Source organism: Delphinapterus leucas, chromosome 1 (genome assembly GCF_059928025.1).
Source record: "Delphinapterus leucas isolate spDelLeu-1000000601 "Yukka" chromosome 1, BTC_Dleu_Yukka2, whole genome shotgun sequence".
Classification (NCBI taxonomy): domain Eukaryota; kingdom Metazoa; phylum Chordata; class Mammalia; order Artiodactyla; family Monodontidae; genus Delphinapterus; species Delphinapterus leucas.
This window is the reverse complement of record NC_143129.1, coordinates 37,345,147-37,417,235: the sequence shown is the minus strand read 5'-3', so window position 1 is coordinate 37,417,235 and position 72,089 is coordinate 37,345,147. Positions and strand designations below refer to the sequence as shown.

The window sequence follows — 72,089 nt, the reverse complement described above, 5'->3', positions numbered from 1 at the left end:
TCAGATTGCAGCCTCCTCCTACCAGCTAACAATCTCCATCTCCCTTCCCTGCTTGCTGTTTTTCTCCAACACTTACCTGATATACTATTCTATCCATTTATTTAATTTTTATTTACATGTTTATACTTATGATTTTTTTTGTTTGTTTGCGGTACGCAGGCCTCTCACTGTTGTGGCCTCTCCCATTGTGGAGCACAGGCTCCGGACGCACAGGCTCAGCGGCCATTGCTCACAGGGCTAGCCGCTCTGCGGCATGTGGGATCTACCCGGACCGGGGCACGAACCCGTGTCCCCTGCATCGGCAGGCAGATTCTCAACCACTGCGCCACCAGGGAAGCCCTATACTTATGATTTTATATTTGCTTGTTTACTTTTGTCTCCCCCCTCAGCTCAAGAGAGACTATATTCATCTGTGCTAATCACTGCTGTGTTTCCTGAACATGCCTATAAATCATACTGAAGAATGGTGCCTGAAAATTGGTAAGGGATCAATCAGTTTTCTTGGCTGGATGAAGAAATGTGTTCATAAATTAATGAACAGATCTTCGGGGCTTCTGACTTGAGGACTAATGGGAAGAGGATGGCAAATGGTTGGGACAGGGTACTGCAAGAAGTAATATTTGGAGTACTCTGATAGCTATCCTAACAGATAAGATTGTGTTCATTTAAGTAGTTTTAATGAGAGAGCTGGGAACTAGGGACACACAGCATTAAGGTTTTTATAATGCATTCTGTAGAGTTCTTTTTAAGTCTGTACAAATATCATTGAAAATATATGCATACATATACACCTCTGTTACTTTACTTAGTGCTTTACGAGAGCCCCTCAAGGAAGGGATAGTAGCAACTCTCAGTATCCTTCCTTTATGATGAGCTTAATTTATTCAAAGTTACATCATAATTTATTTGTAACTGTGAAACTAGACTTAGTTATTGAATAGACCCTCCCTATGACATTAATAAAACCAACAAAACTTTGTTCAGTTTCCAATGATAGACACACTACAGACTCAATTATGGGCCATCCAGTTTAATGAAGGGAAGAAGTGATTGAACAAATATAGAGCAAACAGAATATGAAGTTTTATCCTCCATTAATATTAGTAACGGATAGTGTGGTATCCAATGCCTTCAAGATAGCTTGAGACCATCATCTCTGTGTCATGGGCAGGGGGATATTCAGCCAGGATGTCTTTCACTGTCACTGGGAAAAATTTCCATAATATATAATATATACTGAAACTGATATGGGGCATTTGGGTAATAAGGAATCCATTAGCATATTTTTCCGGAAGGCTTGACTGCAAAATGAAGACAGTAGATTTGGACACTTTCAGCCATGAAGAAGTTGTTTGGATATTCATCTTTATGCCTAGTGAAATAAGCTTATTTCATCTCTGCAGCTTCCCATATACCATTTTCCCACCTCTGTTTTATCTTTGGAAAGACTTTTAGAAATTGAAGGTCAAGTTAAAAAGTGAGTGACAACTTAAATGATATATGGAATATTTTGCTGACTTACAAGAGCATGCAGAATTAAATATGACCCAGTTCAAATGTTTATTTTAACGTGTATGTTGAGGTGGAGTTTTCAAGGTGCCAGAAAACAAGAATTCACCTTCCAGTGTGTGTTACCAGTTCTGTTCATTGCACATAATCATCTTCATAAAACATACTGTTTTCTATTCACCTGGTATATATATCAATTAGTTTGAAGAATTTCTCAGATACCTCTTAATATGTAGTGCTCCAATTCCAATCTTGCCATGTCCTGTACCAGTGACACAGCACACAGGAGTTTTATTTCTCTTTATTTCTCTGGGTTGTTCAGAATCCAATGAAAGAACAATGGAATGGGATCCAAGAGATCAGGGTTCGTGTCCCAGATTTACCATAAAATAATTGTGTCCTCTTGGGAAAATTATAGTCATTCTAGGTCCCTTTTCTTTACTTTGACAGAGCTGCACTAGATGACCCCAAATAATATAGCACTCTTTCAGTAGTAGCTTAGATGTTATTGGTATTCTGAAACAAATGAAGACAATGACACATGAAGCTGTGCAACATCTCTGTAACTCTGTTGTCTTAGAGTTGCCTCCATTTTACAGATGATAAGATGACTGCATAGAAGTAGATGTTTGGAACCAGCGGTTCCAAAGTAAGTGGAGGTAAACCACAAATTTCCTTCCTTCCTGAAGCTCACTTAGCCAAAACATAGGCTTCTGAATATTAAGCTGTAAAGCATATTATCAGTACATTTTAAAAGAAGCTATTCTTCTAGGGTTTCCAATTAATAGCAGGAGGTTTAGAAATTATTAAAAGATCATCTAATTTTGTGAGATTTACAGTTCTAGTTTCCTGTCAGGCACGTTGTATCAGTGCCAGACAATCATCTGAGCTTCTGGATGCTTCTCTGAACCTCTTGAAGTTTTCTTCTTGCTATCTGAAATTCATGCCAGATAAGCCTTTTTCTAGAGCGTATGTACAGACTTGTGTAGTTTTATATAGGAAAGCGATGCAGTGATTCAAGTCGGGGGTTAAGCCCTCATTATCAGAGTGGTATTGAGCTCCTGGTGAAATATAATCATCATTTCCTCAGAAGCGAAAAGCAGTTATCTCAGGTGTATAATCCCATTAACTATTTATACATTTACATATCATACATGTATTAATTGTACCTACGAGGTGTGTTCTCTTTGGGAAGTACAAAGCTCTTTGAGACATAGGTTGTTCATTTTTTGGTTTTCCCACAAATACTGTGACCCTTTAAGCAGGAAGGTCTATATTTTACTAACATCTAGAACCAGCAGTTAACACGGTGTCTAAGATGTAGTCAATAAATATGAAATAGATAAATGAACACATTTTTATGTAAGGGCCAGGACATGGACAAATAGAAATTTTTCATTTTCAGTCACAAAGCAACAACAGACATAAAAATGATACAGACAACAAGTGCTACGGTCATTCAAAGAAGGCATAGAATAGATAGAAGGATCTCCTCTATGGCACAGGGAACTATACTCAATATTTTGTAATAACATCTGTATGGGGCACCTGCTCCACACCAGGCCCTATGACAGGTGCTTACGTACTTTCCCTCTCCCCCATCCTATGGGGAAAGTACCTCTGCTATAGATTTAACATTTGCCTCCCCCAAAATTCATATGTTGAAATCCTAACCCCCAAAGTGATGGTATCAGGAGGTGTGGCATTTGGGAGGTGATAAGGTCATGAGGGTAGAGCCCTCATGAACAAAATTAGTGCCCTCATAAAAGAGACCCCGCATAGGTCCCTCGACTTTTCTGCCATGGGAGGTTACAGAGAAAACACACCAACTGTGACCCAGGAAGAGGATACTCACCGGACTGTGAATCTGCTCGCACCCTGATCTTAGACTTCCAACCTCCAGAACTATGAGAAATAAATTTCTGTTGTTCATAAGGTACCCAGACTCTGGTATTTTGTTATAGCAGCCCAAATGGATTACGATAACCTCTGTCCTTAGGTTTCAGACCCAGAAACTCAACTTTGTAGAGGTTACGAGGACCCTAAAGCCGTTCAACCAGGCAGAGGCAGATTTGAAATTTAAGTCTCCAATTCCACATGTAAGTCTATCAGACCCTGTCTTCAGACATGATGTCATGAACAAGAGCTAATGCAACAAAGAGTTTACATGCAGCAAAACAATTAGCAAACAAAGTAAGAATATAGTAGACCGACTGTTTTTGTCACCCAATAGCCATTCACCACTCTTCCAGTTGAACAGAAGCCATGCCCCGTGGGCACATTCAGCCCTGCTGTTTTCACTTCCCAGATTTGAGGGGTAGGAAATTATTATCCCTCCTGGCCATCGGCACCCTGACCTCTACCACCCACCGGGCCAGCTTCAAGAACAGCTGGATCCACCTGTTCAAATGAAACAGGTCTGCTCTCTGTGGTGTTGGCTTCTAGTTCAAGCAGCTCTCCGCACATGATAGCAAAGCTGGCTCCCAGCGGTTGCAAGCATGAATCCTACCAGCCTAGCAGTCCCAACAGATACCTTTTAAGTATTTTTTCCCCAAAGCTCCAGTTAAAAGTCCTAGGCTGATTCCAATTTGATCTGCTCTGGACAAACATTTTCTTTAGAACCTAGAAGGCTGCCAGACAAAATACAGGATGCCCGCCTCGTTAAAGCTGAACTTCAGATAAACAGTAATTTTTTTATAGAAGTATGTTGCATGCAATGTTGAAGACACCCTAAAAAGTCGTGGTTTTCACCTAAGGTTCAGCTTTAACTGAGCGCCCCGTGTGGGCTTTGCCGGCTGTGGTGGGCGTCGAGCGGGGTCGGCGGGGACGGGGGGTGGGGGGGGGGGGTGGGGGGACTGTGGCCCGAGCCGTGTTGCACACCCAGCCCACAGCGTGCAGGGAGAGAGGGGCAGCCTCGTCTCCGCTGCAGGAGCTGAGACGGGGAGAAGGGGAGCGCCCCAAAAGGAAACCAGCTGCCCCTCCCAGGAGAGAGGAGATGGCTGTTCAGCAGCCAGAAACAGCAGAGGAGCCCGAGCACAGAAGCGGCGGCCTCTGAGGACGCGGCGCACATATTTCTGGTGGGCAAGGGGACCCGCGGGCCGGTCCGTGGGAAAGAGGGGAGCCTGCGCCGGCCCCTCCGCCTCCCGAACCTGTGCGTTTCCCTAAAGGAGCAGCAGCAGTGCAAACTGACGGTTCACAGTTGTGATAAATCTCCTTAGGAAAGCACTTCGATTAAAGTCACATCTAACTAGAACGCAAGAAGTCACCCCTGAACAAGTCAATTGGGAGGGGGCAGCTCTGGGCGCTCACCCACCCCGCTGCTGTTTTGCTTTCCCCGCAGGACGAGGGCCGCTCACTGGGTCGCGGGGACAGCGCGCTGTCTCAGCTGGGGAAGAGGCGCTTCCTCAGGACACATGCAAAACCCAAAGTGTGAAAGGAGGCCTTTATTCCATTCCTTTGGGGGATTTCTTAATGAACGTAAAGCCCAACTTGGTTTCAGATCTGCCTGTCGTTTCCATGACAGAACCTTCCTGGGGGGTCCACCAGCAGCGGGGTGGCCAGGCGCCACAGGGCTGTGCTCTCCTTCCCAAGCCAGTTCATCTCCATCTGTAGCATTTTCAGAGAAACTCTCGGATAGGTTTTCTCCAACAGGTTCTTTTTCCTTCACTTTATAAAGTCATTCTCCTGCACAAAATGAACGGCCTGAAGACATCACTGAGCCTCTTTTTCTCCCAGGGTCAGGGCCAGCACGGCCCCCAGACCACAGGGGCGCAGGACCTCACAATGGGCTTCAGACCTTCCCCTCCCCTCCCGCCCCTCCCACCCTGCCCTACCCCTCCTCTCCTCCCCTGCAGAAATCACATCCCTTTCTCCAGACTCCCCACTTCAGCTTGAATTCCAGCAGATCTTTACCCTGCCAGTTAGTAATTCAGGACTAATTAGGTGATTGCTTTCATTTATGGTAGCACTTGGGGGGGGGATGAAATGGCTTTGCCCCTATTCTTGTTGGAAAAATAAATTACACCCACTGTCACTTGAGATCTTATTTTCCCCCCAATCAAGCAAATTAGCAGCGTGGTTCATTTTCCCAGCATTCACTCCGAAACAGACGGCAGTGCCCTGGAACGTGGCTTAGAGCTGTGCGGTCAGTGCAATTGTTTGGGGCTGTTTGTGCCGACAATGACAGGAGACGACTGTCTCCCGAAAGAAGAGTGGCCCTTGTCTTGCTTAGGCCAACGAGCTGCCCAGAGCGCTGCCCGCCTGGCTTCTAAGGAAGATGTACACCGCCATCTAGTGGAGATGGGGGCTCATTGCAGTGTACTCGTTCTCCCGCCTTTCCTTCTGGCCGGTTAAGAACAAGCAATAATGCTTCTTGTAAGTTCCTAAAAATAGGGAGGTCTTATATCACCAGGAGTGAAATGTTTGCCTCAATGTCTGTAATGAAAGTGCAACCCCATGCTTGCACAACGTCTGTCTTGTCAGTAGCCCTCTTTCATCTCGATGTTTAGGTCCAAGACAGGATTGTCATTGTCTGAGCAATAGGTATCTCTGTGAAGCTGGGTAGTTCTCCCCTGTCCCAAGTAGTGTGGGAGGAGACAGTCAGCACCTTCAGAGGCGCCTTCATCTCTGCAGCCTCGCCATCACTCCTCATCTCGCCCACAGCAAGCCCGATTCCAAAGTGCACAGGGTAGAGGCGTTCGAAAGTTGGCTTGTTCAACCAGGGGCATTGCCACTTCCCAGCGGGAGCCACAAACACACCCACATCCTAAGACTCTTTTCAGTCTTGGCGTTGAGGGGGTTCCCACTCAGTCCCCTGCCTACACACAAGTCAGTGTCTTTTTCCTTTCCACTCATTCTACCTACATGAAGAGCACGTTGATCTCCCCAGTTTTAACACAGGAACCATGATTTTCTTGGGTTTTGTGTACTGGGGAGGGTGGGGAGAGATTGGGAGAGAGAGCAAGTACATCCCAATATAGAAGGGCTTCGGGCCGTGGTTCTCAACCAGGGGCAATTTTGCACCCAGGAGACATTTGAAAGTGTCTTGGGACACTTTGGATGGTCATAGCTTACGCGAGGCTAAATGTCCTTCCATCACAGGACAGGCCCACAGCAAAGAAGCATCCAACCCCACCCAGCAGTCGTGCTGAGGCTGAGAAAGCCTGGTTTAGGCTCTCAGATATCACCCTCCAGCAAGCCAGTGAGAGCACTGATTGTCCTCAAATGGGCCACACTGCAGAGGCTGTGGATAGATAATGCATCCTCTCCCAAGTCAGTACTGACCACCGTTTTTCTTCTTTTAGACTCTTCCATTTTAAACATAATTTAGCTGTCTCTTTTTTGTCCCTCTGCTCTGGTGGGAAGAGAAAGGATTGGAAAGGGGGAGGGGAAGGTGACAGAAAAGGAGGATTAGAGGCCTGACCTGTTTCTCCTGGAGAAGCTGGGCACATTCCTCTCTCATAAGCTTTGTGACCCAGCAGGGTACAATTAAAAGCACAACAATTTGCTTGTTATTCAACTCAGGCATTAGTCCGGGTAATGGCATGCTTGGTAGAGAGATGGATTTCCTTGTTTGGAGCTAAGCACAGGACTAGCTGAATTCTCCATGGAGAAATCTTGATTTGTTCAGGTCTTTCATGTTTTCTACAGAGAAGGGATTATGTCTTCCTAAAGAGGGGCCTTGCTTAAAAAGCTACAAAAGTATAAGAAAAGGATTTAGGGCAGATGGGCCTGTGGTTATGTAGCTGAGGGGTACAGGGAATTTCAGAGCCAAGGATTATTTAAAGCCATAAAGTTAAAAAAAAATAATTGGTTTAGGGGCTCCCCTGGTGGTGCAGTGGTTAAGAATCCACCTGCCAGAGCAGGGGACATGGGTTCGAGCCCTGGTCCGGGAAGATCCCACATGCCACGGAGCAACTAAGCCCGTGCGCCACAACTATGGAGCCTGCACTCTAGAGCCCGCGAGCTACAACTACTGAGCCCAAGTGCCACAACTACTGAAGCCCATGCGCCTAAAGCCCGTGCTCTGCAACAAGAGAAGCCACCCAATGAGAAGCCCGCGAACCGCAACGAAGAGTAGCCCCCGCTCACCGCAACTAGAGAAAGCCCGCGCGCAGCAACAAAGACCTAAGGCAGGCAAAAATAAAAATAAATAATTTTTTAAAAATTTATTTAAAAAATTAGTTTAGCACTACTGCATCCGTGCTGGCGAGTACGCTGTAAAGGCAATTAAGCATGAGCTAAAATTCATTTTACTTTGGCTAATTACTGCATGGATCCAGGAGAGGGAGAGGAAAGAAAACATGCCCCCTCCCTGGCAATCAGGGAGGATGTTGGTTTTGCTTTCTTTGCCTTATAGGCACGCTTATTAGTTGGGGTGCCCAGAATCCAGCCATCACAAGGGCCTTATTAGTTAAAACACAGGAAAATTGTTCTCTCAAGGCAGAACAGTGAATGCTCTGCTGTACCAGTGACCAAGCAGAAGCCACTACTAGTTTTAACTCCATCAATTATTGTTAGCCAGAGAGGACATGACATACACAGTCCTGACTTCACCCATGTGCCTGCTGAGCCTGGGTCAGGAGCTCTCAACCCCGAGCAACTCTGCCGCCCTCCCCCCAGCTCCCCGCCCCCGGGACAATTGACAAGTTCAGGAGGCATTTCTGCTGTCACAGCTGGGGAAGGACTGCTGGCGTCGGCTGGGCAGAGGCCAGGGATACTGTAGGAGTATCCCACAATGCCCAGGACAGCCCACAGCAAAGAATTATCGGACACAAAATGTCACCAGTGGCAAAAGTAAGAGGTCCTGGTCTAGACAGAGGCAATTTCCTCTCCTTGAGTAGGTGAAGGTCTTCAGAATCTCCACTTCCTCAAATACATAATGGACGAGTCATCAGATGACCATATTTCATGCTAACTAACACGCTTTTCTTCCCCCTTTTCTACACTGGGTATTCATTCTCCCACTTCAGGAAATCGAGTGACACTAAGAAAAACTTGCCCTGGAAGGATGATCCGCGGGGGCGAACCGAGACCCAAGTCGGTGCCCGCCCTCTCCTTCTCCGATTCACACACACACAGCAAAGAGAAAAGACAGCGAGCTTCTCTGCAATCCCCTGGTTTGGAGTTTTGAGAAGTTTTATTCCCTTGTCTGAGATTACCCATTCTTCCCTGCATGAAGCATGTTCAGGGAAGTCATTTGTCCTGCAGCTTTACAGGAGTTAAGATCCCGCAGCAGTGAGATATCAATTTCCTCCCTGGAGAATGAGGACTCTCCCTGAGGGAGGTTAATGCTCAGGACAGGAGCATCCCTGGAGCTGGTGACAGCCAAGGGGCTGTGACTCAGGACTGTCCCAGGCAGGCCATCAACTCTCTGGGAGAGCCTCAAGGATGCACTTAGCCTCCGTTTACAGGAGGTGAGGAGGGCAGAGTGCTGCAGACGGGGAGCGGGGCGGCCACACCCAGACTAAACCCTAGCCGGCACCCTGCAAGAGACAGAAAACCTCTCCCCTCAGGTCCCACCAGCCCTGCTCTCCCCTTCTGTGCACCCCTTTCAAATGCGTTTTTCTGCTTTGCCCCCTCCCATTCAATCCGTTCTAGGTACAGCAGTCACGGTGATCCTGGTAAGTCCCAAGTCAGATCGTGTTGCTCGGAGCTCAAAACCCTTCAGAGGCTCCCATCTGGATTCGAACAAAAGCAGTCTTCTCCCCCTCTCCCCCTCCCCATTCCTCTCTCTCTCTGTCTCTCTCTCTCTGTCTCTCTCTGTCTCTCTCTCTCTCTGACACACACACACACACACACACACACACACACACACCGTCCCTCCCCTTCCCTCAAGCCCTTCCAGAGACACTGGTGAGCTGTCCCTGGCTGTTCCTAGCAGCTCCCTCCCCATAGCCTCCTGCACTTACTATTCTCTCTGCCTAGAGTGTTCTTTCTCTCCATAACTACAGGGGCTGCTCTCTCCGGTCTGTCCACATGTCCCCTTCAAATTAGGGTAGCCCTCTTTCCCTTTGATGCTTTATTGTTCCCGTAACCTGCATCATCTGATAACATGCTAAAAACTTCCATGCTTTTATTTGCGGGTCCTTCCCTACCCCACCTCTCACTCCCAGATTGCAAGGATCTCTGTATAATTTTTTCACAGCTGTCTATCTCGAGGACCAAGTACAGTGCCCGACTCCAGCAAGCACTCAGATATTCGCTAAAGAAATTAGGAAGTGGACCAGGCTACTTAGCTTCAGAAGCTCTTTCATGGAAGTTCCCATCCCTTCCGTACCAGTTCTCAGCTAGTTGACTGAAGACTAGCACCCTGACAATGAGGCAGCTCTAAACTGTGAACGACAAAAATATTTACTGTCTCCGAGGGGCACTTGTGTTTGGTATTTTATTTTTTAAATAATTTTTTAAATTAATTTTTAAATTTATTTATTTATTTATTTTTGGCTGCGTTGGGTCTTCGTTGCTGTGTGCGGGCTTTCTCTAGTTGCGGCGAGCGGGGGCTACTCCTCGTTGCGGTGTGCGGGCTTCTTACAGTGGTGGCTTCTCTTGTTGCGGAGCACGGGCTCTAGGTGCATGCACTTCAGTAGTTGTGGCACACGGGCTTCAGTAGCTGTGGCTCGCAGGCTCTAGAGTGCAGGCTCAGTAGTTGTGGTGCACGGGCTTAGTTGTTCCGCGGCATGTGGGATCTTCCCGGACAAGGGCTCGAACCCGTGTCTCCTGCATTGGCAGGCGGATTCTTAACCACTGCGCCACCAGGGAAGTCCATGTTTGGTTTTTATTTGTAGTGAAATGTACATAAAATTGTATCATCGTATCACTTATGAGTGTAGAGTTTAGAAACGTTCAGGAGATTCACGTTGTGCGGCAGCCAATCTCCAGAACTCTTTTCTTCTGGAAAAACTGGAACTCTCTGCCCTCCAGCAACCGCTACCCCCAGCCCCTGGCACCCACCATTCGACTTTCTGTCTTATGAACTTGACCACTCTAGGTGCCTCATACAAGTGAAATCGACAGCATTTGTCTTTCTGTGACTGGTAGGTTAGCATCATGTCTTCAAGATTCATCCATGTTGTAGTCTGTGTCAGAACTTCCTCTTTAAGGCTGAATAATATTCTGTTGTGTATACACCCCGTTTTGCTTATCTATTCATCTGTCAGTGGACAGTTGGGTTGCTTCCACAGTTTAGTTATTGTGAACAATGCTGCTATGAACATAGGTATACAAATTATCTTGGAAAACCTGCTTTCAGTTATGTTGGGTATATACCCAGAAGTGGAACTGGACCATATGGTAATCCTACTTTTAATTTTGAGGAACCACCATGATATTTTGCACAATGGCTGTACCATTTTACATTCTCACCAGTAGTGCACAGGGTTCCAATTTCCTACATCCTCATTAACCCTTGTTATTTTTTGTTTTCACAGTAGCCACCCTAATGTGTGTAAGGTGGTATCTCACTGTAGTCTTGACTTGTATTCTCCTAATGATCGCTGATGCTGAGCATCTTTTGAGGTGTTTATGGGCCATTTATGTATCTTCTTAGCAGAAATGTCTAATCAAGTCCTTTGCCCATTTTTTAGCCAGGTTGTTTGCTTTGTGGTTGAGTTTTAGAAGTTCTCTGTACACTCTAGATATTAATCCCTTATCAGATATGTGATTTCCAAACATCTCCTCTCATTCTGCGATTGCCGTTTTCCTCTGTTGATAGGGTCTGGATGCACAGATTTTAAAAAATTTTCATGAAGTCAATTTCTCTATTTTCCTTTTGTTGCCTGTGCCTTCGGTGTCATATTCAAGAAATCATTGCCAAAATCTAATGCCATTAAACTTTGGGGCACTTTTTTAAAAGGGTCTTTTAATAACAAGTTCCCCAGTTTGGGGAGTTCAGAGCCCTGAAACCTAACTATAAGTGTTCCCAATGCAGAAAGTACATAAGAACCAGAGTGCTTAATCAACATTTCTGTTGGCAAGCAAGGTCCCAAGGAGCGTGTGGAAGCACAGCAGAAGTAACATGGAGGACTTTTAGGAATGTTCTCTGCCACCTTAGTTTCCTCCCTCTTTCTCCATATATCCCTTCCTTCCTTCCTTTCAGATAACATGTCTGGGGCAGGATATGGTGAGGAAAATGCTTTTACCTCACTCCCCTATAACAACACTGACCACTCCATGAGCCTTGGAGAAGCAATTTGCCTAATTTGGAGAGAAAAACTCCATTCAAGCCCTGCTGGGATGCAAGTTCAAATCTGCATGACCACAAAACCCACGTTCATGGACCCACTTGCCTCTATTGCTTTTTTAAACTATAGGAATGCTGGATGAGGAATGTTGTCTGTTATCAACTAGCAAAACACGATCCCCCTTTGAGCCTTCATGTCATTATCTATAAGATGAAAATGGACAAGCACAGCACATTTCCAGTGTTACTTTTGAAAATTTCAGTGCTATCTTACATGAAAATAACATGAAGACACAGAAGCAAACCTGCCTTATTCCCCCTTATGCCTTGACTTCTTGGCCTGCAGAGAGGCCTCCAAGACCCTCCTTGGACGATCCAGGGTTCAGCCCAGCACTGAGCTAGACGACCATGGGCTCCCCTTCCGTGAGTGAGTCTGCATGACTGTTTTGGGTTTTTTTCCCTAGACTCCCATTTCTTAAACATTTAAGAGGAGAGCCAGTCACAGATCTCTCTTTCACCCGAGGGCTGGCATGTCACGAGGTCACCAATATTTGTTTTATGTACTGCTAAGAGATTAAGGGGCAGTATAATTTCAGAGAAAAGTTAGGTTCTCTGGAAGTCAGGAACCCCAGCATCCTGCCCTTAAACACTCGAATGACCTTGAGCAATGAATGGTCTCCAGACCTTCATTTCTCATCTTCAAATGAGAAGACAAATTGGACAACATCACTGTTTCCTAAAGTGTGGTGTGTACACCGCTGTGGAAAGTAAGCAATAGGTAGAAAAAAGTTAGGTGCTTTTATCTTATGTATATATCTATAAATACTTAAATAGCCTCTCAGCTCTACAGTATCTTAGCTATTATTGCTACAGCAAGGCTGAAGTCGGTGACACACACACAAGCAAGACCCAATGCTAGTACATGCGGTGAAGGTATCGCACCTTCAGGAATTGTCCTTTCCACCCAAACTGTCCAGAAAGATTGACACCGATGAAATGGATCGCTATTGTGGATCCTCATATACCAAATTCCCATGAGCTTTGCTGAGAAGACCTCAGCAGTGCATCAAAGCATCCCTTTGATGCAATGTGAATAAGGTTTAAAAAAGTTATTAATGTGGTTAGTAACTGACTGCAGTTTGGGAAATCCTACACTTGATTTCTTGGTTTCTTCCACGTCTAGCTGTCTTTGACGTGTGACGTGCTTAGACAAAAGTCAGTGTGCTCTCTTCAGGTCAGTCTTAATCTATAACCTGTGTTATACATGTGCCTCATTAAGGACAAATTTCTAGTTCCAGATGGGGAATTTGGAGCAGGCTCCTTTTTCTCTAAATGAATGGGGCTCTACTCCAAGAACACAGACTTCACATATATGGGTATAAACACATACATACACCAAAGTCAAGTCACTTTCTATCCCTCTATTCACTGTTTAGGCCCTGAAGGTATTGTTTACAGCCGGACACTTGGCTTGCAGGGAAGAATCTCATCCACCTGAGATCTTAGGCACAGTGCCTCCAATCCCCTCCTCTCTTTCTGTTAAATTTCTGCAAAGGCAGGAAGTACCAGAGTGATGCAGAGGTTGGCTGGAAGGTTGAGAAGAGGCCCCAAAGATGTAAGGCTTAGGATGACCCTGAAGAACAGATGGGGTTTGGGCAGTCGGCATGGAAGCTAGAGAAAGTTCCAACTGGGCAAGGAAGGAGTGGGCACTATAAATGGGGGACAGGGTAAAGACTGGAACACAGGGTTTGGACTGGGAAGTAAAGAGGATGCTATAAGGCAGGTTCGAGGGGTGGGTTAGAGAGAGCATGATGGCCCGCTAAATCTTTTAAGCTCCACTCTCTGCCACTCACGTGCTACAAAAGGATTTATTTCAGTGTGAGGTAAGATGTAAGTGCTACTTTAAGAATTTAACTGAACCAAAATGACCTGGGGACAAGGATGCTAGTCTACTGTTATAGGTACCGTTCTCCTGGGGAAAAAAGCCAACATACAATGGTGCATTAGTCTGTTTGGGCTGCCATAATAGAATACTAGAGACTGGAGGCTTAAACAACAGAAATTTCCTTTCTCGCAGTTCTGGAATTCTGCAGTCTAAAATCAAGATGCCAGCAGAGTTGCTTTCTTCTGAGACCTCTCTTCCTGGCTTGCAGACAGCTGCCTTCTCACTGAGTCCTCACATGGTCTTACCTGTGTGTGTGCATGGACAGAGAGAGGCCGCTGATGTCTCTATCTTCTTATAAGGACACGAGTCCAGTCTGATTAGGGCTTCACCATTATGACTTTATTTAACCTTAATTACCTCCTTAAAGACCCTATTCCCTAATACAGTCACATTAGAGGTGAGGGCTTTAACTCAGGAATTGGCGGGGGTGGGGCGTTTCTGCCCTGTGTGAGAGGGCTGGGAATGGCACAGAGCACATCCCGCTGAAGGCTGTGCCTGTGCTGCCCTTCCCACCTTTTCCAGTGGTAAGATATAGGCAGAGAGGGAAGAGCGTTCTAGAACAGGCTTCATGACTTGCTTCAGTTCAAACCTATTCAAACCCAAGGACAAGCATTCACTCTTGTGGACCAGCACAGCTTACCAGATTTTCAGGGGTTGGGAGAGAGTTTAAAGCCCAAATAAAGTGTTAATTTCTCATTGGCCGGGGCCACAAGCCGCCCACACAGTGTGGGCAGGTAGCTCCCTCAGCATCCAAACTCCCTCTGTGGGGAAATGAAACCCCCGGGGTCATTTGGAGGAAAGGTGCAGTTTCAATATACCCATACAAAGGGAATAGAGTCATAAGATTTATTACTTTCAAAAATAGATAACTAATGAGAACCTACTGTATAGCACAGGGAACTCTACTCAATGCTCTGTGGTGACCTAAATGAGAAAGAAACCTAAAAAGGAGGGAATATACGTATACGTGTAACTGATTCACTCTGCTGTACAGCAGAGACTAACGCAACATTGTAAAGTGGCCATGCTCCAACAAAAATTAATTTAAAAAATAAAAAAATGATTTATTACTTATATATCCCAGAAGCAAAGGGACACAGTGAGTCGGGGGAAGGGCAGTCTTCCACCCCAGGTCACAAGCCAGCAGGAGATAGAGCAGGGTAGCAAGCACCTAGTCCTTACAAGGTGATTGGCGCAGAGGCTACTAACTTTTCACAGGCTTAACTCTAAGTGGTTATTTTTTTTTAACATCTTTATTGGAGTATAATTGCTTTACAATGGTGTGTTAGTTTCTGCTTTATAACAAAGTGAATCAGTTATACATATACATATGTTCCCATATCTCTTCTCTCTTGCGTCTCCCTCCCACCCTCCCTATCCCACCCCTCTAGAGGGTCACAAAGCCCCGAGCTGATCTCCCTGTGCTATGCGGCTGCTTCCCACTAGCTATTTTACATTTGGTAGTGTATATACGTCCATGTCACTCTCTCACTTTGTCACAGCTTACCCTTCCCCCTCCCCATATCCTCAAGTCCATTGTCTAGTAGGTTTGTGTCTTTATTCCTGTCTTACCCCTACGTTCTTCATGACCTTCTTTTTTTTTTTCCCTTAGATTCCATATATATGTGTTAGCATACGGTATTTGTTTTTCTCTTTCTGACTTACTTCACACTGTATGACAGACTCTAGGTCCATCCACCTCACTACAAATAACTCAATTTCGTTTCTTTTTATGGCTGAGTAATATTCAATTGTATATATGTGCCACATCTTCTTTATCCATTCATCTGTTGATGGACACTTAGGTTGCTTCCATGTCTTGGCTATTGTAAATAGAGCTGCAATGAACATTTTGGTACATGACTCTTTTTGAATTATGGTTTTCTCAGGGTATATGCCCAGTAGTGGGATTGCTGGGTAGTATGGTAGTTCTATCTGTAGTTTTTTAAGGAACCTCCATACTGTTCTCCATAGTGGCTGTATCAATTTACATTAAAAAATTTTATTTAAAACCCGCTTAGCTCTAAATTTTTAAAAAATTTTATTTATTTATGTCTTTTGGCCACACAGTGTGGCATGCAGAACTTCCCTGACCAGAGGTCAAACCCATGCCCACTGCAGTGGAAGCTCAAAGTCTTAACCACTGGACCACCAGGGAAGCCCACTCAGTGGTTATATTAAAAGGTTCCACCGGGGAAGGCAAAGCAGGAACCTGTGGGGATACCCTAAAGCTATCTAAAAGTCCAGAGTCTGAACTTTTGGTGTTAGTAGGGTCACCATACTGTAAAATGCCTAGGCAGCCACTCAGAAAAACAAAATCGTTTTCCTCAAAGTTGTTTTCCTCATCACCCCTTTCTAGTTTTGACCCTCTTGCATTATGATCCCAGCTAGGACAGCAGGTGACATGACGCAGCTGCAGGAAGGGCTTGGGGGAAAAAAGCTCAGTGAGGGCAGCCTGGAGTGGAGTAAGATAGATCCTGGGTGAAATCCCAGCTTCACCACTAGCTGTGTGAACTTGGGCAAGTGACCTCAACTCTCTGAGCTTCCATTAAAAAAAAATTTCCATTATCAAAAATTTTAAACAGAAAAATAGAAAGAGAATACAATGAACACTTATACATCCGCCCAGATTCAACAAGTCTAAACTCTGCCATATTTGCTTCAACTAAGCCACTTTAAAGTAAATTACAAACGCTAAGGACCATCGTCCCTAAATACTTTAGCATTTGTGTCCAACAAAAGAGAACATTTTCCCCCATAACCACAAAACTATTACGCCTCAAAAAAACAGTTCCCTGGGACTTCCCTGGTGGTCCGGTGGTAAAGAATCCACCTTCCAATGCAGGGGACTCGGGTTCGATCCCTGGTCAGGGAACGAAGATCCCACATGCTGCAGGGCAAATAAGTCCACGTGCCACAACTACTGAGCTCCCACGCCTCAACTAGAGAGCCCGTGTGCCGCAAACTACAAAGCCCACACACCCTGGAACCCACGCGCCACAGCTAGGGAGAGAAAATCCGCACGCCACAACTAGAGAGAATCCCGAGCCTGCACGCTGCAACAAAAGATCCCGCATTGCCACAACTAAGACCTGACGCAGCCAAGAAAATAAATAAATATTAAAAAAACAATTCCCTTATATATATATTATTTAATATTCTGGCCATATTGAAATTTCCCCAACTGTTCCCAAATTATATTTTACAGATGGTCCATTCACACCAAGATCCAATCAGAGACCTTGCATTGCATTTGGTCATTATGGATCTTAAATCACTGAGTTTCCATTCTGCTCATCTGTAAAATGGGAAAAGAATAATACATACCTCACAGGGTACACAAATTAGACATAATACATGTTAAGGGGTTAGGCTAGTGCATCCAAAACAGTACACTATTATTATTAGCTTCCTTACTGGACTTGCTCTGCTCAAGGCAGCAGTGCATTGGGATGGAGTGTCTTGAGATGTCAGTAGCATGGGCTAGAGATAATGAGGCAACAGGTCCCAGCATCCTCAGGGATGTAGACCCACAAGCTGCATTTTGCCCAGCCCTGTCCTGGGGATGGAGGGAACCAGTCTCACCTTGACCACCTTCAGCACCCCTGAGTCCTGGTCCAGCCCATGCTCCCCCTGGAAGCTCTGTTCCCTCAGGAACTGCTCCACAGTCTGCACAGTCTCCAACACCTCTTTTTTCCACTTCTGGCTGGGATGCAGGCAGTGAGCCACGAAGGAGTTCAGCCTGGAAGCTGGGGTGACAAAGAGCTTCGGGGGCACTGCCATCTCTGTCTTGAGAGTACCACTGGTGGCTAGATATATACCCACACACCTACCCAGCTCCTGGCACACACACTCTTCTTTAAGGGGACTCCTCCTCAGCTGACCTCCAGCACCCTGTGGAATAAAGGACCAGAGTGGAGAGGAAACAAAGGGTGTCTGGCTGACCAGGGGATCCTCTTCCTGGAGGCCATTCACTGCAGCTGGGGTACCGAGGGACACTGGGTGAAACCACCTTAACAGGCGGGGCTTTTAGTCACCCTTTCTGCTGTAGGTTTCGTTTCTCACCTCTTAGTTTCCCTTTTACAACTTGGAAACTGAAACTGGCTTGAGGATGGCCCTGGGAAAGGCAACTCCCCCAGGAGATGGGAGTTGGATGGTATCCACCAATCCCATCCCCACAACCTTGTCACCCAAAACAGGCTCAGTAAGAGCAGGCACTCGCTGGAGGTTGGGCTGAACAGTGGGAATTCTAGGGTTCCGCAGAACAAACTCTGGAATTCCAGTCTGCCCTTTGCCAGACTCTTAACCTCTCTGACCCTCACAGAAATAATCCTTAAAATGGGTTTAAGAATAATACCTACCCCATAGGTTGTGTGGATTAAGCAAGAGAACATTTAGCAGAGAAAACATTAAGTAAATGCAAGTATTGTTATTCGTTCACTGTACATCTATTGAGTGCTGGCTGGGTGCCAGACATTGTGCTAAGAAGACAATGTAAGACGTGGTTCCTGCCCCAGGGGCTCCCAGAGCAGTGGGGGAGACGGAGGAGACACAGAGGGTCCAGTGTCCTGTGTACTAGGAGAAAAGAGGGCACAGAAACTTGGTGGAAATTCAGGCAGAAGAGTTTCTTTGGCGTCACCTGTGGTGTCAGTGAACACCTGCTTGAGATGAGTCTTAAAAGACTGGGAATGCGGCCAGGAGACAGAGGGCACAAGACAGGATAAGGCTGAGAAGTGTGAATCATCCTGGTATGTGCCAGGACTCGGCTGTCAGATCCACGTTGGCATGGAGGGCAGGGAGGGGAGAGGTGAGAGCTGTGCCTGGACAGGTGGGCAGGGATTGAAACTCGGAATGCCATTCATTCATTCATTCAACAAACATTTGTTGAGTGCCCGCTATGTGCCAGGCAGGTGTCCTGGGGATACAGCAGTGAATAGGCAAACTTCTCGGACTGCAGAGAGCTAACACTCTAATGGTGGAGACAGATAATAAACAGGATAAATAAGTAACATTATAATAATTAAGACGGTGATAAGTGCTAATCAGGAAAATAAAGCAGGGAAAGAGGTTAAAAGATACTGACTACGTGTGTGGGGGGGGGTGAGAAGTGGCAATGTTCAGGGGTTCAGTCTCAAGAAAGGTGGCTAGGGAAGGTCTGAAAAGGAGACATTTGAGCAAAGACATGAAGGAGGTGAAGAGTGAGCGGTATGTATGTCAGAGGGAAGAATGAGAGAAAGTGGGACTTCCCTGGTGGTCCAGTGGGTAAGACTCCACTCTCCCAATGCAGGGGGCCCAGGTTCGATCCCCGATCGGGGAACTAAATTCCACATGCATGCCGCAGCTAAGAGTCTGTATGCGGCAACTAAGAAGTCCACACGCCCCAACGAAAGATCCCGTGTGCCGCGACTGAGAGCCGGCTCAGCCAAAAATTAAAAAAAAATTAAATAAATAAAAAAAATTAAAGAAGAATGGGAGAAGGAACAGCAAGTGCAAAGGCCCTGTGGCGGCAGTATGCCTGGTGGGATTGAGGAATAGCAGTGTGACTGGAATGGAATGATCAAAGGGGGAGAGTGGGAGGGGATGAGGTTTGAGTACAAGTGTAGGGGGCAAATTGTGTAGGATCTTGAAGACTACTAAGACTTTGGCTTTTACTCTGATTGAAATGGGGAGCCACTGGGGAGTTCCAAGCAGAAGAGGGACATGGATGGACTTTCATTTTAACGGTATCACACTGGCTATTTGTGGGAAGATTGGATTAAAAGCAGAGGATGGGGAGTGGAGGTGAGAGCAGAAGCAGGAATTCAGTTAAGAAGCTACTACAACAGTCCAGGCAAGAGATGTGGCGCCTTGGATCAGAATGGTAGCAGTGAAAGGTAGGGAGAAGTGGTATGATTCAATTTTCTTATTATGGAAAATTTCAAACATGAACAAAAGTAGAATAATACAATGAACCTCCACGTACCATCCCCCATCTTCAACAATTATCAACCTGTAGACAGTTTTTTAAATGTTTATTCAGGTCTTCTGCCCATTTTTATTTTTATTGGCCACCCGGCACACGGGATCTTAGTTCCCCAACCAGGGATTGAACCCATGCCCCCTGCAGTAGAAGCACAAAGTCCTAACCACTGGACCACCAGTGAAGTCCCAACCTACAGACAATCTTGTTTCAATGATATCTCCATCCACATCTCCCCTCCTGTATTATTTGGAAGTGAATCCCAGACCTCATATCATTTCACTGGCTATATTTTGAGTATAAACAGGTCTTGCTAAAGGATAGAGTGTGATGTGAGAGAAAAATTAGAGTCAAGGACCACTCTAAGGCTTTTGGCCTTAGCACTGGAAGGATGGAATTGTCCTTAACTGAGAAGGGAAAGACTGGGCCAGGGCACAGTGTAGGCATGAAGGTCGGGAGCTCAGCTTTGGAAGCAAACTTGAGTGTCCAGTGAGATCCAAGTTGGCTAGGGAGTTGCATATTTGAGTCTGGATTTCAGGGACGAAGTCTGGGGTTGAGATACAAATTACCAGCATAGATATATTTAAAGCCATGAGGCTGGATGGGTTCACCAAGGGAGTGAGTACAGAGCAAGGCAAGAAAAGGACCAGTGACTGGGCCCTGAAACACTTAATAGTATTAAGTGATTGGGGAGAGGCAAGCATCCGGCAAACAAGAATGCAACGGAGTAGCCAGGGAGGTGGAAGAAAAATCAGGAGTGTGTTTTGATAGCCAAGTGGAAACATTGTTCTAGGAAAGAGAAAGTGATCCACTGGGTCACATATCAGGTGAATCTGTGCTGACTTTGTCCTGAGGGCAGTGGCAAATCAGAGGAGTGACCAGAGGTGAAATGACCATTCTGAAAGATTGGTCTGGCTGCTTCTGTGGGGAGGATGGATTGGAGGGGCCAGGGGTAGATATGTAGGGAGACGTGTCAGGACACTGTACAGTGATCCAGGTGAGAGAGAAGGTGACCCGGACTTGGCTGGAGAAGGGATGGGATTCTAGGTCTACCTTGGGGGAAGGGTGAACAGGACTTGGTGACTACAGGTAGGAGGTGAGGGAAAAGACAGGATGGTTATCAGCTCTCTGGCTTGGGTACCTGGGTAATGGATGGAGGGTACTGTTAACAAAGGGAGGAAGATAAAAGGAGGAGTGGGAAGTGGGGAGGTCTACAAGGGTAGCTGTTTAAGCCAGAGAGCTTAAAAAAGTTGTCCACATTGCCTAATGCTTCCGATAAGTTCAGGAATATAGGTCTGAGAAGCACCCAAGAGGTTACTGGTGATCATTGTGGGTGAAATGTAAGGGAGAGCTGGGAGCAGAAGCCAGATCTTAGGTGCGGGGTTGAAGAGTAAGTTGGGTGAGGAGGATGGAGACCAGGAGTGTAGATAACACTTTCAAGAACTTTGTCGTCAAAGGGAGGAGAAAGACCAGGTGTTAGCTGGAGGAAGTGGTGGGGTGGAGGGTGTTTGTTGTCTTAAATACCATTTGGGGGAAAAAAAAACCCTCAATCATGACACGTTTCAATTTAAACTTTCCAACTGGCTAACCCCAAACGGAAAGAATCACATTTTTAATTACATAAATTCTAAAAGTCTCCATATTTTCAAAGTTTGGTAGTGCCTGGTCCTTAAACAGTCCTATATTATAACTGTTTAAAGAGCAGTGGCAATTTCGCAAACCAAAGTCAACAATAAAGTGAGATTCCAAACATTTGTCCTATGTTTATAATGACAGATAATGAGCTTCAAGGCAATATAAAATTTATTCAAACATTCAGACCTTACATCTTAGTTTAAAACATTTTTTTGAAGTATAATTGATTTACAACACTATATCGGTTTCAGGTGTACAACATAGTTTTTCAATATTTTTACAGGTTGTATTCCATTTGAAGTTATTATAGGCACTTCCCTGGTGATCCAGTGGTAAAGAATCTGCCTTCCAATTCAGGGGACACAGGTCTGATCCCTGGTCGGGGAACTAAGATCCTACAGGCGGCAGGGCAACTAAGCCCACGTGCCACAACTACTGAGCCCATGTGCCCTGGAGCATGCAAGCCACAACTAGAGAGAAACCTCCACACCACAACGAAGAGCCCACGTGCTGCAATGAAAGATCCCGCACGCCTCAGTGAAGATCCTGCGTCTCGCAACTAAGACCCAATGCAGCCAAAAATAAATTAAATAAATAAATAAATAATAAACCTTTGAAAAACTAAAGTTATTATAATATATTGGCTCTATTCCCTGTGCTGTACAATATATCCTTGTAGCTTATCTATTTTATACACAGTAGTTTGTACCTCTTAATCCCGTCCTCCTATTTTGCCTCTCCCCACTGGTAGCCACCACTTTGCTCAATAGACCTTACATATTAGTTTTGATTCATTTCATTATTCATTTTCATGAGATATCTGGGAGTTCAGCAGCTTTCAAGATTTCGAAAGGGGGAATTCCCTGGCAGTCCAGCGGTTGGGACTCTGGGCTTTCACTGCCAGGGACCAGGGTTCAATCCCTGGTCTGGTATTTAGGAACCTGCAGGCCTCGCAGTGTGGCCAAAAAAGAAAAAAATGATTTAAAAAGGGAACATGGGGCTTCCCTGGTGGCGCAGTGGTTGGGAGTCCGCCTGCCGATGCAGGGGACATGGGCTCGTGCCCCGGTCGGGGAAGATCCCACACGCCATGGAGCAGCTAGGCCCATGAGCCATGGCCGCTGAGACTGTGTGTCCGGAGCCTGTGCTCTGCAACAGGAGAGGCCACAACAGTGAGAGGCCCGCGTACCGCAAAAAAAAAAAAAAAAAAAGGGAACATGCAGTCAATTGTGTATTGGTTTTATGGTTTGTAGAAATGCCACGCAGTTGGGCACATTTCTATGGCGGTGGGGGAAGAGCTAGTAGTTAGGAAGGGTGTGGGCTGGGTTTTAGGAAGGAGGAAGATACATAAAGATGGGTTTTCTCTTAGCTTGTGTTCCTCCAAATGCAGAGCCTGAGACAAGGATTTGCATGAGACTTGTTTTGGGAAATGATCCCAAGGGACAGATGTGGGGGATTGAGAAGGAGGAAAAAACAGTCCAAGAAATATCATGAAATTGATCACTACTGTGGGCCGCTGAGCTTTGATCCCACTGGGGACCCTCTAAGGAGCAATGCAGAACGTGCCTCAAAATTATCCACCTGAGAGGTGGAGGAGGGGAGTATGCACTCACTGCACTCGCTGGTTCCTGCCTTTCAATGCGCCAAGGCTTACCCCCTGGGGTGTTAACTCCCTGGAACTTCCATATTTGCTCAGAATTACTTGGAAGGCTTGTTAAGACACAGATTGCTGAGTCCCACTTCCAGAGAACCTAACACAGGGCTAGCTGCTGAGAATTTTTGTTTCAAAGAGGTTCCCAGATGATGTTAATTCTGCTGGTCTGGGGTCCTTACTTTTGAGAATCAATAACTTAGAGGTTTGAACTTTGAATGGTGACAACATGGGGGAGAAGGAAAGTTGACTCAAAGTCATGGAGTTGTGAGCCAGCATTCAGTGTTCTGGAATTGCAAGTGTTTGGCCACGTCTGGTATGTTTTGAGAGTGACGAGGAGAGACTGAGAGGTCAGCAAGAGCTAAATGGTCAAGCACCCTGAATGCCAAGCAAAGGAACTTGAACTTGATTCTGTAGGTAATAGGAGCCATTGGAAAATTTTAAGCAGGGGAGGATTCTGTTTCTATTTATGCTTCAGAAAGAGCACAGTGGTCTGGGTAGAAAGGGGTGAGCTAGGGGGATATGACCATAGAAGTCTGCAAAATGAACAGCCTGACCTTGGCACTCGTGGGGATGTGGGGCCTCTCTTAACGAGCATGATGGTGTCACAATCCTTGATGTGCAGTCTGAGAAGCTATTGATTCCACAGTTTCTGGCCCCGGAACCTGAGTATCTGATCCTCCATGTAAGGTCCTCCAGCCTCTTCAATCTTCTCTTTCAAGTCGTGGATGGAGTCATCAGGGTCAATGGTGTAAGGCTTGCCCTGGCCACTGGAGTCCTTCATGAAGACCTGGATCTCAGGGGGGAAGGTCTCCAGCACCTGGAGGCTCCTGAAAGGAGAGACAGTGGTGTCCACTGGGGCCACATGTCTTCTTGTTTTCATAGTTTTGCCTTTCCCAGAATGTCATATGGTTGGAATCATCCAGTGTGTAGTCTTTTCAGACTGGTTTCTTTCAACTAGCGATATGCATTTAAGCTTCTTCCATGGCTTTTCATACATCACCACTCACAGTAACAAATTATTTTTTTCTTGTGATGAGAGCTTTTAAGATCTACTCTCTTAGCAACTTTCAAATACACAACAATATTGTTAGCTATAGTCACTACACTATACATGACATCCCCAGGACTTATTTATCTTATAACTTTAAGTTTGTACCTTTGGACCACTTTCAGCTATTTCACCCACCTCCCACCTCTGGCAACCAGTCTATTCTATGTATCTGTGAGTTGTTTCTTCTTTTTTTTTTAAAGATTCCACATATAAGTGATCTCATACAGTATTTATGTTTCGCCCTCTGACTTAATGCACTTAGCATAATGCCCTCAAGGTCTATCTGTGTTGTCACAAATGGCAGATTTCCTTCTTTTCATGTGGCTGAATAAAATTCCGTTATCTATCTATCTACCTACCTATCTATCTATCTATCTATATCTATATGTCACATTTTCTTTATCCATTCACCTGTTGGACACTTAGTTGTTTCCTAGTCTTGCTTTGCCTATTTTATTTTTTTACACACACTGCATGACATGTGGGCCTTAATTCCCTGACCAGGGATCAAACCCATGCCCCCTGCAGTGGAAGTGTGGAGTCTTAACCACTGGACCACCAGGGAAGTCCCCTGCTTTGCCTATTTTAGAATCAGATTATTTGTTTTTGTTTGTTTGTTTTTTTGCTATGGAGTTGTTTGAATTCCTTATAGATTTTGGATATTAACCTCTTATCATACATGTGGTTTGCAAATATTTTTTCCCATTCCTAGGTTGCCTTTTCATTTTGTTGATTGTTTCTTTTGCTCTCCAGGAGCTTTTTAGTTTGATGTAGTCCCGTTGGTTGCTTGTGGTTTTGTTGTCATACCCAAAAAATCATCACCAAGACCAATGTTAAGGAGCTTTCTCTTTATGTTCTCTTCTAGGAGTTTTACAGTTTCAGGTCTTACATTTAAGTCTTTAATCCATTTCAAGTTAATTTTTACAAATGGTGTAAGATAGGGGTCCACTTTCTTTGTTTTGTATGTGGGTATCCAGTTTTCCCAACACCATTTACTGAAGAGACTATCTTTTCCCTGTTGAGTATTCTTGGATCCCTGTCAATTAGTTGCCTGTATGTGTGTGGATTTATTTCTCGGCTCTTGATTCTGTTGCATTGGTGTATGTGTCTGTTTTCATGCCAGTACCATACTATTTTGATTACTCTAGCTTTGTAGTATAATTTGAAATCAGGAAAAGTGTTGCCTCCAGCTTTGTTCTTCTTTCTCAGGATTGCTGTGGCTTTTGAAGTCTATTGCAGTTCCATACGAATTTTAGGATTGTTTTTCCTATTTATGTAAAAAATGTCATTGGAATTTTGATAGGGATTGCACTGGATCTGTAGATTGCTTTAGGTTGTATGGACATATACTCTCTGAGTGAGATGTGCATGTAAATGATTTGCCTAAGACTTATTAAAGCAAAACAAAAAAAGTCAAAGAAACTGCTACATTAGAAAATACTAAACGTGTAGAGTATGGGCGGCTGGTGTGTGCTCGGGATGACCCAGCCCCCTCGAGGCCAGAGAGGTGGGTGGGAAGCAGCAATTACAACAGACAAGGATGACCCTCCCTGTTTACCCCTCCCTCTGGGCCCATTTTATTCCGGGCTGCATCGATTAAACTCAAAACACACTTTCAATATAGGGCCCTTGTAGCCATCTTGTTGTGCTACTCTTCACAACCCATGAGCAGGGTCACAGGAAACTGTTAACAGGTCTGGCTTTCCATGTTACCACTCATACAAGCCAGTGCTTTTCCACACTTGATCTACAGATCACAGACATGTGAGGATTATGCAAAAGAACAAGAACAAAGCTTTATTATAAGTTTCACATCGAAACAGGGTCCACACGAGGCCCAGCCTGGGAGGAGGTGGACACTGATGGCCTCGCCCCAAAATTATTGGCTCAGGCCAACTTCCTCCTCTTAAACCCCAAGGTAATGAATCGCGACGTGGAGGAGAATGACTTGGTCGATGGCCCAGTGGTTTTTTGTCCAGCCAAGCCCTGGGCAGGTGATGAGGGGGCCCTAACAGCAAGGCTGCACCTTGCTGTGCCCACTGCGGAGCTGAGGCTGATAGGAGTAGAGGCCGGAACCGACACACCCCTAAAGTCAGCCTTGGCTGGGCATGGGCTGCGCCCTCCGCTGGAAGTAGGGGGGCCCTGCCTGGGTGCGCCCACGGGGATGTGACTTAAGATGGGGGCAGTAGTGCCTCCAAACCCAGGCTTCTTCTTAGGGCTGGGTCCCATGGTCACCATGGGTTGGCTCTGGTGAGGAGGGCCCCAGGAGTTCAGGCCCACGCTGCCCCCATTGCTGTGTGTGGTGCTCAGGGGCCCCCTCGTTCCTGCTGTAACACTGAGAGCTGCAAACATGCAGCTCAGATCTAGGGCAGCCGCTCTGCTCCCAAAACCCAGCTGTGTGCTGGCATGGGTGCCCACGGTGGAATTTGTGGATGATGAACCCCCAGAAGATGCTTGTGCGGGGCCACCCGAAGCTGGGGGGCCTGGAGCAGAGGCAAAGGCTGGAGCTTTCCGTTTGCTATGCTGGGGAGAGCTGCCCAGGTCCCCGATGGCATAGGTCTCACCCCGCAGCGCACTGTTGATGCGCCGGAACGCTGCTTCCATCTCCGATTCTAGGTCTTCGGCGGTGACCCGGAAACCCGGCTCAAGGGCTGGGGGCAGCCTCAGAGGCTCCCCTCGCCTGTGCGGCAGCAGAGGAATCCTGCATTTTCAGGGCCTGGGACTGTCAGATGTGCGGGAGCCGTTCCTCCAGGGCCCTTTCTGCCCTCTTGCTGCCTCTGCATTTTTGTTACGCTGGCTTTTCCTCTGGTAAACCACCGGAGCTGCAGAGAGCGATGGAGGGCCCTCCTCGCCCCCTGTCTTTGCAGACTTCTGGGGCAGCCCTTGCGGTATGGCGGGACCCTCCTTCCCTTCACTGGCAGGAAACCTCGGGTGGAGCTATATGAGCTCGTGATGGCGTTTCTTTGGGGGCAGGAGCTCATACAAGAGGTCTGGAGTTTCCTGGCGGATCTGTTCTCTGTCCACTTGGCATGGAGGTCTCTCTGCAGAGGTCCAGGCCTAGGCACGAAAAAAGAGCCTCCCAGGGGCCTAAATGCAGATCGTACGCCACTGGTGTCATTGGGGCCGCTTCTCTGGTCATCGTCCTTCCCTGTGACTGTGGGGACTTCCTCCTGCTTGGCCATCCCTTGCCCGCTCTCTCCCAGGGCCCTCAACACCGTCTTCTCTGTGCTGTAGTTCGGGACACAGCTGGGTGTCGTGGCCGGAACTGGCTGCCCCCACGCCACACTGACAGTGACTGTGTCCACTGCGGACACTGAGCTGCGGGACGTCGTGGAGGTGTGAGCACCCATCACTGCCTTCTTCCGATGGCCTCGCCTGAAGATGGAGATAAGGACCCCCATAAGGAGTGCAGCGTCTGCGGGATGGTAGAATGGGGTCTCAGAGACTCTGTGGCAAAGCGCAGATGCAGAGTCACTGGACACTTGTGGGCTGGCCTGCGAGTGGATAGCCGGCCATAGACAGCTGGGTGACCCGGGACGGCCACGGGAAGTTGGTGGGCGCGGGGAGCGGGCTGGGGGCAGCCGAGCCTTCCTGGCAGGTGCTGATCCCCCAGTGCCCGGGGAGAGGGTGAGGGGCAGGGCCTACCTAAGTAACTGCTCCTAGAGAACTTGGGTGAGGTCGGTCATGGGATAGAGAGCTGGGCTCCGAGCACTCTCCTTCAGCTGCCAACTCGGCCAAAAGCGGAGTGCGCTCTCTTTGGCCTGTTGCCTTTTTATACTCTGAAACCTGTGAGCGAACAATGCGCGTGCGTTGGCGGGGCCCAAAAGCTTAGGGAGGGGTGGCGCATGCGTAGAGTACACGTCAGGCCCTGGGGCGCACAGTTGAGGATGCGCGCCCCTGGACCGTCTAGCGCTTCTGAATCTCCCGGGGGTCTGAGGGCTGGAGGTGTTTGCCTTGAGGGTGATGAGCTTCTTGGCAGGACAGCTGGCCCTTCTCCCCTGGCCGCGCCCCAGTGCTGTCGGGGTAACTAAATGTACTGGACGGGATCCTTGCCCAGCAACGTGGAGCAAGGCTGCTGGCTGTGCAGCTCCCACAAGAGGCGGCAGCTTTAGCAGCAGCGCCTCTGCATCCTCCTGCCCTTTCCCCTGGCGGCACTGGAGGGGAGAGCCGCTAAGAACGGAAGTGCCCACACCATCCAGATCCTGCTGGGGTGACACCTGAAGTGGTGGCCAGGGCTGGCTGAGAGAGCCATACTTACCATATGACCCAAAAACCCACTCCTAGGCAATTAACCAAGAGAAAAACTTTTCACAAAACACGTATGTGAATGTTTTAGCTATCTTGTCCACAATTCCTAAATATAGGACTATTGAGGTTATCCAATTTTCTTGAGTTTGTCATTTTTTAATTGTTCTTGGAATAACACTATGTATACGTATTGTTTCACAGTCTAGAGTTAATATTTTACCAATTAAATAAAATACAGAAGGCTTACATCCATATAGATTCTTTTACCTTCCACTCTTTGTTATAGCTGTCATATGTGTCACCTTTATATGACTTCAGTGCCACCCTCTGAGACTGTGGTATCCTTATTTCATACATATACAGGGAATTCCCTGGCGGCCCAGTGGTTAGGACTCAGCACTTTCACTGCTGGGGCCCCGGGTTCAGACCCTGGTAGGGGAACTAAGATCCCGCAGGCCACGCAGGCGTGGCCAAAAAAAAAAAAAGTCATACATATATAAAATAATGTAAGAGGATAATTTTTCTAGATACATGCCATTTTTGTTGCCCTTCCTTTGTTCCTGAAGTTGCAAGCTTACTTCTTTCTCGTGTCATTTCACTTCAGCCTGAAGATGTTCCTTTCATGTAATATTTTTATAGCAAATTGTCTGGTGATGAATTCTCTTAGTTTTCTCTCATCTCCATCAGACTTCATTTTGGCTTTTGTTTGGCTTTCAGTCTTTAAGGATATCCTTGCTTTAAGGATATCATATCCTGGTTTGGTCTTTTCCTTTAATACTTTAAAGATGTTATTCCATTCTTTTCTGGTCTCTGTTTTCTGATGAGACATCACAGTCCTTCAAGTTGACATTCTGTGATGTATAACAGGTCGGTTTCCTTGACTGCTTTCAAGATTATTCTTCACCTTGGCTTTTTTATCAGATTGTGTGTCAGGGTGAGGCTTTCTGAGCTTAGGTCTGTGTCTCGAAATCAGTGACCTTTTCAACTATTCTTTTCCTCATATATTTTCTTCTGTACCTTTCCTTCAGACCCTCCAGTGGCACAAAAGGTAGAACTTGCAATATTGTTTCACATGTCTCTGAGACTTAATTTTTCTTCAGTCATGTATCCTCTTTGTTTTTCAGATTGTGCCATTTCTATTGATCCATAAGTTTTCTGAATCTTTCCTCTGTTTTCTCTGTTCTGTTATTCAGCCCATCCAGTGAATGTTTGTTTCTGGATATTGCATGTTAAGTTCTAAGCTTTCCATTTGCTTCTTTTTCATAGTTTGTACTTCTCAGTGAAGAACTTCTTTCCATTAATTTCAAGAGGATTTACTTTTAACACATTGAGCATGGTTGTAATGGATGCTTTGTCTGCTAATTCCTCCATGTGGGTTATTTCAGGGCTGGATCTGTTGATTGCATTTTTCTCTTGAGAATTTGTCACATTTCCCTGGTTCTTTGTATGCTCTGTTGTGTGATTTTGGGTGGTATCCTAGAAAGTTTGCTTATTATGTTTCGAGACTCTGGTTCCTATTAAAATCCTCAGGAGATTGATACTTTCTCTTTTTCTGTGGTTTTTATTAAGCAATTCATGAACCTATGGTCAAACAGGTATTGTGCTTTGTCTTCTGAGTTGTTCCAGTCTTGGTGCAGTTTTCAGGACACTGCTGTGCTGTTTGTGTCCACATGGTGCACGTACCACTCAGTGGTTAATCTCGGAATTGAGTGGCAGTTTATACTGTAGTTCACTTCTGCAAGCCTCTACTCTGCCTCGTAGGCTCTGTCTGTGCATGAGGCTCAGGGGGATCCCAGGAATTATGTGAGCTCATACACAGACCTAAATAATCTCCTCCTATAGTTCTCTCCTCTTTGGAATTCTACCCACATTCTCAGGCTTCAGGGGCCCCTCCTACATGTTCCTTAAAGTGTTTAAGCCGCCATGCTGTCATGCAGTTCCCTATGACCAGGTTGACCTTTCAGGTGAAATAGCAAGAGAAAAGAAAGGAAAATAACGGGCATGCCCCCACACTCTTCAGACAATAGGAGCCTCTTAACCTGTTCCTTTGTCCAGAGACACAGGCCATTTCTCAGTGATGGCCTTTGCCATCACGGAGGTTGCAGGGGAGATGTGGTAAATGGGGAGAAAAAGACCAATGGGGATGACCGCCTCACTCCTCAACATCCAAGCCCCCCACTTTCTCACTTGTCTGGCTAGAAATAAAAGTTTGATTCCCATGGTTTTAACTTTCAGCTGCTGCTGGACTTTGCATGCTTTGCATAAGCTGGGAGACAGAGGCAAAAAAAAAACTCACCCTGTTACAGGTTGTTATTCAACTTTGGACTTCCAGGCCCCATCTGCCTGTTAGCGTTCACTTCTTAGAGTTTCAAGTGCATGCTCTTTGTCCTCCATCTTGCTCCATGCGGCCCTCAAGCCCTCGTAATATGACCACATTTCTCGTGCCACATGTAAACATTCTAACATTTTGCAGATACTGAATTAAAAATCTATTATTTACATTGACTTCACCATTTTCATTTTCCTGGTGTGTTCATTAGAAAAGTCAAAATTACATATGTGCCTGGCGCATTATGTACTTTTTGGTGAGCAGTGATCCAGAGGATGGAAGTGTATGCCTCCTTCGACTCCTTCAACTTAACCCCACTCTGGGGCAATGTCCCAGCCAGGCAGAAACTGCAGGTGGAGCTGGAGACCTGGAAGAGTTTGGCTATACTTCCAGCTCAGCCCAAAGCCCAAGGATGATTCTGGACTTTCATTCTGACTCGTGCATTTCAGATCTTTCTGGGTTTGGACCTGGTATATATGTCCCTCCCAGCCCGCCCTGCCTGCCCCTTCAGTTGTCACCCCAGCAGGATCTGGGTGGCTCGGGCACTTCTGGGTTTTGTTTTTTTTTCCTTTGCACTTCTGTTCTTAGCGGCCCTCTCCTCCAATGTTGCCAGGCGGGAGGGCAGGCGGACGCACAGGCGCTGATGCCAAATCTGCCACCTCGGGCGGCGGCTGCCGAGCCAGGTACCCTGCTCTCCAGCTTTCCTGCTCTGGTGGCCGGGGACCCATCCTGTACAGTTAGAGCCGGCCGGGGGAGAAGGGGCAGCTGCCCTGCCAAGAAGCTCAGCACCCTCAAGGCAAACACCTCCAACCCTCAGACCCCCGGGAGATTCAGAAGCGCTAGACGGTCCAGGAGCGCGCATCCTCACCTGTGCACCCCAGGATCTGACATGTACGCTGCGCATGCGCCACCCCTCCCTAAACTTTTGCGCCCCGCCAACGCACGCCCATTGTTCGCTCACAGGTTTCAGAGTATGAAAAGGCAACAGGCCAAAGAGAGCGCACTCCGCTTTTGGCCGAGTTGGCAGCTGAAGGAGAGTGCTCGGAGCCCAGCTCTCTATCCCATGACCGACCTCACCCAAGTTCTCTAGGAGCAGTTACTTAGGTAGGCCCTGCCCCTCACCCCCGCCCCGGGCACTGGGGGACCAGCACCTGCCAGGAGGGCTCGGCTGCCCCCAGCCCGCTCCCCGCACCCACCGACTTCCTGTGGCCGTCCCGGGTCACCCAGCTGTCTATGGCCGGCTATCCACTCGCAGGCCAGCCCACAAGTGTCCAGTGACTCTGCATCTGCGCTTTGCCACAGAGTCTCTGAGATCCCATTCTACCATCCCGCAGACCCTGCACTCCTTATGGGGGTCCTTATCTCCATCTTCAGGCGAGGCCATCGGAAGAAGGTGGTGATGGGTGCTCGCACCTCCACGACATCCCGCAGCTCAGTGTCCGCAGTGGACACAGTCACTGTCAGTGTGGCGCAAGGGCAGCCAGTGCCGCCCACGACACCCAGCTGTGTCCCCAACTACAGCACAGAGAAGACGGTGTTGAGGGCCCTGGGAGAGAGCGGGCAAGGGATGGCCAAGCAGGAGGAAGTCCCCACAGTCACAGGGAGGAACGAAGACCAGAGAAGCGGCCCCGATGACACCGGGGGCGCACGATCTGCATTTAGGCCCCTGGGGGTCTTTCTTCGTGCCCAGGCCTGGACCTCTGCAGAGAGACCTCCACGCCAAGAGGGCAGAGGACAGCTCCAACAGGAAACTCCAGACCTCTTGTATGAGCTCCTGCCTCAAAAGAAACGCCATCACGAGCTCATGTAGCTCCACCCGAGGTTTCCCGCCAGTGCAGAGAAGGAGGGGTCCCGCCATGCCCCAGAAGTCCGCAAAGACAGGGAGCGAGGAGGGCCCTCCGTCGCCCTCTGCAGCTCCGGTGGTTTCCCAGAGGGAAAAGCCAGCCTGACAAAGATGCAGAGGCAACAAGAGGGCAGAAAGGGCCCTGGAGGAAGGGCTCCCGCACATCTGACAGTCCCAGGCCCCGAAAACGCGGGATTCCTCTGCTACCGCACAGGCGAGGGGAGCCTCTGAGGCTGCCCCCAGCCCCTGAGCCGGGTTTCCGGGTCACCGCCGAAGACCTAGACCCGGAGAAGGAAGCAGCGTTCCGGCGCATCGACAGTGCGCTGCGGGGTGAGACCTATGCCATCGGGGGCCTGGGCGCCATGCAGCCTTCGTGTCTTTTCCCCCTCCCTGCCGCAGCTGACAGTCCCAGGCGACGAAAACGCAGGGTTCCTCTGCTGCTGCACAGGCGAGGGGAGCCTCTGAGGCTCCAGACCTCTTGTATGAGCTCCTGCCTCAAAAGAAACGCCATCACGAGCTCATATAACTCCACCCGAGGTCTCCCGCCAGTGCAGAGAAGGAGGGGTCCCGCCATACCGCATGGGCTGCCCCAGAAGTCCGCAAAGAAAGGAGCGAGGAGGGCCCTCCGTCGCCCTCTGCAGCTCCTGTGGTTTCCCAGAGGACAAGCCAGCCTGACAAAGATGCAGAGGCAACAAGAGGGCAGAAAGGGCCCTGGAGGAACGGCTCCCGCACATCTGACAGTCCCAGGCCCCGAAAACGCAGGATTCCTCTGCTGCCGCACAGGCGAGGGGAGCCTCTGAGGCTGCCCCCAGCCCCTGAGCCGGGTTTTCGGGTCACCGCTGAAGACCTAGACCCCGAGAAGGAAGCAGCGTTCTGGCGCATCGACAGTGCGCTGTGGGGTGAGACCTAGGCCATCGGGGGCCTGGGCGCCACGCAGCCTTCCTGTCCCTTCCTGCTGCCTGCCGCAGAGGCTGCTTCTCCGCAGAAAATGTTTCATAGTTATTTGTATTTTAATAGGATCATGGTACATTAAAATGTATTAGTGCTTGCCTGTGAACACTAAGGTCACTTGGCTTGTAATTTTCTATATTGTTCTATATTTTTGTGACCAAAGGCATTACTTGGGGGAATTAAAAGAATATCTTGAAGCGATTTTGGCTTTTGATCTGCCACTAATTCCTATTTAATCTTAATTCAGGGGTCGGATTCTTTGACCCAAGGAAACAGAATAGTATAAAAAGAATGTGAGTGTCAGATGGTGGCAGTGATTAAGTATAGCAAGAGACGCCTTTGCAAAAGTTACTGTTGGTCCCAGAAGACTCTCACTTAGCTGTGTGACCCTGGGCAAGTCACTTCACCTAAATCTCTGAATTATAGGGCTGTGCCGATGATTTAAAAGTGACTGGGCACGGTGGACGCTCGGAAATCCTGGGTTCTCAATAAAGCCACTGCCCTGCTCCTTGGTCCTTTGGAATTACTATATTAGTAAAATTTATACTTGACAGTAATTTTAGCTTAAAGTTTATTTTGTCTACTTCATCTCAGCCTTTTGGCTAAGAGCAAGTGTAGTATCTGTTCTTGTCAATTTAAATAGCAAGAGAAAAGAAAGGAAAATAACGGGCATGCCCTCACACTCTTCAGACAATAGGAGCCTCTTAACCTGTTCCTTTGTCCAGAGACACAGGCCATTTCTCAGTGAAGGCCTCTGCCATCACGGAGGTTGCAGGGGAGATGTGGTAACTGGGGAGAAAAAGGCCAATGGGGATGACCCCCTCACTCCTCAACATGCAAGCCCCCCACTTTCTCACTTGTCTGGCTAGAAATAAAAGGTTGATCCCACGGTTCTAACTTTCAGCTGCTGCTGGACTTGGCGTGCCGTGCGTAAGCTGGGAGACAGAGGCAGGAAAACAACCACCATAATCACCCTGCTACGGGCTGTTATTCAACTTTGGACTTCCAGGCCCCATCTGCCCGTTAGCGTTCACTTCTTAGAGTTTCAAGTGCATGCTGTTTGTCCTCTATCTTGCTCCATGCGGCCCTCAAGCCCTCGTAATATGACCACATTTCTCGTGCCACATGTAAACATTCTAACATTTTGCAGATACTGAATTAAAAATCTATTATTTACATTGACTTCACCATTTTCATTTTCCTGGTGTGTTCATTAGAAAAGTCAAAATTACATATGTGCCTGGCGCATTATGTACTTTTTGGTGAGCAGTGATCCAGAGGATGGAAGTGTATGCCTCCTTCGACTCCTTCAACTTAACCCCACTCTGGGGCAATGTCCCAGCCAGGCAGAAACTGCAGGTGGAGCTGGAGACCTGGAAGAGTTTGGCTATACTTCCAGCTCAGCCCAAAGCCCAAGGATGATTCTGGACTTTCATTCTGACTCGTGCATTTCAGATCTTTCTGGGTTTGGACCTGGTATATATGTCCCTCCCAGCCCGCCCTGCCTGCCCCTTCAGTTGTCACCCCAGCAGGATCTGGGTGGCTCGGGCACTTCTGGGTTTTGTTTTTTTTTCCTTTGCACTTCTGTTCTTAGCGGCCCTCTCCTCCAATGTTGCCAGGCGGGAGGGCAGGCGGACGCACAGGCGCTGATGCCAAATCTGCCACCTCGGGCGGCGGCTGCCGAGCCAGGTACCCTGCTCTCCAGCTTTCCTGCTCTGGTGGCCGGGGACCCATCCTGTACAGTTAGAGCCGGCCGGGGGAGAAGGGGCAGCTGCCCTGCCAAGAAGCTCAGCACCCTCAAGGCAAACACCTCCAACCCTCAGACCCCCGGGAGATTCAGAAGCGCTAGACGGTCCAGGAGCGCGCATCCTCACCTGTGCACCCCAGGATCTGACATGTACGCTGCGCATGCGCCACCCCTCCCTAAACTTTTGCGCCCCGCCAACGCACGCCCATTGTTCGCTCACAGGTTTCAGAGTATGAAAAGGCAACAGGCCAAAGAGAGCGCACTCCGCTTTTGGCCGAGTTGGCAGCTGAAGGAGAGTGCTCGGAGCCCAGCTCTCTATCCCATGACCGACCTCACCCAAGTTCTCTAGGAGCAGTTACTTAGGTAGGCCCTGCCCCTCACCCCCGCCCCGGGCACTGGGGGACCAGCACCTGCCAGGAGGGCTCGGCTGCCCCCAGCCCGCTCCCCGCACCCACCGACTTCCTGTGGCCGTCCCGGGTCACCCAGCTGTCTATGGCCGGCTATCCACTCGCAGGCCAGCCCACAAGTGTCCAGTGACTCTGCATCTGCGCTTTGCCACAGAGTCTCTGAGATCCCATTCTACCATCCCGCAGACCCTGCACTCCTTATGGGGGTCCTTATCTCCATCTTCAGGCGAGGCCATCGGAAGAAGGTGGTGATGGGTGCTCGCACCTCCACGACATCCCGCAGCTCAGTGTCCGCAGTGGACACAGTCACTGTCAGTGTGGCGCAAGGGCAGCCAGTGCCGCCCACGACACCCAGCTGTGTCCCCAACTACAGCACAGAGAAGACGGTGTTGAGGGCCCTGGGAGAGAGCGGGCAAGGGATGGCCAAGCAGGAGGAAGTCCCCACAGTCACAGGGAGGAACGAAGACCAGAGAAGCGGCCCCGATGACACCGGGGGCGCACGATCTGCATTTAGGCCCCTGGGGGTCTTTCTTCGTGCCCAGGCCTGGACCTCTGCAGAGAGACCTCCACGCCAAGAGGGCAGAGGACAGCTCCAACAGGAAACTCCAGACCTCTTGTATGAGCTCCTGCCTCAAAAGAAACGCCATCACGAGCTCATGTAGCTCCACCCGAGGTTTCCCGCCAGTGCAGAGAAGGAGGGGTCCCGCCATGCCCCAGAAGTCCGCAAAGACAGGGAGCGAGGAGGGCCCTCCGTCGCCCTCTGCAGCTCCGGTGGTTTCCCAGAGGGAAAAGCCAGCCTGACAAAGATGCAGAGGCAACAAGAGGGCAGAAAGGGCCCTGGAGGAAGGGCTCCCGCACATCTGACAGTCCCAGGCCCCGAAAACGCGGGATTCCTCTGCTACCGCACAGGCGAGGGGAGCCTCTGAGGCTGCCCCCAGCCCCTGAGCCGGGTTTCCGGGTCACCGCCGAAGACCTAGACCCGGAGAAGGAAGCAGCGTTCCGGCGCATCGACAGTGCGCTGCGGGGTGAGACCTATGCCATCGGGGGCCTGGGCGCCATGCAGCCTTCGTGTCTTTTCCCCCTCCCTGCCGCAGCTGACAGTCCCAGGCGACGAAAACGCAGGGTTCCTCTGCTGCTGCACAGGCGAGGGGAGCCTCTGAGGCTCCAGACCTCTTGTATGAGCTCCTGCCTCAAAAGAAACGCCATCACGAGCTCATATAACTCCACCCGAGGTCTCCCGCCAGTGCAGAGAAGGAGGGGTCCCGCCATACCGCATGGGCTGCCCCAGAAGTCCGCAAAGAAAGGAGCGAGGAGGGCCCTCCGTCGCCCTCTGCAGCTCCTGTGGTTTCCCAGAGGACAAGCCAGCCTGACAAAGATGCAGAGGCAACAAGAGGGCAGAAAGGGCCCTGGAGGAACGGCTCCCGCACATCTGACAGTCCCAGGCCCCGAAAACGCAGGATTCCTCTGCTGCCGCACAGGCGAGGGGAGCCTCTGAGGCTGCCCCCAGCCCCTGAGCCGGGTTTTCGGGTCACCGCTGAAGACCTAGACCCCGAGAAGGAAGCAGCGTTCTGGCGCATCGACAGTGCGCTGTGGGGTGAGACCTAGGCCATCGGGGGCCTGGGCGCCACGCAGCCTTCCTGTCCCTTCCTGCTGCCTGCCGCAGAGGCTGCTTCTCCGCAGAAAATGTTTCATAGTTATTTGTATTTTAATAGGATCATGGTACATTAAAATGTATTAGTGCTTGCCTGTGAACACTAAGGTCACTTGGCTTGTAATTTTCTATATTGTTCTATATTTTTGTGACCAAAGGCATTACTTGGGGGAATTAAAAGAATATCTTGAAGCGATTTTGGCTTTTGATCTGCCACTAATTCCTATTTAATCTTAATTCAGGGGTCGGATTCTTTGACCCAAGGAAACAGAATAGTATAAAAAGAATGTGAGTGTCAGATGGTGGCAGTGATTAAGTATAGCAAGAGACGCCTTTGCAAAAGTTACTGTTGGTCCCAGAAGACTCTCACTTAGCTGTGTGACCCTGGGCAAGTCACTTCACCTAAATCTCTGAATTATAGGGCTGTGCCGATGATTTAAAAGTGACTGGGCACGGTGGACGCTCGGAAATCCTGGGTTCTCAATAAAGCCACTGCCCTGCTCCTTGGTCCTTTGGAATTACTATATTAGTAAAATTTATACTTGACAGTAATTTTAGCTTAAAGTTTATTTTGTCTACTTCATCTCAGCCTTTTGGCTAAGAGCAAGTGTAGTATCTGTTCTTGTCAATTTAAATAGCAAGAGAAAAGAAAGGAAAATAACGGGCATGCCCTCACACTCTTCAGACAATAGGAGCCTCTTAACCTGTTCCTTTGTCCAGAGACACAGGCCATTTCTCAGTGAAGGCCTCTGCCATCACGGAGGTTGCAGGGGAGATGTGGTAACTGGGGAGAAAAAGGCCAATGGGGATGACCCCCTCACTCCTCAACATGCAAGCCCCCCACTTTCTCACTTGTCTGGCTAGAAATAAAAGGTTGATCCCACGGTTCTAACTTTCAGCTGCTGCTGGACTTGGCGTGCCGTGCGTAAGCTGGGAGACAGAGGCAGGAAAACAACCACCATAATCACCCTGCTACGGGCTGTTATTCAACTTTGGACTTCCAGGCCCCATCTGCCCGTTAGCGTTCACTTCTTAGAGTTTCAAGTGCATGCTGTTTGTCCTCTATCTTGCTCCATGCGGCCCTCAAGCCCTCGTAATATGACCACATTTCTCGTGCCACATGTAAACATTCTAACATTTTGCAGATACTGAATTAAAAATCTATTATTTACATTGACTTCACCATTTTCATTTTCCTGGTGTGTTCATTAGAAAAGTCAAAATTACATATGTGCCTGGCGCATTATGTACTTTTTGGTGAGCAGTGATCCAGAGGATGGAAGTGTATGCCTCCTTCGACTCCTTCAACTTAACCCCACTCTGGGGCAATGTCCCAGCCAGGCAGAAACTGCAGGTGGAGCTGGAGACCTGGAAGAGTTTGGCTATACTTCCAGCTCAGCCCAAAGCCCAAGGATGATTCTGGACTTTCATTCTGACTCGTGCATTTCAGATCTTTCTGGGTTTGGACCTGGTATATATGTCCCTCCCAGCCCGCCCTGCCTGCCCCTTCAGTTGTCACCCCAGCAGGATCTGGGTGGCTCGGGCACTTCTGGGTTTTGTTTTTTTTTCCTTTGCACTTCTGTTCTTAGCGGCCCTCTCCTCCAATGTTGCCAGGCGGGAGGGCAGGCGGACGCACAGGCGCTGATGCCAAATCTGCCACCTCGGGCGGCGGCTGCCGAGCCAGGTACCCTGCTCTCCAGCTTTCCTGCTCTGGTGGCCGGGGACCCATCCTGTACAGTTAGAGCCGGCCGGGGGAGAAGGGGCAGCTGCCCTGCCAAGAAGCTCAGCACCCTCAAGGCAAACACCTCCAACCCTCAGACCCCCGGGAGATTCAGAAGCGCTAGACGGTCCAGGAGCGCGCATCCTCACCTGTGCACCCCAGGATCTGACATGTACGCTGCGCATGCGCCACCCCTCCCTAAACTTTTGCGCCCCGCCAACGCACGCCCATTGTTCGCTCACAGGTTTCAGAGTATGAAAAGGCAACAGGCCAAAGAGAGCGCACTCCGCTTTTGGCCGAGTTGGCAGCTGAAGGAGAGTGCTCGGAGCCCAGCTCTCTATCCCATGACCGACCTCACCCAAGTTCTCTAGGAGCAGTTACTTAGGTAGGCCCTGCCCCTCACCCCCGCCCCGGGCACTGGGGGACCAGCACCTGCCAGGAGGGCTCGGCTGCCCCCAGCCCGCTCCCCGCACCCACCGACTTCCTGTGGCCGTCCCGGGTCACCCAGCTGTCTATGGCCGGCTATCCACTCGCAGGCCAGCCCACAAGTGTCCAGTGACTCTGCATCTGCGCTTTGCCACAGAGTCTCTGAGATCCCATTCTACCATCCCGCAGACCCTGCACTCCTTATGGGGGTCCTTATCTCCATCTTCAGGCGAGGCCATCGGAAGAAGGTGGTGATGGGTGCTCGCACCTCCACGACATCCCGCAGCTCAGTGTCCGCAGTGGACACAGTCACTGTCAGTGTGGCGCAAGGGCAGCCAGTGCCGCCCACGACACCCAGCTGTGTCCCCAACTACAGCACAGAGAAGACGGTGTTGAGGGCCCTGGGAGAGAGCGGGCAAGGGATGGCCAAGCAGGAGGAAGTCCCCACAGTCACAGGGAGGAACGAAGACCAGAGAAGCGGCCCCGATGACACCGGGGGCGCACGATCTGCATTTAGGCCCCTGGGGGTCTTTCTTCGTGCCCAGGCCTGGACCTCTGCAGAGAGACCTCCACGCCAAGAGGGCAGAGGACAGCTCCAACAGGAAACTCCAGACCTCTTGTATGAGCTCCTGCCTCAAAAGAAACGCCATCACGAGCTCATGTAGCTCCACCCGAGGTTTCCCGCCAGTGCAGAGAAGGAGGGGTCCCGCCATGCCCCAGAAGTCCGCAAAGACAGGGAGCGAGGAGGGCCCTCCGTCGCCCTCTGCAGCTCCGGTGGTTTCCCAGAGGGAAAAGCCAGCCTGACAAAGATGCAGAGGCAACAAGAGGGCAGAAAGGGCCCTGGAGGAAGGGCTCCCGCACATCTGACAGTCCCAGGCCCCGAAAACGCGGGATTCCTCTGCTACCGCACAGGCGAGGGGAGCCTCTGAGGCTGCCCCCAGCCCCTGAGCCGGGTTTCCGGGTCACCGCCGAAGACCTAGACCCGGAGAAGGAAGCAGCGTTCCGGCGCATCGACAGTGCGCTGCGGGGTGAGACCTATGCCATCGGGGGCCTGGGCGCCATGCAGCCTTCGTGTCTTTTCCCCCTCCCTGCCGCAGCTGACAGTCCCAGGCGACGAAAACGCAGGGTTCCTCTGCTGCTGCACAGGCGAGGGGAGCCTCTGAGGCTCCAGACCTCTTGTATGAGCTCCTGCCTCAAAAGAAACGCCATCACGAGCTCATATAACTCCACCCGAGGTCTCCCGCCAGTGCAGAGAAGGAGGGGTCCCGCCATACCGCATGGGCTGCCCCAGAAGTCCGCAAAGAAAGGAGCGAGGAGGGCCCTCCGTCGCCCTCTGCAGCTCCTGTGGTTTCCCAGAGGACAAGCCAGCCTGACAAAGATGCAGAGGCAACAAGAGGGCAGAAAGGGCCCTGGAGGAACGGCTCCCGCACATCTGACAGTCCCAGGCCCCGAAAACGCAGGATTCCTCTGCTGCCGCACAGGCGAGGGGAGCCTCTGAGGCTGCCCCCAGCCCCTGAGCCGGGTTTTCGGGTCACCGCTGAAGACCTAGACCCCGAGAAGGAAGCAGCGTTCTGGCGCATCGACAGTGCGCTGTGGGGTGAGACCTAGGCCATCGGGGGCCTGGGCGCCACGCAGCCTTCCTGTCCCTTCCTGCTGCCTGCCGCAGAGGCTGCTTCTCCGCAGAAAATGTTTCATAGTTATTTGTATTTTAATAGGATCATGGTACATTAAAATGTATTAGTGCTTGCCTGTGAACACTAAGGTCACTTGGCTTGTAATTTTCTATATTGTTCTATATTTTTGTGACCAAAGGCATTACTTGGGGGAATTAAAAGAATATCTTGAAGCGATTTTGGCTTTTGATCTGCCACTAATTCCTATTTAATCTTAATTCAGGGGTCGGATTCTTTGACCCAAGGAAACAGAATAGTATAAAAAGAATGTGAGTGTCAGATGGTGGCAGTGATTAAGTATAGCAAGAGACGCCTTTGCAAAAGTTACTGTTGGTCCCAGAAGACTCTCACTTAGCTGTGTGACCCTGGGCAAGTCACTTCACCTAAATCTCTGAATTATAGGGCTGTGCCGATGATTTAAAAGTGACTGGGCACGGTGGACGCTCGGAAATCCTGGGTTCTCAATAAAGCCACTGCCCTGCTCCTTGGTCCTTTGGAATTACTATATTAGTAAAATTTATACTTGACAGTAATTTTAGCTTAAAGTTTATTTTGTCTACTTCATCTCAGCCTTTTGGCTAAGAGCAAGTGTAGTATCTGTTCTTGTCAATTTAAATAGCAAGAGAAAAGAAAGGAAAATAACGGGCATGCCCTCACACTCTTCAGACAATAGGAGCCTCTTAACCTGTTCCTTTGTCCAGAGACACAGGCCATTTCTCAGTGAAGGCCTCTGCCATCACGGAGGTTGCAGGGGAGATGTGGTAACTGGGGAGAAAAAGGCCAATGGGGATGACCCCCTCACTCCTCAACATGCAAGCCCCCCACTTTCTCACTTGTCTGGCTAGAAATAAAAGGTTGATCCCACGGTTCTAACTTTCAGCTGCTGCTGGACTTGGCGTGCCGTGCGTAAGCTGGGAGACAGAGGCAGGAAAACAACCACCATAATCACCCTGCTACGGGCTGTTATTCAACTTTGGACTTCCAGGCCCCATCTGCCCGTTAGCGTTCACTTCTTAGAGTTTCAAGTGCATGCTGTTTGTCCTCTATCTTGCTCCATGCGGCCCTCAAGCCCTCGTAATATGACCACATTTCTCGTGCCACATGTAAACATTCTAACATTTTGCAGATACTGAATTAAAAATCTATTATTTACATTGACTTCACCATTTTCATTTTCCTGGTGTGTTCATTAGAAAAGTCAAAATTACATATGTGCCTGGCGCATTATGTACTTTTTGGTGAGCAGTGATCCAGAGGATGGAAGTGTATGCCTCCTTCGACTCCTTCAACTTAACCCCACTCTGGGGCAATGTCCCAGCCAGGCAGAAACTGCAGGTGGAGCTGGAGACCTGGAAGAGTTTGGCTATACTTCCAGCTCAGCCCAAAGCCCAAGGATGATTCTGGACTTTCATTCTGACTCGTGCATTTCAGATCTTTCTGGGTTTGGACCTGGTATATATGTCCCTCCCAGCCCGCCCTGCCTGCCCCTTCAGTTGTCACCCCAGCAGGATCTGGGTGGCTCGGGCACTTCTGGGTTTTGTTTTTTTTTCCTTTGCACTTCTGTTCTTAGCGGCCCTCTCCTCCAATGTTGCCAGGCGGGAGGGCAGGCGGACGCACAGGCGCTGATGCCAAATCTGCCACCTCGGGCGGCGGCTGCCGAGCCAGGTACCCTGCTCTCCAGCTTTCCTGCTCTGGTGGCCGGGGACCCATCCTGTACAGTTAGAGCCGGCCGGGGGAGAAGGGGCAGCTGCCCTGCCAAGAAGCTCAGCACCCTCAAGGCAAACACCTCCAACCCTCAGACCCCCGGGAGATTCAGAAGCGCTAGACGGTCCAGGAGCGCGCATCCTCACCTGTGCACCCCAGGATCTGACATGTACGCTGCGCATGCGCCACCCCTCCCTAAACTTTTGCGCCCCGCCAACGCACGCCCATTGTTCGCTCACAGGTTTCAGAGTATGAAAAGGCAACAGGCCAAAGAGAGCGCACTCCGCTTTTGGCCGAGTTGGCAGCTGAAGGAGAGTGCTCGGAGCCCAGCTCTCTATCCCATGACCGACCTCACCCAAGTTCTCTAGGAGCAGTTACTTAGGTAGGCCCTGCCCCTCACCCCCGCCCCGGGCACTGGGGGACCAGCACCTGCCAGGAGGGCTCGGCTGCCCCCAGCCCGCTCCCCGCACCCACCGACTTCCTGTGGCCGTCCCGGGTCACCCAGCTGTCTATGGCCGGCTATCCACTCGCAGGCCAGCCCACAAGTGTCCAGTGACTCTGCATCTGCGCTTTGCCACAGAGTCTCTGAGATCCCATTCTACCATCCCGCAGACCCTGCACTCCTTATGGGGGTCCTTATCTCCATCTTCAGGCGAGGCCATCGGAAGAAGGTGGTGATGGGTGCTCGCACCTCCACGACATCCCGCAGCTCAGTGTCCGCAGTGGACACAGTCACTGTCAGTGTGGCGCAAGGGCAGCCAGTGCCGCCCACGACACCCAGCTGTGTCCCCAACTACAGCACAGAGAAGACGGTGTTGAGGGCCCTGGGAGAGAGCGGGCAAGGGATGGCCAAGCAGGAGGAAGTCCCCACAGTCACAGGGAGGAACGAAGACCAGAGAAGCGGCCCCGATGACACCGGGGGGCGCACGATCTGCATTTAGGCCCCTGGGAGGGCTTTCTTCGTGCCCAGGCCTGGGACTCTGCAGAGAGACCTCCACGCCAAGAGGGAGAGGACAGATCCATCAGGAAACTCCAGACCTCTTGTATGAGCTCCTGCCCCCAAAGAAACGCCATCACGAGCTCATATAGCTCCACCCGATGTTTCTCGCCAGGTTTCCAACCCGGGGGCGCACGATCTGCATTTAGGTCCCTGGGGGTCTCTTTCTTCATGCCCAGGACTGGACCTCTGCAGAGAGACCTCCACGCCAAGAGGGCAGAGGACACATCCAATAGGAAACTGCAGACCTCTTGTATGAGCTCCTGCCTCAAAAGAAACGCCATCACGAGCTCATGTAGCTCCACCCGAGGTTTCCTGCCAGTGCAGAGAAGGAGGGGTCCCGCCATACCGCAAGGGCTGCCCCAGAATTCCACAAAGAAAGGGAGCAAGGAGGGCCCTCCGTCACCCTCTGCAGCTCCTGTGGTTTTCCAGAGGAAAAGCCAGCCTGACAAAGATGCAGAGGCAACAAGAGCGCAGAAACGGCCTTGGAGAAAGGGCTCCCGCAAATCTGACAGTCCCAGGCCCTAAAAACGCAGGATTCCTCTGCTGCCGCACAGGCGAGGGGAGCCTCTGAGGCTCCAGACGTCTTGAATGAGCTCCTGCCTCAAAAGAAATGCCATCAGGACCTCACATAGCTCCACCTGGGTATCCAAATATGTATGCATCTCCCCTCCCTTCCCCCTTAGCAGTTGATTCTAGCAGCTGATTTGCAGTGAGACTTCCTGGTGGTCAGGTGACCACCCTGAATGACCGGTAGTCTACTTGACTCTGTAACCGACTCAAAACCCAGGACATTCCAAACCAACTGCCCACATGACAGTTGCACAGAGAATTAGCATCATCTTCAACTGATCAAACCTGGATGATGAGCAGTTAATATTCATTAGCTGGGAAAAGGGTCTACTGGGCTGGTGTTTTGGTGGCTTAACAGATGAAGTTTACTGGCCCCCAGGGTCTCACCGACTAGAAACTGACCAATCCTCTGAGCAGCTTGGACTAAGGCCTGGCTAAGAGCGGGCAGTGGCTGCACGGGCTCTGAGTGGGCACCTTCCCTGCCCAATCCTCCCTCAGCCAGATCCAGGCTCTGCTGTACAAACTACAGCCATTGCTCCTGAATCTACTTGCTGGTATTAGTTCCACAGTACCTTCAATGGAGTGGTTAGTGGGGGTGCTATTTGTGTCCCTACCCTGTTGTTTGGCCACATGCTGATTCTGATGTGCCTGAACCACCGCTGCGGATGGCCAGCAGATTATCTTGATCACAGATGATATTCTTGTACATCCTGTGTTTGATTCCTTTATAATCTTCCTTTTCTTCTTGGTACCCAAGTCATGATCCTGGAAAACACAACAAAAGCTGACAGAACTATTGATATGTTGCTGGGAGAAGACCATGCAGAGGTGTCAATTCATTCCCAGGTCACACGTCTGTTCTCTTTGTTCACCAGCCTCCTAGGGGAGTCTAGGGGAGTCAAGTGAATCGAAGCTGAGCTGAGAAGAGGGTGTTGCAATGTGGTGTGCACTTAAAATAGCCAGCAGGCTGACTGCACGGGGACATGACTTCATTTAGTGAGATAATATAGAAGGGGAGCACAGCACAGTGACCGACAGAGTGGGGGCTGGTGCCTGATGGTCTGGATTCAAATCATACCAGAAGCCACATGAACCTGGGAAGGTTATGCAGACCCTCTGTCCTCAGTTCCTTGTTCTGTGATAGTGGAAATGTTAATAGGGTCCACTTATTAGTATTACATGATGAAGCTTAATACAGCAAATCAGGTAGACCCTGATGAAAAATGATGGTTACTTCCTAAGCGCTACCTAAGTGTTCAAATATTAAATGTCTGGAAGAATAAGCAAGAAATGTGGTAGTGCTGCCTCCAGAGAGGGGACCAGGATGCCACAGGGCAGGGGAGTGGGGAAGGTTATGGGTGTGATGCTTTAGAGCTTGTGAAGAATATCTGTCATCATCTCCTGTGATCCCCACATCAGCCCCGTGGGGAACTCATGGCAGGTGCTGTGAACCATATTTTATGGTACATGGCACTAAAATGTTGAGATTTTAAGTGACTTTCCCGGAGTCACAAAGCTGATGACAGATGGATGTGGGACAGGAATGTAGTTGGTTCCCTGGGACAGAAATCCCTGAACCCCTGAATCCTCTAGATGGTGCTCTGGACTCCTGAGCCCAGGGCTCCCCTCCCTCCATCCCCCCAATCCTCCTGCCTGCCCCATGGTTGCTCCAAGGACAGGAGGGGTCTGAGCCAACAGGAGGGCCCATGCCTGACCCACTGCCTCCCTTACATGTTGATCCCTGACCCCACAGCTCTTAAATATTCCTGAAAGAAGGTCCCTTGAAGGATCAGGGGGTCCCATCTACGTCCCTCCTCCCTCAGTGTCTTCACACACTGGGTGAGCCTCCTGGTGGTCTGACCAGTGGTCGGCTTGTCTCCAAGTGGCTCAGAGCCCTGGTCTCTCCAAGCCAGTTGCCCACATGGCACGTCTCTAACAAATTAGCTTGGTCTTCAACAACCAGCCCTGGATGCACAGTTAGTGCTGATTAATGAGGACAGTGGCCTGCTGGGCTGTGCTTGGTGGTTTAGTGGGTGAAGCTGGCATGCCCCACTGTCGCCTGACTATTGATGTGAGCAACTGTCTCAGTAGCCTGGGCTACGGCCTGGCTGGGGAGGGGCCGTGGCTGCACTGGCTCTGAGGGCGCACCTTCCCTGCTCATCCTTCCTCATCAAAATCCAGCCCCTACAAACTCCTCATCCATCCCTAGACCCTGCAGTGGCACAGGAGAGAGGCCCATGCCCTTCTAGAGGGACCCCTCCATAGCCACAGCCTAGAGACCCCAGCCCAGGACTGTCTCTGAGGATGACCCAGGCCCTCCTAATCTCTGTCACCAAATGTTCATTCCACTAACCCGGTGGCATTGTCCCTTCTCTCCACGTTCCCAGGCAGCGCCCAAACACCCAGTGATCCTGTCCACATCAACCACTGGAAATACCGCCACGAAATCCCAGTTTCCTTCCTTTCTGAAAACCTCTAGATTTAGACTGCTAATATTTGCTTTTGGATTTTGACATCGACATTCAGAAGTGTTTAGCCTGTAATTTCTCCTGTCCTGTAATATCTGCTGCTGGTATGACATCAGTACTCTGGTCCGATGAAAGCAGTGCGGGTGTGTTCCCTCTGTATCTGTTCTCTGGAAGAGTGTGTAGGAGACGGGCATTGTTTCTGTCTTAAATGTTTGGTAGAAATCAGAGCAAGCCACCGGGCCCTGAAGTTTGTTTTGTGGGGAAATTTTTTTGGCATCTTTTCTAATTGAAGTTTACTTGGTGTATTGTACAGGGAACAGATCTTAAGCGTAGAGCTTTATGGTTTCTTGTAAATATAAACACATCTGTTACCAACACCCAGTTCAATATACAGGACGTCCCCAGCACCCTGGCTGCCCCCTGTAGAAGGGGAGAAGAATAAGTGCTAACTTATTCAGTTATAAGAATGAAATCAGTTACTCCATGTATATTCCAAGTGCAGTGATTTACACACAAATAACTCAAAATGAGTGTGGCAGCACAATCAGAAAGTAGTGGAGGGTGCTGGAGGGCTGGGAGAACCCAGTCCCTTTGGGATTTCCGCTGTGTAGGTCTGGGGCCAGAGTAAGGAAGCTGAGAGGAGCTTCTCTGAAGCATCTGGGCTTTTACAGAGGGAAAAACTACTGCTCCCCAGAGTGCAGCGCCCATTGTAATTCACTGAGCCCTCCCTTTGTGGAGGGTGCTTTTCTATACTTGTGTGTTATTTTACATAGAAATGTTTAAAAAAAAAAAAGAGGAGGAGATCAATTCTGTTTGATGTAACAGCCTTTCACTGTTAAAAGTAAGACATATATCTAAAATTTATGCTAAATCTGTACAGCTCAGACAGGAAGTAACCGGCACTCACTACCTGACTCAGGAGCGGAGTTGGAACAGAGAGGCGGCCCTCCTTCCTTGGCCTCGTGTCTCATTTAAGCTGCCAGACGCTGCACAAGCTCCATCCCCTCTGAGTCTCAGGCTGAGGCCTCCAGGTCACGGTCTTCACAGGTGTCAGACCAGAACCTGCCACACAAAGGCAGGGACTGGAGTCAGTGGGGAGGTGGGCTCCCTGGGGTCGGTGTGTGGGACCCAGGGGGCTACTCAGACCCTGCAAGTGACTTTGGGCCCTGACATCCCCAGGGCTCACATCCCCAGGGCACTGGGGCCTGTTTGCTGCTCTTTGCCAAGTGTGTTCTGGTAGCAGAGAGACCTGTCCTACAGGGGCGATTTAACCTGCGCATTTGGCCGGGCGGCGTTCAAGCGACTGGTCCCCTGAACAGTGAAAGTGATGCAGAGGAAAGGGGAGGCTCTGGGGCTCCAGGGTGAAAAGTGTGGGTCCCTCCCACCTGGGCGCTGTGAGGAGTGGGAGTCTGATGACACAGGTGGGAGTAGTGACCCTGTCCCTCCAGCCCACACGCAACACGGCCCATCATGAGACCAGCACAGTGGAAGTGGGCAGAGAACTGCAATGTCCCCTTTTCCCCTAATAATCATTTTTCTTTCTTTAACACCCCAGCCAAACTTGCCTGTGCTTTTTAATTTAAAAATATCCTGATGCTGTGGTCATAGAATCATAAATTTTGTAGCTTTGCTATATCCCAACATGAAAAGTTTGTAGAAGACACTGCTTTTCAGCGTGTAATAAAACCAGATGTATTTGTTATCTAATTTTAAGGTCATAATTAATTTGGAATCCTGGCCCTTTAACTCATCCTCAATTAGCATTGCTTTGAATCGCCTTCATTTTGTGTGTGTGTGTTGTATTCAATTTTTACACATCTATGAAAAATCTATAGGACCTCAGGTTGAGAAATGGTGCCATGAGGTGACCCAGGCCCTTCAGTGGGGCTCCACAGAGGCTGAGGGGTCCCCAGGGGTTGGGCAAATCCCAGCCAGGTGTGGATCCTGCAGTGTCCCCTACTGGATGCCAGGGCTACCGTGTGCCCACAGGGATGCAGCAGCGCTGGGCCAGGTGAGCTGTCTGCTTGCATGAGAAGACCGGGGTGGTGCCTCTGTCCTCCTCACCCTTTCCCCAGGACGCCTGAACTGGGGGGTACCAGGGCCACTCCAGATATCTCACCACACCTGGTGATTAACTGGGGATGTTGCCTGCTGACCTTGGCGGGTTGGGAGGGCAAGGCTGGGTCCTGCAGAGGGAGATGTTGAACCTCACCAGGGACACTCTTTACAAAGAACACAATGTGAACAACACCTCCAGGAGTGATGTATGTGGTGACCCCACAGACGCCTTCAGCCCCCCATCTAAACATAACAGCCTGGCATCTTCAGGGGTTCTATTGAACGGGGACTGTTCCCTGGCAAGATGCACTCAGGTCATCCTCCAGTTGCCTGTGCAGATTACCACCATTCTCTTCTCTCCATCTTTTTGTTCACATGCAGTGGTGACCACCTCTGTGCTCTTCTCTGGGTTTTGGGTTTTCCTGAAGCGCCAAAAAAAAAAAAAAAAAAAAAAGTCAGGGATGGCAAGGGAAGTACATACACTTATTTGCCTGCTGCTCTTCCTCCTACCCTCTCCAGGCTCACATTTCCTCTTCTTGTTCTTCCTCATCCTTTTACTTCATCCCTTCTCTTGAATCCAGGATGAGAGAATTTCTTTTTTTTTTAATTGGATGAGTCAGTCTTCTTTTACTTATTTATTTATTTTTAACGTCCTTATTGGAGTATAATTGTTATACAATAGTGTGTTAGTTTCTGCTTTATAACAAAGTGAATCACCTATACATATACATACATCCCCATAACCCCTCCCTCTTTTGTCTCCCTCCCACCCTCCCTATCCCACCCATCCAGGTGGTCACAAAGCACCGAACTGATCTCCCTTTGCTAAGCGGCTGCTTCCTACTAGCTATCTATTTTACGTTTGGTAGTGTATATATATCCATGCCACTCTTTCACTTTGTCACAGCTTAACCTTCCCCCTCCCCATATCCTCAAACCCATACCGTTTTTATGCTAAGTTATATGCTACATGTAGCTGGAAAAATGTTAAAAAGATTTTTAAAGTACTGCGCATCTATTTTTGAAGCTGATTTGGCTGTTCAAGGCTTGCTAGCACTTTATCCATCTCAGTACTATTTCACTTAGTAAAGAAATACAGTTGCCATAATTGCTGCATATGTGTCTGTGTTCCCTTCTAGGTTATATGTTTTTGAAGTTAGAAACTATATTTATATCACAGCCCCTATGTATAGCACAATATCCATTGCTAATTCAAATTGTGCTTTAAGATATGAGACAAAATTTAAGACTTTTATTATAGTCATAAACATCTAGCAAACCAACCAGAAAATAAAACTAATTTTCAATTGGTTGGCCAAGAACAAAAAAGAGAGGAATACCTAGTGCAAAATCATATCTCTAATAACTACTGTTGGATTTAGAGCACACACATGCTAAACTTATTTTAAAATATCTTCTCATCAAAGATTTGAGGTTGGACCTGAAAAAATTATATCATAAGTGAAAATAATTATGTGGTCTGAACAGCGTGGATCACACAAAGTAAGTGTATACTATGTATAAAGTAGATAAACTACGAGGTCCTGCTGTATAGCACAGGCAACTATATTCAATACCTTGTAATAACCTATAAAGGAAACGGATCTGAAAAAGAAATATATATATATGAATCTCTTGGCTGTACACCTGAAACACAACATTGTCAATCAACTATACTTCAAGTAAAACAAAACAAAACAAAACAAAGTAAGTGTAAAGGGAAGTATAGTTTTATAAATTCACCTCTGATATCCAATGGACCAACTGAAAGACAACAGAAAGTACAACTTTCTAGGAGACAGGACATGGCCAGCAAACCAGGCCGTTACCCTCGGTAACGGTCATACCTGCCAAAAAATATACAGACTAGCCTGCATTCATGAATACATAGGAATTCTTCATTTATCTGGCATTGTTAGGCAATGAGGTATTGTATGTTAGGAGAAGTTTTTTAAATGGCAAATTGAAGAGGAGTTATTTTAACCTTCACTCGGTAATTTTTTTCTAAAATTAAGAAATGTATCCACTGGTGTATCTAATGTTTCCGTGATAACTCGGGGTCATCAGTTCAATCAACGTTTGCATGAATAATGCAAATGGAAACAAGACAGGCATGCTTACTGAAACTGAAAATGACATGGCACTGGATGGAGTAACTGATGAGAGAGCAAGGAAAAGCAAAAATGAAAACAAACCGTGATCAAGAAACAATCAGTCAAGTTCTGACTTTCTGTACTTAGTTTCAAAAAGAGATACCACAAATCCCAGCGAGAGACTCCAGCATCATTAGCTGTCTTTCTCCTTTGTTTCCACCTTCCTTTCCTTTTCCTTCTATCCTAGATTGTTCCAGGAAGTGCTTATAGCTGCTTGCAAGACGAATTCTAATACTTGCTTTCTCTCACACAAACTTCACAATATGTCCATGTGATAAATAGTGTGGAGGTAAAAGACAATTCATCACAGGGACATCTCCTATGAAAATAGAATTAGAAACTAGCTTCTAAACATGCAGAGAGAAGGGCGTGGTGTCAGGCACTAATTTCCTTGCGAATTCCTCTCCATTTCTAATAGACCTTCTTCTTTACCAAGATCCCTTTTTATTGGTGTCCTATTCCAGACTGCTCCACTCTGCCCATCCTCATCCTGTAAAATACATTCACACTCTTTTGTGACCCTACTTATTTGCCCATTAAATAATCAATCATAGAACTGTCGAAATTAAATAGAGTGAAATTAAAATACTGGAGTCACTTGGAGGGTTTAAGCAGCTCCACCAGAAAATACTGGGCATGGATTTAAAAGAGGCTGCGTGGGACTTGCTCTTGTCCAAGTTCTTTCTCAAGAAGTATCTGAAATAAGCCTAAATTCAGAGTTAATCAGACTGGCCTGCTTTCTCAGGTGGACTGGAATTCATTGCTCTTTCCCCTCAACTCCCTGATGTCAGTGGCACTTTCCGGAGAGGAGGTGGACTTCTCTGCCTACTGCAGAAGCTCAGTTCCCCCAGGACCCACTCCCCGTCTCAATCCCACACTGGAGGCCAGATGCCAGCCTTCCCAGAACATTCGTGGTCTCATTTCAGTTTTTGACCTGCTCAGATTGAGTTCCTGTAGACTCTTCCTCAGCTTGAAACCTGATCTTCCACCCCTTTCCCTGACCTCGATGGTTACCTTCCTACTTTAGGCCTCAGGTGCTTTAGCTATAAATTGATATATTTGCCCTTAATTCTAAAGTCTTCTTTCTAAAGCTCTACAATGTGTGGCTCCTTGAAAATGTTTCTCTTTGCTGGTTTTAATTTTGTAGAGAATTAAAACCACAGCTACTCTAAAAGACAGTAAGTTGCATTGGATAAGGAAAGTGTCCTTTTGTAGTTACATTAACAGGGATGGAAGACGACTTAGGATGTTTTAAGATACTCATGATCTGTTCTCGTGAGCGTCGGGGGAAGAAGGGGAAGAGAGTTAATAAAATACCAAACGATTGTGACAAATTAAGTTCACCAAGATGTAGCTGATTAGTTACTACTTGAATAAGCCACACAAATCCAATTCAAGTTCTCCTTTATTTTTCTAAGAAGGATCCCAGTGAACTGAGTCCCATGTTCAGTAACTGCACGTTCAATGGCTTAGTCTTTAAAAACTGTATGTTGCTGGAAGAAGAAATATTGCCCATCAGTCCTAATTGATGTTTAGCTATCACGCACATTTCAAATAAATTTATTACATTGCCTGATCTCAGTGTAATACATTCCAAAGGGGCAAAGAGCACATGAAAATTTATGGAGTCTACATCTTCTACACTGAAGTATGCAATAAATTACATATTATTGGGCTGTGAAATTCACAAGCCATAGAAACCACGCCATTAGCAATGTATACAGTGGTAAACAGCAGGTAATGAGAATGATATAAAACAAAACAGACTGTGTATGTTGGCACTGCTGCCAATAAAACAATCATTAAATGCATTCATATGCATCTACGTTTGGTAAGCTCTTAAGGGCAATTGCTACGAGTTCTACATACCTGTCAGGATATTATATATAGCCCAGTTTCTATGGCCTTTATTCAAAGACGCTGGGAAAGGGTTACTCTGGGTAAATTCAGACCTTTTCTCAATATAGAATTTGGTCAACATGCGTTCTGAACAGCAAAATTTCACAGTGCTTTCAATTTTCCTACAGTAATTGCCACCTCAGCAAATGCAGGATTAAGTATAATGGATTATAAGAAGTTAGAAAGAAAAGATGGAAGAAAAGAACGAAGGTAGAAAAAAGGTGGGTATGGAGTACTTCAACATTTGTGTAGAGTGGACCTAAAACTAAACTGACGTTTCCCTGAACTATTAGCATACGCTATAGAAGATTAAATGAAAAAATAAAAAAACCCAGCAAGGGAAACTCAAAGATTCTGTGTTTTTTCACTTTACTGCATATACACGTCCATCTTAAACAATCTATATGTTTATATCCAATAAGAGAGCATTGTTTTGCAAGGCTATTTGGGTTCTATCAGCATGTAAAGGTTGGACAACTCAACTTTAGCAGAGTTAGCCTTCAGGTGAATAATTGCTTCTTTCAGGTTGTGAGCATTTGATATTTCCAGAAATGTTTCCCAAAAAATGAAAACGAAAAGAGTCCTAGGACAGCGTCCTTTAGAAGTTTTATAGTATCAAGGTTTTTGGAGGAAGAGTATCCTTGTCGATTATCAACACAATGATTCCAAGCAGGTCAATTTATGCTGAGAATATTATATAACAGAACCCACTTCACCTCCATTATACTGACAATGATCTTCCTTACTTCAACCTTGTGCTTCCTAGTAAAGCTGAAAATACGGAGCCAAGAACAGTGACAATGCCAGAGACTCAGATGTACCTATAGGTGCCTTCAGACAACATCAGCCACCCAGGCTAAAGTCCTGGTTTAAAACATCCCAACATGAATGAATCTCAAAAACCATATGCTGAGCAAGTGAAGCCAGATCAAAAGGGCACCTACTGTATTATTCAACTTAAATGAAATTCTAAACTGGGCAAAAGTCATCTTTAAAGATAAAAAACAGATCCGAGGTTGCCTTGGGGTGGGAGATGGGGATACTTTTGCAAAAGCCTAGGACAAAACTTTCTAGGGTTTTAGAATTGTTATCTATCTTTATGGGGGTGGTAGTTAAACAAATGTATACATTAATTAAAAGTCACTGAACCGTTGACTAAAAATGTGTGCATTTTATTGTATGTAAATGATACCTTAATAAGGTTGATTACAAAATGAGCCAAAACAAAGCAGAAGAAAAACCTCTCAAGACCTCAAAGGAAATACACTGTTTTCTTCCACGATAACAGATTGGAAATGAGGCATTGGTCTGTTCTACCCTCAGATTATCTCTAGGATTATCTAGTCTATTTTAAAGTACCAGAGTGCCCTATCAGGAAAACTCACCCCATGTTTAATTACTTTGATTTCTTCTCTGCCTCTTCTCCCAACACACTGAAGTCATTCACGGAAGAAAAACCAGCTGTTGCCAAATTTGCATCATCATATATTCTTTCCAAAGCTATTATTTATGAAATAAAATTTGGCTACACTTTGTAAAAATCTAGCTTTTTGAGCCTTACAAATCTTACCAGTTAACTTATTGCCTCCACTGGAATTTGGAAAAAAATTATTTTGAAAAGGAATAGCTGAGACTTGACATTTTTTGTGTGTGTGATTTTCTCTTCCCCTAAGAGAGGAGTGAGTAGGAATGAGAAACACATACATAAAGAAAAAAAAATTATCTTGCTGCCTTTGCATGGTTATAATTTATAGGAGGCCCTTTTCAACAATAATCTATTATCAGAATCAATAAAATATAATCTCCATGAAGGCCAGGCCAGGATATTTGTCTCTTTTTCAGCAGATTGCAATACAAACTACATTCATGGATATGCTTCTTGATGATCTTTGTAATACTGTAACAGTTGCCCATTTCCTCATGCCTCTTCACCTTAACTTCAACCTGGTTTTTCACTAATGACCTCACATTTCCTTCTCTATCACTTGGTTGTGGGCCTCTTTTCCAACTCCAACTCCAACTCGCATTTCACTCTGGCACCAAAGGAAGACTCACACCTTCCTGCTTTTTAGTGATACCTCAAGGTCATTACCATATTGTGATCACCCTGAAGAATAGCCAGACAATTGTTATTTCAGAGCCATCTGACAGTTTGTAGCTCTAAAAATTAACTAAGGACCGCACTTGTCAAAAATATCCTAATTTAAGGTTTTGGTAATACAGCAACAGTAATTCCAAAGTCATTTATGACAATCTGTGTGGGAAGCACCCTCCTTCAGGAAGATCCTTTGCCATACAATACACTTTCCCTGTCTGGTAATAAGGAAGCACGGCTGTAGAAAGTAACCTTTTGTGGAAAGAAATACTTGGCTTCGAGAAGGCTTGAAGTTCATACATTTTTCTTGAATTAGATTCCCCATTAATTACTTTATCCACAAAGAGGTAATTATCAGAGTTATGTAAGCAATTAAGGAGATGCTACTCCACATTCTTTCAGCTTGTTGACCTTTCTCACTTTATTTCATGTGGCTATCTGAAACATCAGTGATTTACATGTCTTCCTTTCTTTTTTTTTTAACAAATTTCTGTGTGTGTGTGTCCCCATGATGAAAACATCATTAAAGTAAAATATCATGAATAGACTCTTAAGAAGCAGAGTCTACTTAAAGTCCTGGAAAATATGAAAACACTAATATTCACGGACAACTCTACACTCTGAAAGTTACTCCAAATGTTGTTGATCTCTCTTTTGTCTAGGCGTTTTTCAAATTTTTACCATGATCATTTGTTAGTTTTATAATTACATAATAAAGGCATTACATCATACAATCTTTTGTTATCCGTTGCAGTTTTAAAACTATTCCTTTCCTTGTCCTCAGCAGACATGTCATAGATTATTAGTACACAAGCAAAGACTTTCAACGTAACAGTACTTCATAGTGAGAAGAACTATACTGAGCTATCTCTATCCTAAGACAATGCACTAGGAAAGCACTAGGAATTCTTAAGCACTAGGAATACAGAGACGATCAAGGGGCAAGTTCCTTGCCTTCGAGTATACATGATCATTATAGCAAATGCTTAAATAGCACTTAGTATGTAACTCACCACAGCAGTCTTATTATCCTCCTTTTTAATAGGTGAGCAGAGGAAGCCACAGGGAAGTCATAGGGTAAAGCCAGAATTTGAACCTAGGTAGACTAGTACACTCTCCACGGCTTTAACTACTACGTTAAAAAAAAAAAAATATATATATATATATATATATTTATTTATTTATTTAAAACTCCAAGTATTCCAAAGTTACAAAACACTTATCTACCAAAACTCAAAAAGGAGCACACAAACTTGCATAGAAAATAAACATGTGGGCTTCCCTTGTGGTGCAGTGGTTGAGAGTCTGCCTGCCGATGCAGGGGACACGGGTTCGTGCCCCAGTCTGGGAAGATCCCACATGCCGCGGAGTGGCTAGGCCCGTGAGCCATGGCCGCTGAGCCTGCGCGTCCGGAGCCTGTGCTCCTCAACGGGAGAGGCCGCAACAGTGAGAGGCCCGTGTACCGCAAAGAAGAAAATAAACATGTAAAAGTTCATAAATAAACCACAGTATAACCTGCTCCACATAATATACTGACTGCAGTGTCCTGGGCCTCTCCCATCCTTAGGTAGCCGGAAATTACAACAAAATAATACTTTTCACCTTTGCAAGCCACACCATCTCTCATACCAAACAACCAATTACTTCCTTAGAGAGAATAGGAAATTAACCTGAATATCATAAAATATATATATATAGCATTAGTGATGTAGAATCTTTGTTTAAAGACAATAACTTCAATAGCAGAGGGAACTTTACCATTGCAGGCTTCAGATAACCTCTATATTTCTCAGATTTCATGCTAAATCATAACATGCCATATTGTGTCTGAAGCTATTTTTTCAATAGTCCATTTTCTTAAATGGACTAGCAAAGCAGTAAATACTGAGAAACATTTTGGCTCCCAAATCCTAAAGCCATTCTGATTATGCATGGGTGATCATGGGGACGTCATCGGAACTACCAGAGGACTGGCTGAAATACCAGTGTTCTGGCCAGCTTACAAATTAGAAATTATACAGAATCCAATTTTATTTTTTTGTTATGTAATTTCTGTGAGGCTTTTGGGATGTCACTGTAAAGTCCTTTCATGTGTAATCTTTATCCATTAGATAGGGAACAATGACAATCCCCATCATAAATTCTTTCACAACCTGACAGTGAAAATCCATTGTAGGACATAGGACCTGCAAATAGGATATGAATCACACACATCGACTCATTCAGACAATCCACAAGTATTCATTTTTAAGTCTACTATATGCCAATAATGTACCGGCCTCTCAGATGCTAAACCATGCTAAATGCTGAAACAGACATACTCAGTTCGGGCCCTCCTGGAACTTATTACCTACAGAAGTGCCTTCATTGTAAATGGTCAGGTCTCAGCCAGTGCTATTATCATCAGCAGGTGACCAAAGGATAGAGCTTGCTTCCCTTCAGAGGTACAAAACAGTTCTTACACCTGAATGGGATGCAAAGAATAATCTGACTTCTGTTCACCAGGGGATGAATTGAACTGTCCTTGCAGAAGGGATAACAGATGGTGTGAACCCCATTTCCTAGAAACGGGCCAGGCACACGATAAGTGTTCAGCTTTTCAAAAACAAATGAACAATCACTTCCTCTCCTAGATCTTTACACCCTTCCTCTGCTGGCTACTTTCTCTCAGCTTATAAGCATCCTCAAATATACCCACTTAAAAAAACTCTCAGACCTATGATTCTTTGGATATTCTTGTGGATAACCTAAGTCTCTACCATGCCTTCAAACACCTGTCCTCCCAAAAGCCCACATCTGTACCTTGGGCCCAGACCTGTCTACCAGGCCCCTCTAAAGCACTGAAGATGAAGTAAGATCCTCTCACCACCCCCAATCCCTTTCTACTGTGCTCTGTGTCTCTCAAAAAGATGCAACTGTAAACTGTCACCCACGCTTGCTGCCCTCCCTTTTCTAACTGGTCACCAGGCCTCACCCATTCTCTCTCAGATCTGCAAAACCCGGTCCCACCTTTTATAACTTAAGTGGGACCCTTAGATTACAATTCACCCTGCACCCAATCAACTGCCTTCCACATGGAGGTCCAAGTGAGCCTCTAAACCAGAATTCCATTTCACTGTTCTTTGGTGTTTCCCGCAGCCTTCAGGATAAACATCCAAATTTCTGGCAGGACAAACAAGGCGCCTTTCTGTTGGGCCCCACTAAGTTTTCAGTATCAACTCTCATTTCATTCCCAAACCCTGAGTTCCAGTCCTGTACATTAGTTTTGCCATATTTTCTTACATTTCTCAAACTTCAACACACACTGCTTTCTCCTGCCACCCCAGGAGCTTCTACATATCCTTGGAAAGGATGGCACTTCCTCCAAGAATCCTACCCTGAACTTTCCCTTCCAAGTTTCTGTGCTCTGCAAAGGGGAAAGATGGCGGGGAGGGATACATTAGGAGTTTGGCATTAACATATACACACATCTATATATAAAATAATCAACAAGAACCTACTGCATAGCACAGGGACCTCTACTCCATACCCTGTAACAAACTCTACGGGAAAAGAATCTGAAAAGGAATGGATATATGTATAACTGAATCACTTTACTGTACACCTGAAACTAACACAATATTGTAAATCAACTATCCTCCAATATAGAATAAAAATTAAAGAAAAAAGAGATTCTGTGCTCTGTAGCAGCAGAACTCACTTCTTCCAGAGCACTGACTATTGTGCTTGTGTTTACTTGCTGCCCAGTAGAAGGGAAGATTACCTAGGGCAGAAGCATCGTCTCCAGCAGCCCTTGGTTCTGACAACTCATTCAAGTGCCAGGATACTTTACACACATAACCTGCTTAATTAATTCTAAGAACCCACAGAAAGAGTGGTTTTTAATGTCATTTTACAAGTGTGGGGATTGTAGTGCAAAAGAAACCTGTCCAGGCCACAGAGAGCATAAGCCCTGGAATTCAAACCCTAAGCTGCCTTGACACCGGTGCTCTTTCCACTATATATGATACACCTATTGAAAAAAATTTTTTTTTTCCTGAGCCCTGTTTGAATGGAAAGGAAATGAAGCTGGGATATATCCATTTCCTAATCGCTTTGGTGTGTACCAGGCAAAGTCATTCAACAGACCAGGTAACATCTGTGCAACAATTAACGATGCTCCAAACTGTGCTAAGTGTTCTACTTTGTAGAGTCTAGAAGCATTAACACAGTGCATCCTTGTAACCGCCACGGAGGCTGGGTCCTGTTAAGCCCATGCTACAGATGGGAACACTGAGACCTTGAAGCCTTAAGGCACTCGGCCGGGGTCACCGAGCTGGCAGGAGTCCTAGGCCGCACGCCCCGTCTAGTGCACGCACACCCGGGCACTGGGCACCGCTGCTAGTGCCCACCCTCCACCTTTAACCATTTAAAACCCCGCTTCTCAGCGCCCACACGAGGGCCCCTGGAAGCGGGAAGTACAAACCTGTCTCGACAAGCCGTGGCTGGAAGAAGCTCTGGATACACATCAGGGGCAGAGGGTGCTCAGGAGCGGCGCCCAGTCTACCCCGAGGAGGCGGTCGGCGTTAAGTCCAGCAGGTCCTCCCTCAGGGAAGCCCACACGGAGGGCAGAAGCACCGAGTCCTGCAGCGCGCACAGGTCCTCAGAGCGCGAGGAGTCGGCTGCGCTGTCCGGGTGCAGCTTCACCGATTGTTCACGGCCTGAGCTCGGCCTCGGGGACGCTGGTTGCAGAAGGGATGCCCACACCCGCCTGTGGGTTCCGGCTCGCCGACCGGCCCCTCGGACGCCCACCGCCCGGCAGCTGCGGCCCCGCATCGTGCGCAGGACCGGCGTCGCAGCCAGAAGACATAGGGCCACGGGCCCCAGCTAGGCCGGGCCCTCCATGCCGCGCTCTGGAGCCCACGCGCGGCCTGGTGTTGGCACGGGCATCAACGCCCTCCCGAGCCGCGGGGTTGCGGTTTAAGCCTCCGGGCCTGCGGGCCCGTGAGGGCGGGGCTCGAGGACTTCTGCGCGCTCGCCGTGCGTCCGCACGCAGACCCGCCTCCCATGACGACGCGGCCTGAGGAGCAGCACGCAGACCCGCCTCCCATGACGACGCGGCCTGAGTAGCGGTGTCGGCAGCTTCGAGACTACGGCAGCGCGAAAGGTAGGAAGTGTGGAGAATTTGGGGTTTCCAAAAAGCGTTTGCTGACTAATCCAAACAAAAGTGAGACATGGTTGTATCAGCGCATTTTAAAAGTAATTAAACTCCCGCAAAGTGTCTGTGCTCGCCCTGCCCAGGAAAGAGCGTGAACTCCGTGAGGGACGCAGGAAAGGCTGAGTGAACGTCTGCCTGTGGTCCCTTACCTGGTGCACAGGTGTGTGAATTTCTGCGGAGAGCTCTTAATTTCTGTCGTTTCTGCTGACTTGACACGGTGGTTGGCAAACGATGACATGTTCTGTGCATTCAGGACATGATCGTGGTTACTAATAATCACTTTGTTTTGTACTGACACCTCCACAGAGAATTTACTACTGAATATCCACTTTACAGAAGAGAAACTGAGGCGTAGGAAGTGAAGTGACTGAGTAAGAGGAAGGACTCAGACAATTGGTGTTAGTAAATTAACCCTGCAAGGAGGCCATTAGCCTGCGGTGGCTCTAGCGATGCGGCCGCCTACTTAAACCAACCAAAATCTAAGCCTGTCAACGCCTCAGGGTGACGAACAGCGCTGAGGACACCCAGTCACAAACCACCAACTAGGCGTTAAAGCCGTAGCAAATCACTCGTTTCCTTGCTTTGCTTCTGCCCTTTTAAAATAAACATCTCTGCAGCTCCTGTGGCTGGAGTGCTCCTCACCTTTTCTGCTTTGTGGTGCCTGAATTGAATCTATTTTTGTGCACATAAAGTGTTAAAATTTTAAATATGCCTCAGTTTGTCTTCTAAGATTGGCCGTAGAAGTTGGATTTGTGTCCAGTTTCTAGAGCAGTTGTTGTCCTCTGGTCAGGCCTTAGGCGTTACGTGTACAACGTTCCTCTTCTACCACCACCTTCTGGATGCCTCCACCCACTACCAGCTCCCACGCATCAGTTTCCCTAGATGTGGTAAGCAATGGCTTTTACATGCAGCGTGCTCACATTATAACATCGCAGACACTCCTCCGTCCTCCAGCCAGCGTGTGAAGTGAAACTTTACCATTCCTGTTGAAGAGTCCCTGGTGTGACCACTTTCCCAAACACAGCCACGCCCCAGCTGACCCTGGGTAACCACTCCTCTGAACTTGGTCTCCATCACTGGCATGGATGTCTTTCTATGTAGGCTACATGTTTAAGTATTCTTAAACTGCATATCGTATTCTATTTTGTTTTCTCTTCTTACTTGCTTTATTTAGTGTTATCTTTACTAGGTTCATCCATGCTGACACATAAAGATCTGTCTAGTTCATGTACTTTCCTCGCTACATAGGATTCCCATGTAGGGAAATACAATAATTTATATGTGCATTTTCCTGTTGATGGACATTTAAATTGTTTCGAATTTTAAGTATGATTTCTTTTAAAAAATTTTTTATATCCTTTTTAAAGGTTACTTTACATTTACAGTTATTACAGAATATTGGCTATATTCCCTATGTTGTACAATACATCCTTGAGCCTGTCGTACACCCAGTAGTTTACATCTCTCACTTCCCCACCCCTGTATTGCCCCCTCCTCCCCCTCCGTCCTGGCAACCATTAGTTTGTTCTCTATATCGGTGACTCTCCTTTTTTTTGTTATATTTGTTCAGTTGTTGTATGTTTTAGATTCCATGTACAGGTGATATCCTACAGTGTTTCAGAGTTCAAAAGACTCTCACGACAGAAGCCAAAAGGTAAGAGCCATTTTACATTGATAAAAAGCATTTTAACTATGTAGAAGCAGGAAATGAAAAGAAAGAACTTTGCATTACATTTAATAAAAGCTTAGGGAGATCTTTGTGGTATATTAGTGAACTTATTTGTGGAAATTTAGCCATGTACATTGTGTTGGAGAGGCACCAAGAGTTCAAGAACTCTCACAATTTGAGTACACAATTGCCTTACTTGTAGGCATGGTGGCAGCCATTTACATAACAATGATTTGGAGGATGTTGTGTTAGTCAGCTATTGCTGTGATAATGCTTTGGAACAAATTGACCCAAAACTCAGTTCCATAAACAAGAATTTATTTTTCTTGGACCTATTGGCTAGCTGCAGTGGCTCTCTTTTAGACCTCTAGATGGCTGGTTTTGCTCCGTGTTTTGGGTCAGTTTGAGGTCTGTAACACACATCTTCCTCTGGGCCGCAACTCCCAGGCCCTGTCTTCTCACAAAGTTCACTGAAACATAAGAGGTGAGCCCAACTGCACAAGCCCATTTAAGGCCTCTGCTGCTCATTGAAGGCCATCATGTCTGCTCACACTTCATTGGACAAAACATGTCACAGATCTAAGCTGTATTTAGAATATGTGTATTTGTTTAAAGTTGGGTGCCCTCACAGAAGAATATTGCATTTTGGACAGTGTTACCTTAGCATTTTCATTGGCATTTGCAAACTTGATAAACGCCGTGTGCACTTTTTCACCTTTGAGAACTTTTTGAAATTGTGGGGCCGTTTCTATTGGAAAAGAGGAAGGTACACTTTAGAACTCAACTCTAGTTATGGCATTGTTGGGAGAAGAATTAATGAGATAAGGTCAATACAAGTGAAAGATTTGGGATCACATATTCATCATTAACATTAGCATTCTACAGAACATTCCTGGAGAATTGTGATGCTTGCTTTATGTGATTTCTATCATAAATCATTAGAATTTAACCAAGACACTTCAGTGAAACATACATCATACAGTACATCGCATCTTAGTTTTTCCTACCACTCCACAACTTATCATCAATACTTCACCATAACTCAGAAATGGAAACTGAGTGAGTTCATTGTTAGCAGATGGGCTTCACAAGCAATACTAGTGGAAGTTCTTCAAATGATAGCAGACAGTAACTCAAGCCGTAAAAAGAAAACAAAGAATGCTGACTAGAGCAGTTGTGTAGGGAATTATAAAAGATACTGTAATTTCAAATTTCTTCTCCTTTCTTCTCTTAACTAATTTAAAAAGTAAGTGCCTAAACAGTATGACTATATTTGGATTGTTCTCTATATATCATAAAAAAATATCATATATTTGATGATATGGCACAACGAAGGCAGTGAGAACAAAGCTGTGTTAGAATAAAAATGACAGTGGATCATAAGCTGAATCCGCAGGAAGAAAGGAAGAGAACCAGAAATGGTAAATAGATTAACCTGACAAACTCAAAACTATTTATTTGATTTACTTTCTACTCTAAGCTCTTTGAAAAAATAAGTTTGTGAGAAGTAATTATTATAATAATATGTTGTTAAGTATGTAACATATATAAATGTAATAAAAACAAAAAAGAGGGGAAGGCATACAGCTCTATAAAAGTACAGTTTCTGTTTCTATCTGGAATGAACCTAGTAAAAATCTGAAGAGATTCTGAGATGTATTACATAAGCCCTAGTGCAGCCATTACTCAAACAATGTGGTTAAAAATCATTAAAGGAATTACATGTTACAGTAGAAAATATCTACTTACTATAAAAGGAAAATGGAGGAACAACAACAATAACAAAAAAACAAAAACATGAGACATGTAGAAAACCAAAGGTAAAATGATAGACATAAATAAATCCTACCATATCAACAATAAAAACTAAATGTAAATGAATAAAACAATACAATCAAAAGACAGATATTGTCGAACTGGGTATTAAAAACTGTTTTCTATAGGAGACACTGCTTGGATTCAAAAGTCTAATGTGTACAAAGTAAAAGGATGAAAAAATATACATCATGCAAATAGCAACCGTAAGCATTGCTGAAGTGGCTATACTAATACGAGAAAAAATAGACTTTAAAACAAACAAAAAAGTTACTAGATATGAAAAGGGACATTTTATGATAAAGAAAGGGAAGATACAAAAATCTTTAACATATTTGCCCTGAATAAGGTAGAACCAAAATCCATGAAGAAGAAAATACCAAAATCCATGAAGAATTGAAGGAAGAAATAGATAATTGCACAACATTAGGTAGAGGCTTCAGTACTCCACAGTCAATAATGGATAGAACAGTTAGGCAGAAGATCAACAACGATATAGAAGAGTTGGACAAGACTATGAATTAACAAGACCTAATAAATGTTTACAGAACACTCAGCCAAACAGTAAAATACTCATCCTGCTCAACTACATGTGAAACGTTTTTCAGCATAGATGACATGCTAGGCTGTAAGAGAAGAGATTGAAACCCACATACATTGCTGGTGGGAATGTAAAATGGTGCGGCCATTTTACAAAACAGCTTGAGAGTTCCTGCAAGTGTTAAACATAGAGTTACCCTATGACCCAGCAGTTCCACTACTAAATATATACCTAAGAGAAATAAAAACTTACGTCTGCACAAAAGCTTGTACGTGAATGTTCATAGAAACATATTTCTAAAAACAAAAGGTGGAAATAATTCAAATGACAACCGGATAAATGAATAAACAAAATGTGGAATATCCATATACTAGAATAGCATTCAGCTATAGAAAGGAATGATCTATTGATCCATGTTACAACATGGATGAACCATGAAAGCATTATGTAAAGTAAAAGCGGCCACTCACAAAAGATCACATATTGTACGGTCCCATTTATATGAAATGCCCAGAATAGCAAATCTGTAGAGACAGGAAGTAGATGAGTGGTTGCCTAGGGCTGAGAGGGTTGAGGAGATTGAAAAAAAGCTTGTTAATGTGTAATGGGTTTTTTGTGGGGGGACAGAAATCTAAAATTGGATTGTTGTGATGCTTACACAAGTCTTTTAGTGGTTACACTGAGAACCACTGAATTGTATACATTAAAGTGTTGAAATTATGGTATGTAAATTACATCCCAATAAAGCTGTTAAAATTATGATAATTTTATATTTATAAATTTGAAAATCGAAAGTGACAAATTCTTTATAAGTGCAAGATAACAAGACTAACCCAAGAAAGAAAAAATATGTAAAAAATCTATATCTACTGCAAAAGTTGTTTGTATAATTAAGTACCTTTGCAGAAAATGATTTCCAGGGATAAATGGCTTTCCAAGTAAATTCTTCCAAATATTTAGGGAAGAAATATTGGTAATCTTACATAAAAATCTTCCAGGAAACAGAAAAGTATATATTGCTTAAAATATTTATAAGACCAACATAAGCTTCAGATCAAAACTAAAAATAATATTACAAGAATAGAATCACAGGCCAGTTTCTCTTTTGAACATGCATGCAAAATGTGTAAACAGAAGCACAAATTGTATCCATGGTATGTAAAACAATCATATATCATAATCAAAGTAGCTTTATTCTAGTAATGCAAGGTTGGTTTAATGTTCAAACATGAAACTGATCCCAGAAATGAATTAGAGTGGGAAAAAAAGTCATTTAAAACAGAAGTCTTGGGACTTCCCTGGTGGTCCAGTGCTTAGAACTTGGCGCTTTCACTCCTGGGGCCCTGGGGTCCAATTCCCTGTCAGGGAACTAAGATCCTGCAAGCCATGGGGCAGGCCCCTCCCCACAAAAAAAAGGAAAAAAAGAAGACTTAACCAGGAGAAGCACAAGATCGAATAAGCATAACAAACACCTTATGAAAAGTAGGTGAAGATTATGGAATATTCTAAAATTTTAAACAAAAAGAAACATTTAAAGATTCAAGCGGATGTGACAAATATTGTACATAGGCAAAAAATAAAATAAAATAAAATATACAGATGATGGGACCCCCAAAATCCAGATGCCCATGTCCTGTCTCTGAAGATTCTCATTCAATGGGTTATGGATTTCCTCTATGTTTAAAAACCTACAGGTGTTATAAAACAGAAACTAACACACCATTGTAAAGCAATTATACTCCAATAAAGATGTTAAAACACAACAAAACAAACCTACAGGTGATTCTGATATGATTCACAGACAATGTAAAGCTTCTGCTTTACAGGAAATAATACCAGATTATTTTGTTATTTTATAGTTATATTAACAGGTTGTACTATTGACCGGTAAGTCTGATGTCAAAATGCACTCCCCACTAGGGATAGAAAAGGAACTAATAGTCTCTACGGCTACGTGGTGGCAGCATGCATGTATTGCAAGGGCAATTATTGTAGGAATCCAAATGAGTGGAACATTTTAGAATTGGAAGACTACATACAGATCATCTAGTCAAGCTTCCAACTATTATAGTTGTGAAAACTAAGGCCCATATAAAAGAAATGATTTCTCTCCAAAGAGCGTTAGTGAAAGAGTATGAAATTAAAAATATCTCTGAACTTTTAATTTAGTGCTGTTTTTATTAATCTCATGTATTAGCTTAAACTTCAGTGTGACAGATTTGGGATTGAATTCTTGCTCAAATTTACTGATTGCGTGCCTTTTAGTAAGTTACTAAAACACTTTTTTTAAAAAAAATAGATTTATTTATTTATTTTTGGCTGCGTTGGCTCTTCCTTGCTATGCGCGGGCTTTCTCTAGTTGCGGTGAGTGGGGGCTACTCTTTGTTACGGTGTGCGGGCTTCTCATTGTGGTGGCTTCTCTTTGTTGCTGAGCGCGGGGTCTAGGTGTGAGGGCTTCAGTAGTTGTGGTTCACGGGCTCTAGAGTGCAGGCTCAGTAGTTGTGGCGCATGCTCTTAGTTGCTCCGTGGCATGTGGGAGCTTCCCAGACCAGGGCTCAAACCCACGTCCCCTGCACTGGCAGGCAGATTCTTAACCACTGCGCACCAGGGAAGCCCTACTAAAACACTTTTAACTTCGCTTTTCACATATGTAAAATGGTGAGCCTTGGCTGATATAGAATATGAGATAACCTAGCACTGTTCTTAACACATATACGTAGTTAACATTTTTTGGCTCTCATCCCTCTTAAACAGCCTCTATCCTCTTAACAATGAAAGTGTGTTTCAGCTAGCAAAGCACCCCGGAGCTGACCACATTCTGGCAAGAGATATAGAATTCTTTTTCTTACTGGTGGTTCTTTATACCTGATATTTGAACTGCACTGAAACATGAACATCTCTTGTTTATACTGTATTAATGGATTTGATAGATGAATTTTAAAAAGTAATATGCAGGAAAAAAAGTAATATGCAGGAATTGAGCTGCCTTACTCTCAAGAAATATAATTCGATAGTGGTGGCTAAAACGATAAACAGTGTTTGGACAGGGAGTCCAAATTGGATGTGAACTACTTGTACTCCCATTCGTCTATTAAGAATAAATAGAATCCTTTCAAAATCTGTTTCAAAGGGCAGTTATTTCCTTCTGACTCATTTAAGTTACCTGCAAGGAAAAGACAATCTCCTGAATCCTTGCTTGAAAGGCTTTTAATATAAAGCAGATAATTTTTTGCAACATTTCCCAAACTTTTCATTATCAAATTGGCTGAGGCTTCTCAACGATTATCATTTCACAACAATATCTCCATTTTCACCTTTTTTAAAAGAATTGGCCTAGTAGATGTGCCCTTAAAACAGAGCTTCACTCTCAACTTATTTTAAATTTTGTATTCAAACAGTATGAAGAAAACAGGATCAGGGAATTCAGCCATAAAAGTGAATGGATTACTGATACATGCTACATCATGGATGCAACTAAGTGAAAGAAGTCAGGCACGAAAGGCTCTATATTGTATGGTTCCAATTATATGAAATGTCCAGCAGTGGCAAATCCATACACACGGAAAATATTATACATTAGTGGTTTCCAGGGGTTTGGAAGAGAGGGAAATAGGGAATGACTCCTCAAAATGGGTGTATGTTTCCTCTTGGGGTGATGAAAATGTTTTGTAGTTGGACAGTGGTGATAGTTGCACAACATTTTGACAGTAGTAAATTCCACTGAATGGTGCAGTGAATTGTAAAATGATCAAAATGGTGATTTTTGTGTTATGTTCATTTTACTACAGTAAAAAGGAGAAAGAATTAGGGAAAGACTTGGAGTTTGGGAAACTAAGGTGAACTGGTCAAGAAAAAGACAGCTCTACTGTTCAGTGTTCTCTCAGCTCTCCCAGTGCATTAATCCTCAGCAAAAAGTAGCCTGAACTTGTCGATGACAGTCATTCAACACAGTCCAGGGAAAAGTAAATAAAATAAAACCCAACGCTTCTCCTTTAGCACATCTGTGAAAGGTTAACTTGCTGCTCAGCCACGTGGACATTCATGAAGACGTTTCACTTTAGGTGTCCTCTACTTCAGTACTTTACTCACAGCTCATTCACACAGTAGGCAACAGCATTCCTTAATTGGATGGAATCTGCAGTGCTGGTTGTGATCGGTCTCATGAAAAGAAAAGGGAAGGAGGAAAAAGCCTCCACATTGACTTGGTGGTCTTGACGAAATGGATGCAGAAGACAGCTTGAGTGTCAAACTGGAAACTGTTATTTTCCTTTTCCTTTTCTTTTTATCTTTCCTATCAGGTCTCCTGCCCACTTCCCACCCCCTTCTTTCAAACAGGAAAGACACTAATTAGCTGCTTTTTTGTGTTTTTGGTAAAACACCTATTGTTTTGCGTTTCTTGTTGTTCGGTGAACATTATTGTTTTTACTGCCAAATGAGCTTCAGTGGTTGATGTAGGGGGTCTCTTGGGAAGTTAACTTTTTCCAGTTTAAGTGGAAAAGCTTTTTTGTTTGAATTGGCTTTTACTGGGTGCTTCAAGGTTTGCTCTTGGCTCTTTGAAGGGGGACTGAATAGCACTGTGTTTCCTTTGAGGTTCCAATGAATAAAGGATCCTATGTCCTGGGCACTTTTTGTTGATTTTGCTGTGTGTCCTCCCTAATAGCCGGATGCAGATTCCAGGAAAATGACATATAAATGAATATAAGTAATCTAATATTTTTACAATTTGCTTTGGCCATACTCCTGGTCTTATTCTACTTGTAGCAGATGGCTTTAAAGAGCATTAGCTATGTATATATTAAAAATAATATAAATATACCAATATTAAATATTATATTGATGTATAAATGTAATATACTAATATTTATTTTAATGTATAAAAATTATGTATTATATTAATATATATTTTTGCCTAGCATATATTATATACAAAATATATGAGTAATGAAATGTATTTCTATGGTTAATATGTTCATAATATTAACATGATATATCCTGTAATATTGATTATAAAACAATTATATCATACTATATGAATATATAACTATTATTATCTGATATAATACACTATAGTTAATATATTCTATATAACACAATATATAATGTATTAGTATAGTTGTATTATATAATATAAATATAATACATATATAAAACTATATATCATTTAGTCATACATTACACATACGAGTATGTATAGCTATTTATAATTTTATTTACATAAGAATCTCGTCATCCTAACAATTGATGTAAAAATATGCAATATTTTCAATCAAATGGGCCTTAACCTCACTACCTACACATAACTACTTTTAAAATCTTGAACCCTGTCTAACTCATGCTTCCATATCTCTCAACCTGCTTTTCTACACATGCACGTAGACACACATTTATACACGATATATATGTATACTACCAGTTTTCAGTTCAATGTATATAAATATATAATATATAAGTATATTCCTGTGTATGTATACAAATATAAATCAAAGGTATGTATATAGGTATGTATTCCATATGTTTATATAAATGTATCATACAAATAATGTATGTATATATAAATACATGACTGTATGCATACATACACAGAAATATACTTATTGAAACAAAAGGGCCCTAAATAAACATAGTTCTCTAAGAATAAAAAGTTATGTCTCACTGTTTCAATAACAGTTTATAGTATTCTACTGTATGTGCTTCTACAATTGTTATGAACATTTTTGTTGAATGTTAAGTTGTTTTAATTTTTTGCCTTTTTTTGTTTTTTGCGTGTTTTTTTTTTGGTACGTAGGCCTCTCACTGTTGTGGCCTCTCCCGTTGCAGAGCACAGGCTCTGGACGCACAGGCTCAGCGGCCATGGCTCACGGGCCCAGCCGCTCCTCGGCATGTGGGATCTTCCCGGACTGGGGCACGAACCCGTGTCCCCTGCATCGGCAGGCGGACTCTCAACCACTGCGCCACCAGGTAAGCCCAATTTTTTGCCATTATTAATGAAGTTCTGAAGAATACGGTGGGCAAGATTCGTTGAAAAACTCTCCTAAAAGAAGAGGGTTAGGTATGCTAGGTTAAATGTACACAACTTATTTTTAAGTACGTGGTTGATTTTGGAAGTGTGCAGTCGAAATTTCCAAGACCCATGACGGAAGGGTGGTACATGTGTGAGAGTTATAGCTCTATTAAGAGTGGTTTGAAGATCTTGATAGCTTAGAACAGAAGCTGGAAATCCTGTTTTTATGGAGCCAAATGGCAAATATTTTAGGCTTTGTAGACCAAAGAGGCAAAATTGAGGATATCATTTAGGTACTTAGGTAACCATTTAAAATGTTACCAGTTAAAACATGAAAATTATTCATAGCTCATAGGCCATAAAAATAGGCAGCTGTCTAGATTTGGAATACAGGCCGTAGTTGAATGACACACCTGGTATAGAGACTTGTTTTTAAATGGCCATGACCACATGGGAGGCAGGAGGTAAGACTCCATCCCTGCTAGATGGGAAGTTAGAACTAAACCTATGTGTCCCTAGCTTCACCTTTAATGAAAGGGTGTGCCAGGAGAAAAAAGTATCTGCTGGCAAAGGGAGACTAAGACCAAATTCTCTTGGCCTCTGCTCTGGGTAGGAAACAGGTAGGAAATCTTGAGAATTCTGAACCGCAGATCTGTGTTCACAGTGTTTGGGTTGCAAATTTATTTGCGATCTTGCAAACAGAAGCTAAGAAATGAACTTAAAATGCTCCCAAATCGGTGGTATTCCAAACACAAAACTAAACCCTTTCTGGAGAGGTAGACCTTCAACACAGGCCTATAGCGTTCCCACAGATAAAGTTTAGCGAAACGTGAGCTCATGATCTAAATTTACACAATAATGAAGAAATCAGCTACAAGTGGAGAGAATCAGCAAAAACAATCAATACCAGAATTAAATTCCCAAGGCCATGCATCAGATGTTGGAATAATCAGGTGCCAGGCAGAAAATATACATAAAACTAGAACTGAAACAAGGAGCAAGGATGTTTTAAAAGACTGGGTAGGATCTTTCAAACATTTTTAAAGTACATGTCATTGATAAAGCTAAAAACTCGAAGGTCGTGTAATACAGCAGATTAATCGTGGAGAAGAGTGAAATTATGCTGTTTTTAAAAATATGGCAGATCAGATTTCCTGCCTGATTATATAAGTTGATTTATCTTAAAAAATACACAGTATTTTGAAGACTTATTGGCTGTAAAATAAATTAAGGGTATTTCAAAGGGCTTCTCTGCAAAGAAAGGTGAGAAGTAACAAAACACAAAGTCGAGGGGAAAAAATGTCAATATATACATTGCTATAGGGTGAACTAAGCCTTAGGCCAGCAACTATGAGGAGGAGCTGACTCTTAGGTACGTACAACTAAGCTGGAACCTTCAAAAAGTTCAACTATTTATAAGTAAAAACATTTATTAAAATTAATAACCAAGTTTTAATTGCCATCAGAAGAGTAAAACAATAAACCCTGAGAACATAGAAAAAATAGACAATAAATATATGAGCAGAACTTAATAAAACAGAAAAAAGTATAAAATTGAGGTGATTTAGTAAGTCAAAAGAATATTCTTTGATAAGATTTAAAAAAACACACTTTGATTAAGCAAAACAAAAACGTAAGTAAATAATATACAGAAAGAATCAGGACAATGTTATAGCAGAGAGTGCAAACAGAGAATATATGAAATGCCAGTAAATTTGAACATTTCTGTAAAGTGGACAATTTCCTAGCTCCTAACGTTTACCAAAACTGACACAAGAGGAAATTTGTAGCTGGAGTTCTTGCACCAGTAAAGGAATTAAGTCAATAGTTTACAATCTTTCACCAAGAAAATACCAGACCCGGCCAGATCATTTGGGAGGTGAATTCTATGAAACTTCTATTAAACAGATAACATCAATATTAACAAAAAAAACTTCTAGAGAGTAGCAAAGGAAGAATGCTCCTTTATTCATCTTATGAAGTCTATATAATCC

General features: G+C 45.9%; 7 pseudogenes; 6 read left to right on the top strand and 1 right to left on the bottom strand.

Annotated features, from left to right (window-relative positions):
- Nucleotides 1-26,293: 26,293 nt before the first annotated feature.
- On the bottom strand, nt 26,294-31,235 carry LOC149750465 (putative POM121-like protein 1; annotated as a pseudogene).
- Nucleotides 31,236-31,783: 548 nt separating this feature from the next.
- On the top strand, nt 31,784-35,528 carry LOC149750463 (putative POM121-like protein 1; annotated as a pseudogene).
- Nucleotides 33,884-33,989, top strand: LOC149750464 (U2 spliceosomal RNA; annotated as a pseudogene).
- A 55-nt stretch (nt 35,529-35,583) lies between the features above and the next one.
- LOC149750461 (putative POM121-like protein 1) lies at nt 35,584-39,328 on the top strand (annotated as a pseudogene).
- On the top strand, nt 37,684-37,789 carry LOC149750462 (U2 spliceosomal RNA; annotated as a pseudogene).
- A 55-nt stretch (nt 39,329-39,383) lies between the features above and the next one.
- LOC149750460 (putative POM121-like protein 1) lies at nt 39,384-40,077 on the top strand (annotated as a pseudogene).
- A 1,406-nt stretch (nt 40,078-41,483) lies between these two features.
- On the top strand, nt 41,484-41,589 carry LOC149750459 (U2 spliceosomal RNA; annotated as a pseudogene).
- Nucleotides 41,590-72,089: the final 30,500 nt, after the last annotated feature.